This window comes from Mytilus trossulus, chromosome 5 (assembly GCF_036588685.1).
Source record: "Mytilus trossulus isolate FHL-02 chromosome 5, PNRI_Mtr1.1.1.hap1, whole genome shotgun sequence".
In the NCBI taxonomy this organism is placed as follows: domain Eukaryota; kingdom Metazoa; phylum Mollusca; class Bivalvia; order Mytilida; family Mytilidae; genus Mytilus; species Mytilus trossulus.
In genome coordinates, this window is record NC_086377.1 from 9682457 (window position 1) to 9754545 (window position 72089).

At 31.5% G+C, this 72089-nt stretch overlaps 1 protein-coding gene across 1 annotated transcript; it reads left to right on the top strand.

Moving 5' to 3' along the window:
- The first annotated feature begins 22436 nt into the window (after positions 1-22436).
- Positions 22437-60605, top strand: LOC134717575 (E3 ubiquitin-protein ligase TRIM71-like). The gene is made up of 11 exons (XM_063580068.1): positions 22437-23199; positions 35081-35083; positions 35691-35693; positions 37057-37062; positions 38131-38145; positions 53465-53485; positions 54489-54491; positions 56819-56824; positions 58993-58998; positions 59988-60002; positions 60508-60605. Exons 1-11 carry the CDS (start codon positions 22437-22439, stop codon positions 60603-60605), a joined length of 939 nt encoding a protein of 312 aa, XP_063436138.1.
- The last annotated feature ends 11484 nt before the right edge of the window (positions 60606-72089 follow it).

The window sequence follows — 72089 nt, forward strand, 5'->3', positions numbered from 1 at the left end:
AAATAGATCTTTACTAGTGGAAAGACCTACAATTGTTCTCTGAACAATTGCTTTTTAATTATTATTTTTTTTTTTTTCTTCCGCCTAATTTTTTTTCTTGCGTATTATTGATGTTTCAAAAGATGTCGCTTAGATATTTGGAATATGGTATCGTATAGTTTATACCCTTTAAAAATTTACAACTGCGTAACAAAATACTTTACGTTGTAAGAGTTATCTCCCCAAACACTGTTTTTCTTGTGGCCACTACTCCTTCGCACCCATTAAAGATTAGGTCAAATTTATTTTACCAAATTGCTCGTTACATCTTCAGGATTAGGATATTCATTTGGACCGAAGCTTTACGGAGACTCCATATGAGAGTTATTCCCCCTTTTCCATTTAATTAAGTGATATGCATTTCTAAATGGTAAACGATAAGTGATAAAGACATAGGGTCTTTTGATTCGAGGTCCTTGGTCCAAAAAAATAAAAATGAGGTCAAGGTCAAAGGTCAAGGTCATATTCTAAATTTTGATTTTGGCTTATTTTCATTATTTTCAAATACCTTTTGACATATCAACAAATAATTTTTAATAAATTGTTAGTTGCGACATGTCCTTACTTGTATATTTTGGTTGAAAGGGTGCGCAGACAATAAATGGGAGTTTTTGGCCATCTTACATTTAGAATTACTCGTAAAGTGATATTACTAATAAACCAAACATATTAAAGACCTAGGGTCTTTTGATTTAAGGTCCTTGGTTTGTGAACTTGACATTGAGGTCAAGGTCATAGGTTAAGATGACGTTCTAGATTTTGACCTTTGCTTTAAATTCATATAAATACATCATAAAGCCATAGGAACTAACATTTTAAACTGATTTTTCATATTTCAATATCAAAATAGATCTTTACTAGTGGAAAGACCTACAATTGTTCTCTGAACAATTGGTTTTTAATTATTATTATTTTTTTTTTTTTTTTCTTCCGCCTAAATTTTTTTCTTGCGTAATATTGATGTTTAAAAAAATGTCGCTTAGAAATTTGGAATATGATGTCGTATAGTTTATACGCTTTAAAATTTTACAACTGCGTAACAAAAAACTTTACCTTGTAAGAGTTATCTCCCCAAACACTGTTTTTCTTGTGGCCACTACTCCTTCGCAACCGTAAAATAGTACGACAAATTTATTTTACCAAATTGCTCGTTACTTCTTCAGGATTAGGTTATTTATTTGGACCGAAGCCGTAAAGAGATTCCATATGAGAGTTATTCCCCCTTTTGTATTTGAAATTTTGAAAATATTCTAAACTGGAAAACCATAAGTGATAGGGACCAAGGGTCTTTTGATTTGAGATCCTTGGTCCAAAAAAATGAAATTTAGGTCAAGGTCAAAGGTCAAGGTCGTATTTTAAATTTTTATTTGTCTTTGATTTCCCTATAACTTTAGAATTGTTATAGATACAGAAAATTTAGATAGTGAAAAATGCTTGGTACTCCAAGGGGCAACTTTGTTACATTATGACTGTATTGATTTTACCATTGTGTAAGGGACATAATCCCCATTAATGGTTTATATAAAGCCATTTTTAGGCAAAACTTTTAACCAAATGTCCTTGACCCATAAGGTCTTTTGCAATGACATTGTGAAGCAATGACCTTGACAAAGGTCACAATGTCAAAAGTCAAGGTCATGTACATATGTGATTTGGGGCACTACTTGAAGAGTTTTATGTGTTTGCCAACCAACCAACCAACCAACCAACAAATCAAACAATCAATCAATCATGATCATGATCAATCAACCAATCATGATCATGATCAATCAACCAATCATGATCATGATCAATCAACCAATAATGATCATGATCAATCAATCATGTTTCCGTCTCATGTGTTTATTATAGGGTTCAAGATCTTCTTTGTTTCTTTTTCGCTGTTTCAATTGACCCTATCCAACGTGTTTAATCAATCAACCAACCAACCAACCAACCAACCAACTAATCAATCAATCAATCAATCAATCAATCAAGCAATCAAGCAATCAAGCAATCAAGCAATCATGATCAAGCAATCATGTTTCATGAAAAATTGAAATTTAATATTGTTCTTGCGTCACTTCTGAAAAAAAAATCCACATGTACTCTGAAACTACGAGTACAATCGACCTCAAAATTTGCAGTCAGCAGGGCATACATGTACTAAAAGTTTATAAAAAAACTTGATGCAGATATCTTTTAAAGCTTTTCCTGGAGAAAAGAAATTGCAATGCCGTAAAAATCGCTTGCTAGGTCCGTAAATCTGAGTAAAAACCTACAATAAAATGTCCGCTCCGAGATTGAAATACTAATCTGTGTTACAAACAGGTGCTGAAAAATGTACAACACAGAAAATAATCAATAAATGTGTTTTAAAGTTACACCGGATCAATTAAATCCAAAACATGCACTGCCCGTGAACTGTCATCAAGATGTCAATTTCCTACAATGACAAAAGAAATTACATTGTGTACATTCCATCTATATACATGTTGTCTGTTCAACGTCCCGACCTAAAAAGAAATAAAAAGACTAAGTTTTCGTTATTATAAACCCGTGTCACGTGATGTCTCGTCAATCTGGCGCGCGCGCTGTACCTAAAATAAAATAAAAACTTTCCAACCTAAACATGAAACTTCTCCGGTAACACAATAATATAGACCCCATACCGAAACAAACAAACGAACAAACAAATAAACAACACCCCCCCCCCCCCTAAAATCAATTTCAAAGGGGGAAAGACCATGCACAATTGCTTTTCAAAAGCAATTGATTTATATTTGTCTTTAAAATGCCGTACATGAAATTAAACAAAATAAATGAGAAAATGCACACTGATAGGTCCAATATGTAGTAAAATGTATGCAACAGTGTTGAAGAGATAGTTTTATATGATATAAACCGTTCTTATTTCAGATGTGTTTGTGGAGGGTGAGTATAAAAACGAAAACAAATAAATGTTTCACCTTAAGTGGCTTGGAAATCTATACAATGAATTTGTAATGAAAATAAGTTATATGTCTTCTTTTATATAACTTTGTATCAGTTTTAACGAGGTATAAAATAAGTATGTCCAATTTCCATGGCATAGTTAATATAAATACAACAACAAATGACATGAATAAACAGGCAATGACGTGTCTGTATGATTTTCTATCAAACTCGCTATATAAAAATATAACGTATGACTTCACTTACATGTATTAAATGGACATCTATGAGAAAACCATGCAGATGGTGCTCCATGCAAAGTTGTTTGATTTTGATAAAACTTTGCTGACATGTTCAGTTTGACCTTATATGAAAGTCATGCAAGTTTGAAGCCCTTACACTGCTGGTAATCATGGCAACGATAGAGATTTAGGGTATTTCCGAGTTTTTTATAGATGCATATACTGAAATGCATAGATTTCATAGATTTCTCAAATAAAAATAAATACTATAAAACTTCTGAGTGTTTAAATACTTTAATAGCACAGATAGGATGTGTATGAAGTAAAAATCACATAATTTTATAAAACATAATGATATATATAGAAAATAAGGGCGTGGCAAAACACATAAAGTGATAAAAAATATGGCCTTTTCATCAAATCACACAAAAACAGACACTACAGCCCAAAAGTCGCTTTAATTTACCCTAAATGTCAGACATACATTGCATTTTCTTTGGTTCAAAATATGTTGAAGGGATTTCGGTTGCAAATTAATTTTATAGATTTTATTGATCATTTAGATAGCCTCCCCCCTTTTTTTTGTGTATTTTCATAATAAATTGAGGAAAGTCTCATATTTCAATTAAACCAAGCATTCAAAAATGAATACTTGAATTATACAGATTGTATTATGCAAAATAGGTAATTCAAATAGAAAATTCAAAGTGAAATAGATTTTTGTGTCATAAACAATAGTAAGCATCAGGCTTAAAAAAGGGGGGAGCTGCCAAAAACAATTTTTTTTTTGGTATTTTTTTTATTACACGTTCCTTCAGTACACTTGTCCTTATTACTTTAAAGAGTAAAATCCTTTCATTTCTTCCTAGTAATCCTGTTTTATTTATTGCAGCTTGCTAATTACTAAAGTTTTATTCTGGTTACTCAAAAATGATATGAAATTTAATGTCAAATTCATCATATTAAAAAATCTTAAGTATTGACATTCAGAATATGTGTTCTACAGGTAAACAAAGTTAAGAAAGTTGCAACCTTTTACTTGCATGCTGGTAACAATATAAGTCATTTTGATCATGAGTACCTGAGACAGTGATGATAAAATCTGAATTTCTATTGTACAAAGGGAGATAATCCAATAAAAATGTCGTTTTTTAAAACCTTAAAATTGCATGTACATATTTATTTAAACTAACATAAGCTTCATCAATTTAATAAAATATAAACATATCTCTATTTGGTTATCTGGTGAGAAAGATAATAGTGCATTTGAGCATATACTATTGGTTTGCTTTTGTTGTAGTACTTTCTAAAATTCTCCTCGAGAAATGTCTAAATTTATAAATTCCTTTTAGCATTGATATATTTTTAAATATTTCAATCTGTTTAAATGATCATAAATGTTTTTTTTTATAGCATTAGTATTATATTTAACAATCAATGAAGATGATACAATAACACAAAATGATGTTTAAATGCAAGAATAAGATTACATGTACTATAAACATACAAAGTAACATAAAAGTTAATTCAAATTGACTTAGCAGCCCAAGACAATTGTTGCATTATGTATGGAATTTAGGGACATATTAAATTGTTTCCATACTATCTGAAAAATTTTTACATACATGTAACTACATGAACTACGAAAGGTAATTTACTAATAATTCAATCAATAAAACTAGTTAGTCAATCTAAGTAACAATTTCTGACAAATGAAAATATTTTAATATTTATCAAATGGGCAAGTACAACCATAATCTTCTTGATTGTCTTCAATATTGATGACCTTTTTATACAGAAGTAATTTTGAACTTCTTCTTTGCTGATGAGAAAGCCATTCTGATGGTGAGACAGTGAGAACACTCTAAGTCCTTGCAAATGTCTCTCTCTTCTCATTTGTGTTGCAACTGTGTGTTGACTTGGTTGTTGTTAAGACTTCGGCAAGATTCATTGCTGTTTCTTTCTTTTTTTCAAAGCATACCTATGAGTTCCATTTCAATTTGTTTTTATTTGAGCTTGCAATTTGTTCACACCAACAGGAAAAATCAAAGACAGATCAGAGCCATATTCAAGTATTCGTAATCAGTCTTGTTTCATGAACTCTAGTTATTTTTGGATCACCAAATGTCTGTAAAAAATAATAAGAAAACAGTTGTTATCCATTAAATGATTGAAATTTCCTAAAAAGAAATTAATTATTAACTTGGTCTTAGTGTAAATGTGTTTCGATTATCACAACTCTGACATTCCAGTACATAGAATAAGAAATAAAGTATACTAGCTAAAAATGGACCTAAATTTGATTTTTTTCTTATTCCAAGCTGCAGCAAACTTAATTTTAATGAAGTTAAATTTGCAGATTTCATCTTGATTTAATTAATGACATTATGACAGCACAAAATATGGAGATGAGTATTGATTACAAATGAGACAAATATCCAAAAAAGATCAAATGAAATGAATGTAAGTCCCCTGTACAACCTTCAACAATGAGATTTAAACAGCTCAAGTACTTTTTATTACAACGCAGAGATTGCACCTTTATGAGGTTGGTGGTGTTGGGGGGGGGGGGGGGGGGGGGGGGGGGCTAGTATAGACACTACATTCAAACTTAATCCACATGATACAGTTCAAAATTTGATTGTGGTAAAAGAACTTATGATTTTAAAATTGGACTTGTGCCAATATCCAAATTCTAAAGTCTAAAAGACATGATTAGATTTCTCATATCAAAGAACCCCATATATTCCATTTTTAATGAATTTATACAAAGTTTAAGTTAATCTGAATCAACTGAAAACTGAGCCCAAATTATAAATCTAAACATGCTAAATGCATGATAACATTTAGCATAGAAAAAAACACCTTTAATAATATTTTAATAAACTAACAAAGCATGTTTTGCCCCTTTGATCTTTTTTTCAATTTGAAAACAAATATTAAAAATCTAAACATATTTATAAAAAGCTTTTAACCCAAAAAAGTACTTTTAAACAAGAGTGCACACGCTGAAATGTCTCGCCTTCCTACTAATCATTGCTATTATAATGATAGACCTAACTATAAAGCTTTATTACAACTGTCACTTAAACTCAACATTAACCAAAGAAAAGGAAACATTGATCAATGAACCATGAAAATGAGGTCAAGGTCAGATGAACCATGCCAGGCAGACATGTACAGCTAACATTTCTTCAATACAACAAATACAGTTGACGTATTGCTTATAAATTAAAAAAACAGACCAAATCACAAACACTTAATACTTATTAATGGACCATGAAAATGAGGTCAAATAAAACCTGTGTAACAGACATATAGATCATAAAATATTTCCATACACCAAATATAGTTGACTAATGCATAAAGTATTAGAAAAATAGACCAAAACTCAAAAACTTAACTTTGACCACTGAATCATGAAAATGAGGTCAAGGTCAGATGACACCTGTCAGCTAGACATGTACACCTTACAATCATTCCATACAACAAATATAGTAGACCTATTGCATATAGAATAAGAAACACAGATCAAAACACAAAAACTTAACTATAACCACTGAACCATGAAAATGAGGTCAAGGTCAGATGACACCTGCCAGTTGGACATGTACACCTTACAGTCCTTCCATACACAGAATATACTAGCCCTATTGCTTATAGTATCTGAGATATGGACTTGACCGCCAAAACTTAACCTTGTTCACTGACCATGAAATGAGGTCGAGGTCAAGTGAAAACTGTATGATGAGCATGAGTACCTTGCAAGGTACGCACATACCAAATATAGTTATCCAATTACTTATAATCAGAGAGAATTTAACATTACAAAAATTCTTAACTTTTTTTTCAAGTAGTCTCTGAACCATGAAAATGAGGTCAAGGACATTGGACATGTGACCGACGGAAAGTTCGTAACATGATGCATATATATGCAAAGTATGGAGCATCCAGGTCTTCTACCCTCTAAAATATAAAGCTTTGAGGAAGTTAGCTAACACTGCCGGCGCCATAGCCACGCCACCGCCGGATCACTATCCCTATGTCAAGCTTTCTACAACAAAAGTTGCAGGCTCGACAAAAAATCAAACTAACTTTAGTTCTGAATCCCTTATACCTTGATGTGGTTCAATTTAAAGATTTTAAGACATGCCCGAAATTAGAAAAAATATGACTATAATGCACAGTTTAGTTTTGCATAATATCAAAGAACACCAATTATTCCATTGTTTTATCAAATCAAGTTTAACTTTATTTAGATTTTAACATATTTTATTTGCTCAAAGCAAAAAAGGATTAGACACAAGTAAAACATACCTAAAGTTTAACTTTGGACGCTTTTGACCCTAGCTGATATGGATCATTTAAAAACAAGCCAAAACATTTGAAATTGGTAAAACAATAAGCATTGAAAACAAATATATAATTAATTTTACAGCTAAATTCCTAAGGCATGTAAATCTAAGACTTCGGTTAGCTTGCATGGTTTGTTTGTATATTGTACAATTGCAATTGGCATAACGTCTAATCAAATTTAAAAGTACTCTACAAGAAGATATCAACATTAATTACAAAGCTTGAATTAATATTTATACAACGGAGCAAGCAAACCTTCCAAAGTTTTACTCTACATTTTGAAGGAAAAAAGCTGTAATAATGCTCAAAGTGCTTTTTCAAAAATGAAAAATACAAATGTAGTCTTCGGGTTTACAATATATGCATGTATACTATAAATGAGGATCTGTCAAGCTGACAAGGACACATATATTTTTTTCTAGGTTTAATTCTTATAAAAAAACCAATTTCAATTTGATGAGTAATGAAAATGTTGTTGTGTAAATTGTACTGATATGGCCCTTAATTGATCATAAAATAAGAATTTGAGTGTTCTGTTTGTTATTTTTACTTTTAGTTTACCAGATTCAACTTTTCAAAATTGAAGGGTTAATCTTATTTACTGAACATTTATCATGTTTTTACAATAATAAATGTAACCGGTCAATTTCAAATTTCTAAATATGATTATATTTCACAAATAATGCCACAACACAGGTCTTATTTGCTGTCTATTTAGTAGTCTCTTGTTATGACTTGTCTGATTCATATTTTTATCAATTATATCATATATTTACCTATATGATCTATCATATCTGCTTTCATTCCCATTTTTTTTTGTGCTTTTCCATCTTCAACATTAACCTGTTGATAAGAAATAAAATATTGTATATGTGTGCATTTGCATGATCAGTACAGTGAGTTACATCTACATGTACATTGTACATTGAGTTGGCTTCATAAAAATGCATTGGATCATTGAAAAAAAAGGTTTGTAGATAAGATAATTAATCTGTGTAAATGTCATAAATACTACGATATCAATCACATCATCAAGTAATTCATTTCTTCAGTATTGTTATTTTGAATTTGTTTTATCTGAGTAATCTGTAATGTTATAATCTCATGTTGCCCCTTCTGTGCCCTTTAATTTGGAATACATTTGTAAGCATATTCTATTCTGATTCTATTTTATTAACTGATAGAGGTAAATACATGTACAAGTTTTCTTTCCATGTTTATAACTGTGATAGATGACCTTCAATTAGGAAACATAAAGAAAAAGTCTCACAGTAACAAATATTTAGAGAGAAAAAAACAAGCTCATAGTCTGTAAAACATGTTTTTGAGTTCCTGTTCAAAGGGTTTTACACTAGTAATTTTGGGGTCCTTTATCATTTTCATAGCTTGTTGTTTCGTGTGAGCCAAGGCTCTGTGTTGAAGGCCGTACATTGACCTATAATGGTTTACTTTTATAAATTGTTATTTGGATGAATAGGCACTCATACCACATCTTCCTATATCTATCTACTGAATGTTTTCTATTTCAATGGGCTATATTTAAAAACAGGGATTTAAAGCAACCATTAATTTTGAATTAGGAGAAAAAACCTGAGTCAACGGACTCTTTAATATTGACAATTTGGAAAACAAACTCAGGGCGAACTTTGTAATCAAATATACATTTATCATGATTATTATAGATTTCTTGAGAGAAAGAAAAAAGTCTTTCTCTTAAAATTAAGAAGGCAAACACATCAATTTTTTAGTTTCAAAAGAATTCTGAATCATTATAAATGTATGTCAATGAAAATTAAATCAGTGTTTGCTTCAAGAAAATTATGAAAATACCCCCCCCCCCCCCCCTTCTTTTTCTCCCAGAGACAAATGGTCAATGCTCTTCTTCCTATATTTATGAGTTGATGTGATGTTTCTACAGTAGGTCTTATGGTGTCAAATTGCTTTTTCTAACCAAAGAAATAAATAACAAACTTACCAGAACCAAATGAAACTGAAAGTTTTGCCTTCGAATTTCCGTTGCTAGATTTGCAAGGGTCATGAAAGAATGACAGCAACTCATTTGGTCTTCTTGTCCAATGCAATCCAACTCCTGTCCATATTTGCAGCATATGCATTTAAAATTATGTTATGGGAGTCTAAAACCTAGACATGATAGACTGATTTTCTCATATGTACTTTGGTCACTTGCGCGTTTGTATACATTAATCACGTTTGTATTTTCTCTTTGTACTTTCACTTTAATTTAGGTAGGCGCTGTTGATACTGATTTATAAAAACAAATGATCAAATCTTTGAGTATCGTCTATAAACTCGGAAACTGCATATTGTATACTGCATACGTCATGAGTCATGTCTAGACTATCTGATCAGGATCAGACTTATCCCAATGGCAGTGGGAATGTCTTAGCCACATGGTTTACTATGTCTTTGTTACACTCTTTCAATGAAAATAAGTTTTTGGCTACACCATATTCATCAAAAATAACATTAGTTTCTATCCTTCTGCACATTTGTTGATTTCCCTCCTTCTGTTATTGACATTAAATCTACCTTTTATTGTGAAGAGTTTTACAAAGGGAGATAATTTTAGGTATATTTTTCAGTTTTTCATCTTTTATTCAAATAAGCTTATATCAATTTGCAACGAAAATCCCGTTAAGGAATAGTAGTTTGTAGTGAACAATAACGTTTAACAAAATATTGTTTCAATTTGAGTGACTTTTGAGGTTTTATGGACATTTTCAGTAAAGGCTGAATTCAAATTTTAGAAAAACACATTTATGTCAATAAAAATAAAAACAAAAATAAAGGTTGAAATAAGATCAAAATTACAGTTTATTTTAGTATAAAGTCAGAATTTTAAGGTAAAACTATTTTTTTGGTCATATAATACTTTGAACTATTAAATAAATAAAATAAAAAAATGTCCATTTTCAACAACATTTTTCAGCAAATTTGGTACTAAAATAGAATTGCCCTGTATTCACATATTTTGAGATAAATTGTCATTTTTTATACATAGAACTATTAGATGTACTTAATACTTTACTAGGAACCCAAAATCAGCTGAAAACTCCACAACCCCTTTCATATTTTTTTTTTGATTTTGCATGGTTTTCTCGTAGACATCCATTTAAGTCCTTACATAAAACAACATTACTTTATTTAAGTGTTATGGGTGTCTTCTACATAAGTTTATTACTTGCAATGCGTTTCAAGGAGGATGAAAAAGTTATATTAAGCAGGCAGATATCGCATATGTATAGCAACACTTATAAACTTGATATATTACTTTTGTAGATCGATGTACTTCATCAGTCAGTAAAGAGACAGCCAGTGACAAACATTTGACAGATACTGAAAGGGCAGAAAACACTTCCTTCTGATGCTACAGTTGGAAACAATCTTAAAATACTGTTCCTTGTATTATGTGTATATTAGTTTTGATTTTGAAAGTTGTGTGATTCTTGCAACATAAAAAGTTTACCATAATGTTGGTTTTTTTTACTTAAAAAAAATGATGTCTAACTTGTAGCATTACACAATCATTCACCGTTTGCTATTCTTATAGAAATGGTAACAAATTAAAACACTTTTTTCATGTCTTAGGATTATATAAGTTTCGAATTAGTTAATTAGACTTTGTTATTTTTAATGTTGTTATTTGTTTCTGCATCATGAATTAAACTTTGCTACTAGTGTTACGAGAATGATTTTTTATCGGTTTTGCCATGTTCGAAAAGAAAAAAAAAAACATACATCAAACATTTTTATACGTCTTGTGGGGAAATTTTGTGTAATGGACTGCAGCTAGATAATTCTGAGCAACCAGGTAATGTTATTTTCACAATTGCTGTGAAGCCACTTTCTGTTTACCGAAAGTTCGAAATGTTATAACTCTCACTGTAAAAGAAAGAAATTATACAGTATTCATTTAACCTCAATCAATTGTATGCTGCGACGAAGGTCGATTCCGGTATTGATGTTCCTCTTACTACGAAGGAAAATAGTCTCACTTAAAAGTTAAAGCATGTGCATTGATCGTACTTTTTGTATCTACTGATATAGAATGATAACTAAATGTGTTTTCAGCTTTTATATTTCCCCTGCAGCAACACGCATCTGCTCAATTATATGATTTAACAGTGATAATCTTTGAATATTTTTGAAAGTAAACAATGACTCTCCAGGTGAAATCCAGATGATTTGATTACTTGCTCTCAACCAGTTTCCACAATCACGTCACACCAATATATTGGAAACAAGCGATCTTACCAAGATAGCCCATATACCCTCCCAGCGACACTTAAACAGAAAACATGACAACTAAGAAGCGGTAACTTGATTGGAGATCTTACTGACCATGGTTTCCCCTGGGTCAATTATGTTTTTCGCCACTTCTTTCGTCAAAACTATATATTTTTAGCCACTTTATAATTTTTTTCGCTAAGTAATACAAATAAATTTTTCTTTTAAAATTTTCCTTTTTTCAGCCCCCCCTCCCCCCCACACACACTAAGTAAGAAGTGGTTTTTACAACAAAACGAAGCATCTTATCACTTGGAATTGATACCTCGTGTAAGGTGTAGTTATTACATTGAAGGGTTACTCTCGTGCCAACCTTTTGAATAGATCTCTTCATAACGAGTTTTCTTTTCTAGACCATGGGAAATAAGTAAAAGTATATGCTTGAAACACGTGTATCACTGAAACGACTTTGAAGTTCCCACTTAAATCAATAATCTATATGAAAGTTAAATGATAAAGTTTTAAATCAGAGACCTTTCTTGCTTTTGAAAATTTTTCGTCATAACAACAATTTTCGTTTCTGGACTATCATACAAAAGAAGGAGAGGAAGCGTAAAAATTTTGCTTCGAACACGTGCGTCGCAAAGTGGTTAAGAAACCTTTTTGTGACATATGACAGAAGCCATTTAACTATATCATTTTGTCATATCATACAATCAACACCTTTATTAATAAGTCCTTTGATGTCGATAGCTATGAATGCAATCAGCCGATTATTGATTTCTGTCAAAATCTTAACGAGTTCAAGGTGAATTCCGAGTATTGTCTGATCGGTAAAGTCAGAGAAACCCGAAAAAAGTAAATAAACAAGATGGCTGAAAATAAATCGTTATATATTTCTTTCGCCAAATTCTTTCGCCAATGACGAATTTTAATCGCCACAATTGTTATTTTTTCGCAAATTGCGAAAATGGCGACCGCCAGCGGAAACCCTGCCCTGTTACTGACATAAAACATTTAAAAAAGGCTGCTTCAATAGTTTACGTAAGTCTGTAACTGACAGCGTCCTTGAAGCCCTCGGTAGTCCAAAGGTATTAAATACTATTATACCCATCTTGTCTAAACAAATCAGCGCTACATTAGAGCTAATAATAAAAGCAGAAGTTAAAAATGTGTTGCTGAAGAAATGCAACCAATATTTCCAAAAATTAGAAAGTCAGTTTAGTATAGTTGAAACACAAAAGCAACGCACCACCCACGACATGATCCCATCAAACAAAGAACGTGAACAAGAAATCAACTTAATCTACGATAGGATCGATAAACATGAAACAGGCTTGAAATTCAGGAGCAGTATTCCAGAAGGACAAGCCTGTGTATCAACAATATTCCTATTCCAGCAGACATAGACAAATAATTTTATAATCGTTCAGCCAGTCGATACTGATAGCATCATTCTGGATATATACAAAAAAAGGCTTTGAAAGGTGGTCCTAATGGTACTTTCTTCATAGAAAACCTAAAACATGTTAGGACAAACCTCCAAAGTACAACAAAAAAAAATGCAATGCCTGTTGGACTACAGACGGTCGAATCTTTGTTAAAATGAATGTTAACTGTCAAACGCGCATTATTATTGAAATTAGTGATCTTGATTATGGAAATCCAACAATCTGAAGAACGCACGAAAATTGATAATTCTGAGGTAATGAAAGGTACAAGGTTTCCCCATATTTCAGAATAAAATATGTTAAAAGACTAATTTTTAATTCTACTAGAATTGTTTAACTTTCTGAGATTGTGTGGTTAACAAAAAATAAAAAAAAAAAAGTATTTATAGATTGTTTCCTTCCCATACCAGAACTCATAATGTATAAAAAAATCCGTAATTTTTCTTTACTAAAGACAGTGATCATATTAAATAAATATGTGTTTATTCAACCACACGACTTCATGATACAATTAAATTAAAGCTTCGTTTTTTAATGGTTTCTTTTTTATTCTTACATCTAAAAAGAACTGAGATAAGTTTCATTAAAAGTTTCATTTAAACAAAAAAACAGTAGTTAGTACTGTTAGTTTAAAAGCACTCATTACAACTTACTGTATTTTTATGTTTTCGACAACTATCTGTTGTGTGTGGGTTGTTTTCGTAAATTTATTGAGCAATTTTTCTCGCTCCAATCTTTACTTTCGTTTTTATATTTATTTTTTGGTGAGGGAAAAAATAACCAAAAGAGTCACCAAAAACATAGTCCTAGTTGTTACCTTTTACATCCCTTCTTTTGTATGTCATCACTGTATTTCGTGTTAACAATTGTATTTGTTTGTTATGCGTACAAGGTGTATCTTACTATCTGAACATTTGGTAATTGTATTGCGTTGGCTCCACAAAAATCTACATGGATTATTTGTTTAGACGTTTTGTGAAATGTTTTAAAAAAGATTACAAAGTCTATACTTTTGTTACTGAACATGTAACAGAAGTGATACGTATCGTATTTGAACCACATCAAGTGAACATTCTCAATTGCCGTACATTCTTTTTTCTATGAGCTCATACTCTGACTAGTCTGATAAACACACGTGTCATCGACAGATAATTGTGGTTAAAATCGAGTAATTTGCTATTTTAAAAACGTTATACCTTGCCTCGACATTGTCGAATAAATTCACTCAGACAAAATCTAACTGAACTCCATACAGTTGACCTCCTTTAGCAAAGATAATATTATTATTTAAAAATAATGTCTGCTGTTGTTTTTTCAATAGTCGGGTTGTTGCTTCTTTGACACATTCCCCATTTCCATTCTCAATTTTACATTCAATATAAATATTTCGAAAAAACCAAAATTTTGAATTTTAATACGTCGAGGAAAAGGGTTATCCAATATGTCATTTACTGTGGACTCATTTATTTTCTAGGTACCAATTTTCGTGGATTGCGGAAAACTTGCATATTCCTGGATATTAAAATTCGTTGTGTGAGAAAAGTTTGCATACATTCCTATTGAAATTTTGTATTTCGTTAAACACTGAAATTCGTGGTTCTCCTGTTCCCACGAAATCCACGAAAATTGGTATCCAACGAATATTAATGTATTAGTCTTTCAAGCATAACAATTCAATGTTCCATAATTAGATGAGCCTTACGATATGACTTTTTGAGTTGCATTTTTGCTTGTTTGTAAATTGTAAATTGTATGTTTATGTTCTAACCTATTGTGTATAATATCAAACTTTGTTATCTAATGTTTATATCCTGTCTTTATCATTTTACGCTAATAGCATTTCATGAAGTTTGTGATAAAACACAAATAATGATAACAAAAAAACCCAATAATAATATATCTGGTTAATGTCTTGTACAACCTGGATACAAAACCTGCTTACAGACATGTATATTGGTTGATAGTCGTATCATTGGTTATCATACTTTATTATCTTAGTATCAAATACAGTTTCGATTACTTTTTATTTATTTATTTACATTTTTTTTTTTTTTTTTTTTAATATAATACATAATTTCTTCAGTATTTAAAAATCCCTAGGCCTGTTTCACTATTTGTTCATGACTTCCATATAAATATAGGCAACAGTAGTATACCGCTGTTCGAAACTCATCAATCGATTAAGAAAAAAAACAATTCCGGGTTACAAACTAAAACTTAGGGAAATGAATCAAATATAAGAGAAGAATAACGACACAACAGAAACACATCACTAAAATGTAACAAACACAGAAATGAACTATAATTTAACAATCATGGCATGGGACATTCCAAGAAAACGGTTTTAAAAAAGTTTGTTGTACCTGGTTTTGTGGCATACCAAACCTCCCGCTCGTATGGCAATGTTAAATATAACATTAAAATGACAACACCACATGACTACAATACAAATGAATATCCATATATGAGGAGCTCATTTTTTGGCCTTTTATAATTTTCAATTTTTCTTGTACTTATTTTTCTGTATTTTTCTGTGATGATGATGAAATATATATGCGTCAGTTTGGTAATGTTTCCCTTCAGCAGCCCTCTCTTTAGTCTTGTAACTGTTTATTCATGTAAAGGATAACCATGTTCAAGATAACAGGGGTGCTATAGGTATATTTAATCACGGTAAAAACACTGTGGACCTTCATCCCATATAGTAAATGCTTCTTATCTAGACATATTTTTAATCAACTAACGCTGCAGTCTCCTCATCTTCAATCTCTGTAAAAAAGAAGATATGGTATGATTGCTAATGAAATAACTCATCACAAGAGATCAAAATGACACAGTAATTAATAACTATAGGTCACCGTACGGCCTTCAAAAATGAGCAAAACCCATATCGCATAGTCAGCCATAAAAGGTCCAGAAATGACAATGTAAAACAATTCAAACGAGAAAACTAACAGCCTTATTGATATAATAAATGAACGAAAAACAAATATGTAACACATAAACAGACGACAACCACTGAAATACAGGCTCCTGACTTGGGACAGGCACATATATATATAGTATGGCGGGTTTAAGCATGTTTGCGGTATAAATCAGGAAAAAAAATGAATAAAAACGTTTGTTATCGTTAAAAAAAAACAAAAAAAAAACATGCGAGCGGGATCGCAACCCGCCTCTAACCTGGAACAGTGGTTTAACAGTACAACATAAAAACGAGTCATACAAATAAGTTGAAAAGGCTCAACTCATCAGATGGAAAAAATACACGTGGACGTGCTCTCTATTAATCCAAGATCAGACAATATTTCCGTTATACGTACTTCATTTTATCCTTATTATTGGAAATGTTGAAACAAAACCGGGAACAAATTTTCCTAATGAATCGAACGTACCGACAGTGAACGAAACACAACCACTAGAAAACTGTGTATATCCATTTGAAGTCTCAACATAAGAACCGTGAGGAAAAGCTTATTAGGATGACAACCCATAATATATATATCCGCGAATGAAATTATTTATACGGTAATAGATGCAAACGCTCACTGAAAAATAAATGTAATGTGTGACCTGACATGTTCGATATATCTGAAAGTTAGAAACAAACGCTACATTTCGTTGGCTTTGGAACAAGCCTTATTTCTCATTTGTTTGAATACTAATGATATGTGCATTGAGTTAAAATTCAACATCTTCTTCCAGGTTTAAAAGGTAAACGTTTTATTTGCATTTTCTAGTATTTAAGAAAAAGAATCAGTATTGTCCGTCTATCATTTGTTTAACAGTGTGTTTACAACTTGGTCACCTGGTATGTCAATAGAAAGTAAATACCAGAAAGGAATATTTTGGATAAGTTTCGTCTTAGCGGATTCGTAATCTCTAAATAATTATTCCAAACTAGATACACTAATATAAATCAGTTAGATAGAGTACTCAGCTGAAGTCAGTATATTTTTATTGTTTTATTATCTAGCAATCTTAATTAATTTAACTAACATCATATCGGATATATTGATCATATAAATATTGCATGGGTAGTTTATCTGTGAACTAATCGAGGTTTCTGTCACTAGTCTGATTAAACACGCATCATTGTGTCATATAAATGGTTTAATTAAATACAAACATCTTTTAATTGACTGCAGTATGTTTGACAAACAACTGTTGTTAAATTTGACACAGGTTGATATTTACTTATCAACCCTTGAAGATTCTTCATAATAGATCTATATAATATTAAATAAGTATGCTGTTCCTAATATATCTAGCTAGTTCATATATTTATCAAATTGTCACACTTATTGGCAAAATTTATTTTGGCGATTGAGGTTCGTCCGCTAAAATAAGCGAAATCGAACAGCACAATAACCCTGAGATAACAAATATTACAGAATGGTTAAGATCTACCTCATTGCTTGATATTGTCCTTCATATTGCTACTAGTGGACGACTTATAACTGCATTAAATGAAATATTTGGCGATTAGTGTACGTATGTTTCAAGTCCTTTGCGACATGGTTGCATGGTCATTTATCTTGGAATTCAAAAATAGTCTTATAAACTGTAAATTTACCTTCTATGTTCTATTTGCGACATTTTATACGTAATGTAGATTTAGGTCGTGATGCATTTTAAACGGATTAGCATATTTGAGTTCGTGTGTTTATACGTAATGTAGATTTAGGTCGTGATGCATTTTAAACGGATTAGCATATTTGAGTTCGTGTGTTTATACGAGTTGTTTTATTGTTGCCTTAAATAAATATTGAGTGTTCATCGATAATGAAATATTAAATTTACAATTTTAGCAAAAAAATTGTTGTTGAATAAATAAAAGAAAACATTTTGTTTTTATTTATTTGTAAAGATAAAATAAAAAGTGTATACATTATTATTTAGTATCTCATATCCTCACATTGCCTTTTGAAACATTTGCACGAGGTAGCTGCAACATTTTAAAACTAGAACTGTTGTTCTGGAACTTCTGCAGTAAGCCTTGCTCATAATAGCCTTTGTCTCTTTCCATGGTCATTTTTATATCACATTGTCATACTTAAACCCTGAACCACTGTGTAATTACATTTCATGCGTTTTGTGATAAAATATCACTTTCTGGCATGTATTTTCTATTTAAGTATCAAGTTATCCAGTTGTAAACAACTAATAAAAGGAAGTACTCTTTCTTTTCTTAAATAATAGAAAAATGAAAATAAAACATGTACCCTTAAAACATGGAAGAAGATGTTGAATTTAACGCAATGCAGCTGGGGATTGTGTACCGTTAATTTCTATTTTTCAAATATATCGATCATGTCCTGTAACTCATCAGTGAACCTTTGCATCTCTAACCGTGCAGATAATTCCACTCGCTGTTGTACAGATTTGTGTGTTTTATTACAAATGATACGGTATATTTTGGATTAGTTTCGTGAAGCGGATTAATAGTCTCTAATTAATTAGTACAAATTAGATAAATTAATATAGATGACGTACATAGCTGTAGACAGTATATATTTAATTCGATAATATCTAGCAATCTTAACTAATTTAAATAACTTCACATCGGATTTATTGATCAAATTATTATTGTATACATAGTTTATCTGTGGACTAATCAGGGTTTCTGTCACTCATTTAAAGCAACACGCACCATTGTGACATTTAATAAAATACATCATTTGTTTGAGTAGTATGGTTGACAAACAACTTTAGTTAAATTTGACACTGTTTAATATTTGCTTACAAAGCCTTACAGATGCTTCATAATAGATAAAGATACTATTAAATAAATAAGTTATTCCCAACATCTCTAGCTATTTCACATACAGCCCGTAACAGAGAAGTGATCGAATTGGTGTTTCTTTATCGTCAAAATTAGCTACGTTATCGACAAACTTAATTGAGTAGTGACCGAACTTTTGGTACTTTAACGTTTAAAAAGATTGACAATGCTGACAAACTTTCATATGTCGATAATCAAGTTTAATACCGATAATATTGAAAATATTTCTAATAATATGAAACAAAATATTTCCATGCATCATTTCGATTGGGCGAAAAGTAGTAATTTCTTTAAAGTCAGAACAGAAAAAAACAGGTTTATGGAAGGACGTCTTGATAGTATAATTTCCTTTACAATTCTACCAAAAACTTAAAGAAATATACTGGTAAACAATTAAAAAGGTGTTTGATAGGAATGATGTCCTTTATTATGTGTGATGGATTTGAATTCAATCAATAACTTTGAAATGTTTTCTCATATGTATACACAAAAAGGAGGACTGGTATTTGTACTTCTGATAGAATATGTCTTCGTCCGTTTCACATGCCAAACTTTTTTCTAGTACAGTTTAAACGGGAAAATTTTGTTGAGATTTTTTTTAATATGACAAAATAACTAGTAAAACTATTTCTTGCAATGGCACACACAAAGAATATTTTTTTAGTAAAAATCAGTAAAAATAATTTCTCAAATATATACCATGATCAAAACCTAACAGATTTTATCAGTGTAAAAATAAAATTCGTCCTCAAAACTGCGCTTGCTGTCATTTTAATGGATCATGCAACATTTCACCTATTACCCATAAACAACATAGGTTCTCGATTACTAAAAAAAGTTCTATAAGATAGTTTCAAATCAGAGCAAGCATATTAACTTCCTTATATACAGTCGAATTTGTCTATAGGGTACACAAAGCAAGTTCTTGAAACGTTTGTATCAGGGAAAACATTTTTCTTTGACCTTAAAAACGGATTTCCTAACCGTTCACTTATAATATTCCGTATTTCTGATTTTTTGTGCAATAACGTAAATTATACGACTTTTTTATGACTATGTGAACTTGTTCCATTTATTTTTGCTGGTCTTTAGGAAGACAATTTACAATTTATAGTGAACGGAGGCACTTATACATAACCTTATAATTCTGTTTGGAAACAAAAATAAATTCCCAATATATAAATATACATGTATGAATATACATGTATTATATGCCGTGTACATGGATTGATTTTGTAGATATAACTACCGCAAAGAAAAAGTATCATGGATTTCCAGGCTTTCATATTCAAGGTTTTGAATTCTACCCTTGTTGAATACCTGTGGAGGTCTCTACAGTTCCTTTAAACATCATTTTTTTTTTTGGAAATTAAGTGCCGTTTCCCATAAAATGCTAACATTTAAGTCATATCTTTTCATTTTCATATTTGTTTCCCTGTTTGTCTCTGTTGTCTTGATTGTTGGAACGATTAGTGGTATCTAACAACTATTTACGAAACCTTTCTGAGAATTATGAATATTTCTTCTCTGTCAGATATGGATTATTACCAATGATAAAATGAAATGCCGTACATCACATCTTATAGAGGTTTAAATTTCAAATATTCGTCAATAACTTAAGATGAAGGGCAATTTTCAAATGTTAAAGGGTACATTTGTATTTTTTGCTTCGATATGAAAGAAATTTATTTCAGTTTTTTCTGTGACAAAGTACAAGCATAACCGTACGATTACCTATAGTTGTTAATGTTTGTGTCATTTGGGTCTTTTTGTGGATAGTTTTCTCCTTGGCAATAATACCACATCTTCTTTTTTATAGGTTGGTATTGCAACAATGTATTATTGACATAATCCCAGGGACATAATTAATAGATAGGTATGAAAGAGAAAAGATATGGGGTATTCTGTATCAGACGAAAGAAAAAGTATTACCGTGTTGAATCCCATAAATATTCACAGTGCAAGCAGTGTATAATAAGTAGTCGGTGATTTCTAAAATTAAATGAACCTTGATAAATAATTCTTTATACTAGTAACAACTTTCAAAGAAACAATGTATAAACTACAGCATGTACAGTGCAATTCGTTCTTGTTGTATGTAAACGTAAGCTATATTTGCCTTTTCATGGAAACGAAAGTAAAAAGATTATAGACGATATAAAGAAGAAAACTTCGACCTAAACAATGAAAACTTACACATTGGACATGAAATATTTAGTCGATGAAGAAAATTAAATTATGTCACTTCTGAAATAAGTTTGTCGATAACGTAACTTATTCTGACGGTGAAGAAACGCGAATTCGATCACTTCTCTGTTACGGGCTGTATTTATCAAAATGTCATACTTATTGGCAAAACGTATTTTGGCGATTAAGGTTCGTCTGCCTAGATAAGCGACACCAAATAGCACCATGAATCTGAGATTGCGAATATTACGGAATGTTTAGGATCTGATACAAGTTCTTATGTTGTACTGTTATACCACTTTCCCAGGTTAGGGGGATGGTTAGGATCCCGCTTACATGTTAAACCTCGACACATTATTTATGTTTGTGCCTGTCCCAGGTCAGGAGCGTGTAATTCAGTGGTTGTCGTTTGTTTATGTGTTACATATTTTTGTTTTCTCATTTTTTTTACATAAATAAGGCCGTCAGTTTTCTCGTTTGAATTATTTTACATTGTGTTATCGTGGCCTTTTATAGCTGACTATGCGGTATGGGCCTTGCTCATTGTTGAAGGCCGTACGGTGACCTATAATTGTAATTGTCTGTGTCATTTTGGTCTTTTATTTATAGTTGTCTAATTGGCAATCATACCTCATCTTCTTTTTTATACTTACCGATATACAATTTTCTCAAAAATATATGCCAATGTATACGTTAATAATTCTTTTTTGAATGATTGATTGATTTGTAAAATGCTTTATGCCGCATATGCACAAATAGGCTATAACGTGGCGAGAGCTTATTCCATTTTTTTTAATTATAATTTAATGTTTATTTTAAAAATAGGACAGAAGGTCCTTCAATAAACTATATTTGAAGTCCAAAGCCAATTGTTTATTTACAAATAAAATTCAACACTCAGATGTTCACATAATAGTTTGTTACTTTATCTGTTATGTCTAACTATGCGTTGCCATATATCGTTATAAAATACACACACCAGTCAATAACTCAAGTCAAACAATATTAGTATCTTTAAATCAGAACATTGATCAATAATACAATAGGCATTTAAATGATTATTGTATGTAAATGGTAATTCCATATCCAAACTATTATTAAGTTTGATGTTTTACAGCGTTACATTTAAATACAAAGCGTACACATATATTCGTCATTGATTTATTTAGATAGTAGTGTTGACAATTGGTTCCTGTGTATTATACATCGAAGACGATGAGTAGCAACAAGGCACAGGCAGCATCTAAAACATGTGAGATATGTGTTAGTGCCTCTGGATCTCATTACTGTTTAGAGTGTGAACAGTACTTTTGTGACAATTGTAAAGGCTTTCATAAACGGCAGAGCGTGACAAAGAACCACCAGTTTCAGTCTTCCTCTGATGTTATACCGGAAGTTAAATCGAAATGTAAAGACCACAATGAAGACGTAAGCTTTGTATGTAATACCTGTAATACAGCAGTATGCAGCAGTTGTGTCACCGGCAGTCACTCAGGACATGCCTTTTCCAAACTTCTGGACAGCATATCACAGCTGAAGGAGACGAATACAACAGACCTGCGTAGTAAGGTAGATGAAGCAACCCAAAACATGAAGCAGATAGAAGAAGGTCTGAAGACATTTGATGTGAAGGTGGAAGGAATAGTCAAAGCTATTACAGAAGAAGGTACAAAGATAAAGACCATGGTTGATAAATGTATCTCAGAGAAGATTGCATCGGTCAAGGATCAATCCAGGAAGGAAAGGGACAAATTAACAAAGCTATTGGAAGATACTCGAATGGATTTGAAGGCAGGACGCGACATAGACAAGACCATACATGAACTAAACAAGACACGAAACGATGGAAAATTGTTGCAGTCATTACAGAAGCTTACAGACGACATCGCAAAGCTGACGGTAAAGCCTACACCTAAAATTTCTAGGATACAGTATACTGCTAAGTCTGCAACAGATAACGACATTAAACAGCTGTTTGGTAACTACATAATCAGGTAATTCTACTTTAAATAACGAGCATTTTGTATTTGTAATACATGCTTTAATATACCCATAGCATCTTAATGAGACACGTATTTTTCAAAATCACAATTATGTTGTTTTGTTAATTATCAACTTATCTCGGGATATGATATCACAAACGAAGAAGAGATAATTCATGAAATACAAATATGTGTTTATTACAAATGTATCGGTTAATATTATGGATTCAACATGTGCTCCAGTAGATAAATACGGCAGTGTACATTTTGAGTTGTATTGATACATGTACAATTACCAATATCGACAATACGTAAACATACAAAAATACTTGCTTTCAAACAAGAACAGACATATCTGTTTTTCTCGTTATTTAAATTTTTTATTAAAACTTCATGCATGTTATGCAATATTATAATAGAAATAACGACAATAAAAGTATACCGCTTTACAGTAGTAATATATCGTTTGAACTGAGAAAAATATCCGAACAAAACTGAGGGAAACACACATTAACTACAAGTGGAAAGCAACAGAACAACATCAACACTGAACTACTACAAAAACAAACACCAACATACAAAGAAAATGTGTTAACAACTGTTATATTCCTGACACTTGACAGAACATTTGAAGAAAAAATCTGAAAATGTCAGTTGACCTTTTTTTAGTGAAATGCGTACACAACACACCATGAACAGAGAAAGATAATTGCCTTCCCCCAAAAGGTAGGGAATATATTTGTATATTATACAGTTTTTGACAATGTTAACTTGTTAACAAATGTTTGAGTGAATTACACAATAAAATAAGTTTTCTTATGATATGCAAATGCATACTAGTAGCATAATTTTTTTCAAGATTGTGTTGCATCTAATTTTCGTAAATATACTGCTCGTTAAAATGTGCAAGCTTGTCTAGTTAAAATATATTTAAAACCTGTTTATACTTATATAATTCCGCTATGGTTTATGCATCTCCGCTTTTTTCCACTAAGTAGGTTAGAAGACACTGGCTCGAGCAAGATTACATATAAATAAATAAATAATAAATGCAAACGCATACTATTACATAATTTTTTTTCAATAGTTTTAAGATTTTGTTGCATTGAATTTTTGTTAAAACGTGCCTGCTTGTCTAGTTGAAATATTTAGAACCTCAACAACTTATACGATATAACCAAAATATAAAAGTCATTCATCACAATTATTTGAACTATTGGGGCACGTTTTATCAAAAGACGCCATACTGATTTACAACAACACGAAGTAATATTGTTTTATTGACGGAATAGTGTAGTTTGTCCTGTTGTAAATATCCTTTGTATGTCATATCTTTCTTCATATTGACATGTCCTCTTCGTGATATTGTCAACTCTTTTTAACATAAAAATAATTAATGATTCACAAATTATTCGCAATCGACTATCAATGAAGAGTTCAACCACTTCAGCATTCACATTCACAATCGACTGTTGGTGAAGAGGTAAACCACTTCAGCAGTCACATTCACAGTCGACTGTAGATGAAGAGATTAACTAATCCAGAATTCCAGTATTCACTTTAACAATGGACTTTTAATGACGGGGTATATGATTTTATCAGTCACATTACCGAATTGAAAATGAAGATAGTACAAGGTGTTTCGATTGTATAATTTTAAAAAAGGATCGGAGTAATCGTATTTAGTTCTTCAACAAGTTGAAACGAGATTACAAATATGCTGTTTTATGAATGGTTAAATTGAAATAGTTCGTCCTTTCATTCAGTTTTTTACTGTTCATAGGAAAGACAAGGAAAATGTAAGAAAAGTGTTTGCAAGTCAGCAATAATTCTATAAGGATTTGGAAAATAAAAAAAAGAATGAGGTTAATGAATTATTTCCTTGTTGGTGTAATCTCTTACATTGTTTTGGTTATATCATCCCGTTTCGTTTAAAGGAACAGCATACACTTATAAGATCATTACAGCTAAATAAAAGTCGAAGTTGATTATAAGGTCTTGTTGAACATTAGGCACACTACGTAACTGCAACTGCCCACTTACAACAAATGGTGAAACTGTGATACTATTGGTGGGTAAACAGTTTCTGTTGTACACTGAACCATAGGAAACCTCTCTGAAGTTAAGCAATATATCTTTCTGGTAAAAAAAAAATGTATCTCTGTCTGGGTGTAAGCGGATTTTTTTTTTTAACTCGAGATTCATTGACTTGGTATATGCCTCAAGTATATTTAATTGCCTATCGGTATTTTAACACTGTCTATTTGTCTACTAGTTAGTTATAGCTTAGTTTTGCTCATTGTAGTAATTACAAACAGGAGGTGAAACCAAAAGGGCAAGGGAGATATCTGTACAGATGTGACAAGTGTGGGTAAGTTTTCATGTTTCGATGGGCAAGACACAAAATTGTATATTTACATCATATGGCGTATCAAATATATGAAGACAAAACGTGTTTATTCCTTAATTTCAATGAAGTGCAGAACATGTATTGTCTTCGAAATACAACTTCTGTCATTTGTTTTAATTTAAAGCCACGTACATTGTAGATACTTGCAATACTTTAGCAATCTTTTAAACCCATTGATATAAAAACAGAAAGAGTGTTTAAGAGAATAATTCTACCTCTCAACTTGTAAATATTTTGATATTTAAGCTTATAGAAAGTTGAGATCTCATTAAACTTCTCTTACGCCACTGCATTTTTGCGTGTTTCTAAATTCAGGAGGCTCTGGTCTTTGTTTGTCTTTTCAATATTCATTTCAGTTCTTTAATGTGATTGGAGATAATTATAACGTTTATTTTCATAGAACTTTCTCGCTGTGTCACAGACCCATAGGTGGCCGTCGGCCTTTTTTTATTCTTAAGTCTGGTTTGTGTGTCTTAGACACATTCATTATTTCCATTCTCAACTTTACATAGATGTCATTCTTAAAGAGAAACATGTATGGTGCGAGGACGATTTGAAATTGTCTAACACCACTATTCTCATTTTCTGGTAAACTATTACAGCTTCGTTGGATTGAAATTTCCAGAACAACATCGAAGAACTTGACCACAGTTCTCAATAATAAAAACACGTCATTATTTCACATTAACCAGCCGCATATCTATCAGTATGTCTGTTGAGCCAAATTGCACTTATCAATGTGTAACTGACACCATTCATATGTTTCATCTTTCAGAAACGAACATAGATATGACGAGTAAGTATTATTTAAGTCTAATGTTAAAAATACCTAAAATAGTCATCTACCACAGATAAGGTTTACACATACATGTATCTAAATCACGTGATCGTTTTGATACTCAGGGATACACTACCTTAGCTGGATTTCGCAAAACTTTAAGGAATGTTGGTCCTCAATGCTCCTCAACTTCGTACTTTATTTGGCTTTTTAATATTTTTTTGATTCGAGCGTTACTGATGAGTCTTTTGTAGACGAAATACGCCTCTGGCGTATATACACAATTTAGTCCTGGTATCTATGAGTTTGTTTATATACTACACATTTAATAAAAGAATAATTAATGAAACACTGACCATAACATACAAACTGAAATATTAAAACAAGATAGTTGGACAGTTGGATAGTTGGATATGGTTGAAACTAACCATGTTTACGATTTTGAATTTTTGAGGTGTTTTACCAGGTCTTTTAGTTTTCAACAATTTATTTTATTAATTTCACCACGCAATATATAATTTTTCATGATTTTCTTGATTGGGGATTGTTGAAGACATTGAATCCAAATATTGTTTTGATACGTAACCATGGATATGTGACACTTTTCTGTACTGCAATTCGTTTTATTTTACTGTACAAAAAACTAGATTCTTACATAAAAAAGTTATCAAAGGTACCAGGATTATAATTTGAAACGCTAGATTCGCGTTTCGTCTGCATAAAACTAATCAGTGACGCACATATCAAAATATTTATAAAGCCATACAAGTACAAAGTTGAAGAGCATTGTGGATCCAAAATTCAAAAAAGTTGTGCCAAATAAGGCTAAGGTAATGAGCAACACGACAAATGCTACATCTGAGTTGTCTATGGTTTGTTTAAAAAGTTCTATCTTTTTATGCCAAGGAGTTGTATGTTTTTATTGTCTTTTATGATTTTTGAATGCCCATTGTATTTTGTTGAAAATATCCTTTGAGAAAATAAACAATTGATATCTATTATACTGGAATTGAAAAAAAAATAGTTCCCTTTTAACATATTATATTTGTTTCGCTCACACATTGTTGCCCATATAACGACATGGCATGCATGTGCGACTGTCATCTAGATTATAGGTTAAGTAAAAACAAAATTTGAATCCCTCACTTTCGTAAAGGAAATCCCTGTACGTAGTCAGAAATATGAGAAATTGGGTTTGTTTGGCTGTTTCGTTTTTGCTTTTGATTTGCAATTTGATAAAGTAATTTCCATTTGAAATTGTCAGTGATCTGATATGTTAATTTATGGACATAAAACCTCTTAACCTGAATATAGTTTTGAATCCTAAAGGAGAAAAGAACAAATTTCAATAAAGCAATTAAAAAAATGCATGTATTAAATCTAAATGGTGTGATGAAAAGCTGGTTTTTCAATATATATTGTTAAAGGCCGTACAGCAACATATTAATAGCAATCGTATTACATCTTCAATTAATAGTAATGTATTACAAGTAATAAAACATAAAACTGCGATAGATTATAGAAGTGACATTTCTCTGTTCATGTCACAACAAGTATAAAACATTTCAACATTATTAACCTCCTGCTATGTATGTCTGATCGTACTATAAAAATCTTAATCATAACCTTCCTTTCAAAATATAACTATAAAAAATATACTTTTTTATATATTGAAAGTATTAAATTATGTTCACATGATTGCCTTAGTAGAGAAACATTTTTTTTATTGTTTCAGATTAATGTAAGTGTAATGTACCACACAGATAAGTATATTGTATGAAACATACATATAACACAATCAAATTCGTATTAACAAAAAAACAGGATTAACATGATGTTGATAAATGTGTGTCCCATCTTCAAAAGGTACCAAACATACAGTTAGTTTACGTTTTTGATTGAGTTAATCCTTCCAATAGATATTTTATCTTGTGTTTTTCTTTGATGTAATGTTATACTATTGTTTCAGAAAAAGGAAAAGGAGAAGGTTTGGGACCATTTAAACGTTTAATCCCGCAGCAAATGTTTGCACCTGTCCTAAGTCTGAAATCTGATGTACAGTAATTGTCATTTGTTTATGTAATTTCCACGTGTTTCACGTTTCTCGTTTTTTTATATAGATTAAACCGTTGGTTTTCCCGTTTGAATGGTTATACACTAGTAATGTTGGGGCCCTTTGTAGCTTGTTGTTCGGTGTTAGCCAATGCTCCGTGTTGAAGGTCGTACTTTGACCTATTATGGTTTACTTCAAATTGTTATTTTAATGGCAAATTGACTCATTGGCACTCATACCACATCATTCTATATCTAAGTCGAATATAATCTTTCAACGTCATGCCATGGACCTTTTTTACACAAAAAGACAAACAGTATACAAAAATCAAGCAACTTGCGGTTATTCCATGTACTTTTTTGTAGATATACCTAAATTGGAAACGCTCAAAGCAGAAACGGTTAAAGTCAAAGACGTATTTTTGTACAAAACATTTAAAATATATGACCATGTAGAATATAAACATTGGTTAACTTTCACTACATGCCAATAAATATCTGTTCTCGACTGTACTGATTTTTACTCGATCAGCCTAAATAAGTCTGATATTGATTGTAAAAAAATCGACTGTAGTCTGCTCCATACTTAACAATCTGAATCGGCGGCCTTTTTTTTCGACAAGTACTAAACTATTTTATACGTGTCTGAACCATACTCGACCTAGTCTTAACCCTGCTCGACCTAGTCAGAAACATACTCAACCTAGTCTGAACCATACTCCATCTAGCCTTAACCATACTCGACTTTTACCTATAATGGTTTACTTTTTTAAATTGTTATTTGGATAGAGAGTTGTCTCATTGGCACTCACACCACATATTCCTATAAATATTGACTTAGTATGAACCATTCTCGATGTAGTCTGATCAAAACTCGACCTAATCGCAACCAACAAAGACCGATTTATGTATGTATTTATTGTATTTCACCAATAAAGGCAAATTTTTGAATGACAGTTATTTTCTCTCAGTAAAAATTTGAATAACAATTTGAAATTACAAATGTATTTTCAATATGGCATTGAACCCAAAATTTTACAACAAATATGATATAAAAGAGGGACCAAAGATACCAAAGGGACAGTCAAACTCATAAATCTAAAACAAACTGACAACGCCATGGCTAAAAATGAAAAAGACAAACAGAAAAACAATAGTACACATGACACAACATAGAAAACTAAAGAATAAACAACACGAACCCCACCAAAAACTAGGGGTGATCTCAGGTGCTCCGGAAGGGTAAGCAGATCCTGCTCCACATGCGGCACCCGTCGTGTTGCTTATGTGATTACAAATCCGGTAAATAGTCTAATTCGGTAGGTCAAATTCATGAAAGGGAAGGTGATTGTAGTTACGACGTAAGGAACATATCCGATGTCATTTGTGAAATGGTTATTCCATAACGGTCAACCAACTCGTGATGGCGTCCGTAAAATTTACGAAGGAATGATTTCAACTTCACCTTTTGGAACTCTTGATTTAATAGCTTCCTTGTGAGCAGTAACCCTCTATCAAGAAAATCATAATAGGAAATGCAAGCACGGGAATATCGTATCAATTGAGAGATATATACCCCGTATGCAGGTGCTGCTGGAATGTTGCTACTTAGAAATGGAAAGTTCACAATTGGAAAGCTGAAATCATCTCTTTTGTCGTAAAGTTTTGTCTTCAACCGACCCTCAATATCAATTTCTAGATGTAAGTCAAGATATGAAGCCGACTTAACTGTATCTGTAGTATCTTTTATCTCCAATTCGATGGGACAGATTCGATCCACATAGTCGAAAAATTTTGAATTGTTTAGTGAAAGAACGTCATCTATATATCGGAAAGTAGAGTTAAAGGATATTGCTAACTTCTTATCTTTCCTAAGAAGTTTCTATATACTTTTAACACCTTTATCATCAACACCTACATCATTATGTATCACATTTTTAATAAAAATTAACACAAGCTGATCAAAATGTTTCATTCGAATTAGATTCAGGATTTTTTTTTTATTAGTTGTTTGTGGCTTTGAACTAGCTGTAAGACAACTGCACGAACTCTCAGATCTGTTCCTATTGTCGTTTTGTTGTCGGAATATACAAGTATCCGGCTACGTCCATTTGTATTTTTGTCCATCTGATGAGTTCAGCCTTTTTCAACTGATTTTTATAGTTCGTTCTTATGTTGTACTGTTATACCATTTATCCAGGTTAGATGGAGGGTTTTGATTCCGATGACATGTTTAACCCCGCCACATTATTTATATATGTGCCTGTCCAAAGTCAGGAGCCTGTAATTTAGTGGTTGTCGTTTGATTTTGTGTTACATATTTGTTTTTTGTTCATTTTGTTTATATAAATAAGGTTGATTGTTTTCTCGTTTGAATTGTTTTACATTGTCATATCGGGGCCTTTTATAGCTCACTATGCGGTATGGGCTTTGCCATTATTGAAGGCGTAACGATGACCTATAGTTGTTAATGTCCGTGTCAGTTTGGTCTCTTGTGGGCATTTGTCTCATTGGCAATCATATCAAATCTTCTTTTTTATATTATAACTGAATTGTGACTAAAATTTCCTAATGAAATAAAAAAAATAAATATTAATGTTTCAGATATATTGTATTGTTATTGACTTTTTCACAATTAACTTTAAATGCTCATTATACATTTTATATACATATTGTGTCACTTGAATTTACTTATTAAAACAATGAACATATCTTTTTCTCAATATATACACATGATATATATAAAATAGTAAAAATTTAATTATTAAGAAGCAGCTTATTCAATTTAAAGAATGACAACTTTCTTTAGAGTTTCAACATTACACTATAGTAAAGCTTTATCAGTTTACGTTCCAAATTTGCAGTAGAAATTTTTTAATTGAATTTTAATAATTTTTTTGAAAATTGTAGACATGACATACAAAAAGCACTTACATAAGGTGTAATTACCTCACTTCATGTGTGGGTAACAGTTAAAGGACATCCTTTTTTTTTCTAAACTCGTGTTTTACTAATTTAGTAAATGGCTTGTTGAATTTTATGTATTTTTGTCATATAGCTCTTCAACGGTTTCAGTACTTATCATGCTTATACATCCTCGGATTTCAAATGTTTGGTTTTGAGCGTTCCAGATAAAGGTTAATCCAGAAAAGCGCTTATTAAACGTGTTGTTTTCAATTTTTTACATCGCTAAGTCGATATCGATATATGCGGTTATCATTGATAAGTAGTCAGTACTTCGTTACTGACATGATTTAACATACTTTTCTTAAATAATCCGTTTATTTTAATTTTGAAATTATTAGGAAACTACGGTTTCAACTCCCTCAGGCAAGGTTGACTTTAAATGAATTTAACTATCAATTTTATGTATGTTTGTCATATAGCTCGTCAACGTTGTCGGTACTCATACATCTCGGAATTCAAATGTTTGCATTTATTTTGTTTTTTTCAATTCTGAAATATTACTGATTGAATTCCTTCAAAATAGTTAAAACTTTAGATAGAAAGCATATACAGACAAAAAAATGCGTTTCATATTTGCAGTAAAAATCTGTTTCAATTAAATTCAAAAATTTTGTGAAACACTTTAAGACATGACATACATAAAGCATTAACATAAGGTGTAATTACCTCATTACATGTATGCTTTACAGTAAAAAGACATTCTTATTTTTTCAAAACTCTTCTTTTACCTATTTAGTGAATACAATTGGTGAACTTTGGCACACGTCTTTTGCTTGTTAATTTTTTTACTTAATATCGATAAAAAAATGCATTTAGGTCTTCCAATCCTGAAAATATAACTCATTTATTTCAAAATAGGTAAAACGTAGATGTAAACATAAACAATGGACACAAACTGTTCTTAAATTTGTTTTTAAATTTTCCAATCTAGCATTTCTAAGTCTAATAGACACACCTGTTGAAGTATGTGTATATGACAAAAAAAATACATCAATATGATTATAACTACCTTACGTCAACTTTTTTTAGGATGAAAACATGAAAGTGTCTGTAGAAAATCTTGAAGTATCAATACAAAAATCACATAAATACCACATATCAATATTTGACATCAATATGAACTAAACTTTTCAATCATCTGAAATAACACAATTCATTTCAAAATGTTCTCTTATCACATTAATACTTATTCAAGTAATTTTACTGAAGTTGTTTTACTTCATTTCTGAATTGTATGCTGTAGTTTATGATTATTATTTGCATTTTTCAGCTAGTAAGTGTCAAGTAGCAAACAGATAAGTAGCGTACATTTACAAAATTATGCAATTCATAATAGAAGTTGTTTGATGTGATGTTGTTAGTAAAATAGATAGACAATACAATACACATACCATTTAAATAATGTCACACAGAGGTGCGTTCCGTCTACAAAAGATTCAGAAGATTCAGTTTCGGTAAAACGGTATAACCAGAAATGTTTAAAGCCAATGACATGATAACCGGAACAGTTGAAATATTTGACCATAAAAAAGCATAAGCAAAACTGGTTTACTCAACCTCAGTTTAACTTTACCTTTTTGTGGTGCAACCTTAGTTCTTAAAGGATTTCTAAATATATAAAGCGACACTGTTAAGTCATACACATACTGTGTATTACATTCCAATGTTTGACAAGCTTGATTTATAAACTAATTCAATAATCTGACTTAAAAATATTCTACTGTCACAACTACCTATGGTATTCTTATATTGTGGTTGTTATCTCTCACTGCTAAATTGTATGCTGTTTTCTGTGGTTATATTTCTATGAGTTTTCCTTCAAGTTAGTGTCAATTTAGGCAAACACATAGGTATGGACAGTAGTAATTTATAATATAAGGTTTTGTTAAAATGGTAGTAGTAGATAATTAGATTATTAAAAAATCATATCAACTTAATGTAGTATCTCAGACCGACAAGAAGACAATGCCATGACAAACAGCAGTATACAAAAAAAAAAAAAAAAAATCAATATTTTGAGTTATGTTTTATAGCGAAGCGGAACAAATCAGAAATTTTTCAGCCCTCTTTCATGGATTAAACTGCATGAGAAACACTGAAAGCAGAGATGGTGAAATAAAAAAAGTTTAAAAACAAATTTATTTGGAGAACTGTATTAACATATCAACATAAATAAAAATGGTTTAATCAACTAAAGGTCAACTTTATTTGTTTTTAAATTATAATTAAATATTATGCTGTATTCAGTGATTTTTTTTTAATTTTTCAGCGGCGGGTAAGTGTCAAGTAGCAAACAGATAAGTATTGAAAACAATTATATATTCAAGTTATAATATAACGATAGTTATACAACGGTGTTAGCAGAGTAGTAAAGTTTAACAAAAAATATACTGGATAGCTGTCTTATTGGCAATCATACCACATCTCCTTTTTTATATTATAGTACCAATACATAGAGTAAAGCAAACGAGTTATAGCCTTCAAAAGGTAACAGAATAAAATTATACGCCAGACGTGAGTGTCAGGCACACAAAACTATGATCAGATGAAAATAGTTTGAAAGCCAAAACAAGTACAGAGTTCAAAAGAGATAAACGGTTTGAACAGTCATTTACATTTTTGGGGAAGATATTCAGGTTTACCACTTGCTTTGTCATCTTTTTATATTTAACCATCGTTTAAATAGCGACAACATTCACACAGTTTCAGCTAAGCAACACACAAGCAATTTAAAGCAAAATGAAAAATTAGCAAATTGATAACTGATGTTTTGAGAAGATGTTTTATATGTATCTGGATTTTGGGAAGTTTTTCCTTATATTTATGGTATAACCAGAAATGTTTTAAGCCAATGCCATATGATAACCGGAACAGTTGAAATATTAGACCATATAAAGCATAAGCAAAACAAGTTTACTCAACCTCAGTTCAACTTACCTTTTGTGTGGTGCAACCTTAGTTCTCAAATGATTTCTAACTTTATAAAGCGACACGTTTAATGCATACACATACTGTCTATCACATTCCAATGTTTGCCATGCTTGATTTATATACTAATTCAATAATCTGACTTCAAAATAATCTACTATCACAACTACCTATGGTATTCTTCTATTGTCGTTGTTATCTCTCTTTGCTAAATTGTATGCTGTTTTCTGTGGTTATATTTCTATAAGTTGTCCCTCAAGTTAGTGTCAAGTTAGGCAAACAAATAGGTATGGACATTAGTAATTTATAATATAAGGTTGTGTTAAAATGGTAGAAGTAGACTATTAGATTAATAAAAAATCACATCAACTTAATGTTGTATCTCAGACAGGTTCGTCCTCAATGAGACAATGCCATGACAAACAGCAGTATACACAAAAACAAAATTAATATTTTGAGTCATGTTTTATAGCGAAGCGGAACAAATCAGAAAATTTCAATTCTTGAGTTTGACTATCTGGTACCTTTCAGCCCTCTTTCATAGATTATACTGCGTGAGAGACACTGAAAGCAGAGATGGTGAAATAAAAAAAGTTTAAAAACAAATTTATTTGAAAAACTGTTTTAACATATCAACATACTTAAAAATGGTTAAATCAACTCAAGGTCAACTTTATTCGTTTTTGAATTATAATTCAATATTATGCTGTATTCAATGATTATGTATTTGATTTTTTTTCAGCCGGTAAGTGTCAAGTAGCAAACAGATAAGTATAGAAAACAATTATATAAGCAATTTATAATATAACGATAGTAAGACAATTTATGAAGATAAACATCTAAGAAGTGTTTTAAATTTTGTAAGCAGATAAGCATTATCTGTGGGTTTTTTTTTAAACCCTTTTATTTGTGTTCTTAAATAACAGCTCTCAGCTTTTCAAATATGAGAATAAATTGATTAGATTCCTTTCGTTTTGAATTTTTCTCTGAGTTTAGTATTTTTGTGAGTTTACTATTTGTGAAGTGATAAGACATGATAAGATATTCGAGACTGAGTTTTTAAAGCTTGAGTCATGTGCTTGTTTATGTGTACTGCCCGTGTTGTGTATACATTTGTTGAAAAGAATGTCGGCAATTCTGTATGTTTTGCGTTTCCATAATTATTCTGTCTCGCAGAAAAAACCAAAACACTTTAAAAAATTCAAACGCCCGAAAAGACAAACAGAAAAACAATAGTACACATATATATATATATATATATAAATGGTTAAATCAACTCAAAGTCAAATTTATTCGTTTTTAAATTATAATTATTATGCTGGATTCAACGATTATTTTTGATTTTTTTTCAGCGGGTAAGTTTCAAGTAGCAAACAGATAAGTATAGAAAACAAATATGTATACAATTTATAATATAACGATAGTTATACAATGGCGTTGGCAGAGTAGTAAAAATAACCCTTTTATAAAGAGTAAAATCACAGCATTTGTGTTCTTAAATAACAGCTCTCAGATTTTCAAATATGAGAATAAATGGATTAGAGTACTTCCGTTTTGAATTTTCCACGAAGTTCTGTTTTTTTTTGTGAGTTTATTGTTTTGTGAAGTGATAAGACATGATTAGATATTCGAAACTGAGTTTTTAAATTTTAAAGCTAAAGCCGTGTTCTTGTTTATGCGTAATACCCGTGTGTTCTGTATACATATGTTGAAAACAATGTCGGCAATTCTATACGTTTTGCATTTCCAAAATTATTCTGTCTTTCCAAAAAGCAAAACATTTAAAAAATTCAAAACGCCCAGAGCGCTTTTTTGGTTAAAGTAACGTGCACTTGACGAAGCGGAACAAGTCAGACATAATTAGTTCAGATTTTTTGCTACAGTACTATGATTGTTATATGATTACTATAAGCATCATAGAAACAAAACAAATACAGAAAAAGTTGATTCTATTATGATTTGTTTTGTCTGCAAATAAAGGCAACAATAGTATACTGCTGTTCGCAATTCATAAATCGACAGAGAAAAAAAAACAAATCTGGGTTATAAACTAAAGCTGAGTGAAACGTATCAAATATAAGAGAACTACGTTACAACAGAAATTCAACACCAAAATGCAACATACACAGAAACGAATTATACAGTAACAATGGCCATTTTCCTGACTTTGTAAAAGGCATTCTATGAAATAATGGTGGGTTAAACCTGTTTTTGTGGCATGTCAAACCGCCCGTTTTAATGGTAATGTTAATAACAACATTAAAATGACATCATTACACGACAGGGCTACAATAAATAAATCGAAGAAAAATAGGACAGAGAAACAAACGAATAATAGCCATCAAAGGGTACCAGGTTAAAAATAAATGTAGACGTCAGACGCGCGTTACGTCCTCACAAAACTATGCTCAGATGAAAAAAGTTTAAAAGCCAAAACAAGTACAGAGTACAAGAGCGATAAACGGTTTGAACAGTCATTTACTTTTTTGGGGGGGAGATAATCATGTTAACAACTTGGTTTGTCATTTTGTTTTATATTTAAGCATCGTTTAAATAGCGACAATATTCACACAGTTTCATCTAAGCAACAAACAAGCAATTTAAAGCAATATTTAAAATTAGCAAATTGATAAATGATGTTTTGAGAAGATGTTTTATGTGTATCTGGATTTTTTAAAGTTTTTCCTTAGATTTCAAACCTTATTTTATATTTTTCAGTTGTCGGTAAGTGTTATGTAACAGATAAGTATATAGTGATAAGTTTACCAAACAAAAAGAATGAATAGACATCATATATATTGAATTGTGTGTGTGGTGTTTTAAAGAATGGGAAAATATAAAGCCAGTTCAAAAAAAAGACATTATTCTATAAATGTTATAAGAAGCTAGGCGATATTTTGAATTATGTTTTTTTAAGAATAACATCAGAAAGAGATGACTACACATATTACATAATTCTCTCCAATACTTGTGTATTGTGACTAATATTAGAACGTTCATAGTACATTAAGCTTTCAATCCTATGAATATCTGATGTTTCATCGTTATATAATTCTATATTTTGTTAAACGTGGGTCTATAAAATAAAAAGGAAAAGGGGAATGTGTCGAAGCTACAACAACCCAACCATAGAACAGACAACAGCAGAAGGCCACCAATGTGTCTTCACATGTATAGCTACCTTTTTCATATATTGTTCTATACTATAATTAACGAGTCTAATGTAGACGTATTTTGGGTTTACTGAATTAAAATACTGTAGTCGTTTATGACTTATTACAATCACTTGTTTGATGACACAGCTTGTTGTCAGTCCCTGACACTACCTTTTCAACATTTTAAACTATTATGACACCTTCAGTTCAATTCGTGTAATAATAAATCACAGCGATTGAATATACATCCATTGAAAATAGGGTTACCCATCAAGAAAAGAGCTATCAAATAAAACAAATAGCCAGATAGTCTTTCAGAGATTATCATCAACATCACCTTTGTCAAGTTATTATAACAAATGTAAACTGTTGCCTATTTTTTTCTAAAGAAATAAATAGCAATGTCCCTTATGAAATTCGATACGAAAATGATCATATGTGACGTATTAATAATGTCTTCGCACGCAACCTGTTCGTCCTTGCCATTTTCTAAAACAAGTAGTGGAAGTAAAACAATAATACTGTATTGGCAGCTATACAGATCCCTACATGACAATATGTGAACCAATTTAAACGTAAACTTTGATAGGGATGTCCAATGACATGTTTTATATAATTAGCTCTTTTCTCATTGTAGATGTTCATGTGGCGGGTAAGTACTGCAGATAAAACTTACAATCCATATTACTCTTCGGTGACTTGACAGTTCATAGCATGAATTCGTCATAGAACGTCGTAGAGATTAAAGTATTTATTTAGTGTATCCAATTAAAATAATTATGACATGCGTATTTTTGGTTGTTTTGTTATTTTCTTCTTTTATTTAGCATATGATAGGCATTACTTCAAATAATTATCAGTATGTCAACAGTCAACAGGCTGTAATTCAGTGGTTGTTACATATTTGTTTTCGTTTTAACAAAACTTAGGTCGCTAGTTCCCTCGTTTGAATTGCTTAACATTTTTCATGTCAGGGCCTTTTTAGCAGACTATACGATATGGGATTGATTCATTGTCGCAAGTAGTAAGATGACCTATAATTGTTTATGAATGTGTCATTCGATCTCTCTTGAAGAGTTTTCTAATTAAAAATCATACAACATCTTCTATATTAATTTAACTGTAGTAATACCTTTCACTTGCGTTGCATAGGAGATGAAGAATGACTAGATTTTTTAGAAAGACACTTGTCTAATTGTTTAGTTAGTTATAATGGGTTCTCTTATTTTAATTGTTTCCATTTGAAAACATTGGTAAGCTATTATACTACTCACTGAAAACATGATCATTTCAACGTAAAACGTATTAATATAAGCTATAAAAAAAATAAACAGAACTGTCATATACTGTTAAATAGGGTCTGAAATACAACTTGAACAATACAGTACGATATTTATACATCGGAAGCATTGACTAAAAAGACGTCTGTACAATTAAAACTGAATTTAAACTTCCATAAATACTATTTATCTTGTCAAATCTTAACCAAATCAAAGAGCAAGCAATTGAAAAACAACAGTCCCTACTCATTTATTCAATATATTAAATCAATTTGTCATTTATGAGCTAAAACAAACAACGACAGGTAATTTAAAAGACTGAACGACTCTCAATGTTTAAGAAAATCCACAACGTTCACGACTAAGATCGAACTTGCGTTCAATGAATGATAAACCAATTGCATTCAAATTACATAGAGTAAACAACAACTACATATGAGCACGATTATTCTAGAATGCAAATAATGTTATTATGATGCATACATTACAATAATAGTATATTTTCAAATAATTTGTTTCAGACTATTTGTACCTCTTTTTTGATATTAAAGAACCAGTCTGCAACACTCATTGTGTTCCTCCTGAACTGAACAAAAGAAAAGATTTAAACTTAATGTTTTTTTTCTGATTGATGTGACTTTTTGTTGATAAATGTACGATTTAAGTTACATCAGAATAGAAACTTTACAAACAGTTTACTTCACTGTTGATTTAGCTACAAATTATTATAAATAATGCTGTACGTGTTGCATCACATTGATCATTCAAACTTATATATTTATAACTCATGAAAACGACTGTGTTAATTTCGAATTAGTTTGTGTTTTACTCTACTACTAACAATTGATACTACAATTCATAGTACATGTATTATTATGCATGGCTAGAAATATAAGGCTTCAAATTGAAGTCACCTATCTACTAATCTATTACAAGTCATCTTATTACTTAATGTACATAATTAATAGCATTTAAAACAAGTGAGTGATACACAACAGATTAAATGTGTAATAAGACACACATGCATATGTGAAAAAAGATATTGTTTCCGCGATTAAACTTATATTTTTTATTAGATTACAATTTAATTATAGTACCTAAATGAATTTACTATACATATCTTAGATCTTTCATATGTGCATGTTAATTTTTGTGTGTTATAGAATGTCATATATTAAAAACTGTATTCTATCTTCGGCATGTAATAAACTTTCATATTGGTAACCGAAGATGTTTTAACTTGTTCGACAACCTCGAATTTCACTTTCCATGTAAGTCTCCGTTTATATTGTGTCTTACAGTATGTTTTTTATTTGAATTTGTTTCTGAGAGAAGCTCTGAAATGATTTGCTTTTTCGATGGCTATTTCAATCGGAGATATACGAATTGCGACACGAACAATTTTTTTCATCTCAATAACACGATGGTAATCTAGGCCCCTTAGATCACTACAGGTATGAAAGACAAAACTGACCCCAAAATGCATAGGCATGGATTAACTGTGATAACCACTGTACAAACAAGGCATATGCATCTAACTTTCCGAACGTCTTGGACAGACATTCCCGCATGCATAGGCATGGATTACATTGTAACTCTGATATCCACTGTACAAACACGACATTAAGTTTCAACTTTCCGAACGTGGATGTATCGTGATGTCCATTGAAATATAATATAGTACTCCTGCGAGGTTTACATTCGATACTTTTCGGGTCTTGACATATATTATGTTTACTAAGTTGTCAGATCATATATATTATGTTTACGAAGTTGTCAGATCATATATATTATGTTTACTAAGTTGTCAGATCATATATATTAACGGTATTCAACCCAATGCTTCGAGTGTATATAATCCGATATAGACTAAAAGGTCACAAGTCACAAAAGGCTTCGGAGTTTAGAGTGACGTCTTTTTCCGCTGAAAGAGCATACATTTTTTAAGAGCAGGTGTAGTCCAATTTTAAAACGTAGGAATTTCACGCTCTATTTAAGTGTTAAAAACCAAATGTAGGCCTTGTGCTGTTTGTTCTCTTGTTGTTGTCTATTTTTTTTGTCGTTTCCCATTCTCAATTGTAATAACTCAGTGTGGAACTATTTCAATAATATGTATGCCAAAATCTAATATTTAAGCTGTGTTATTCAGTTGATATTTTATTAGCATTGCAATGAATGTATAAATGTTACAAAAAAACATCTTGCATAAACCGCTGTCTTTTTTATTGTTGCCGACAGATAATTGTGAGGTTATTTTGATCAGCTTGTTAATAATGTCACCAGCCAAACGTAAACAACACTGACAAACCATTCTTCATTACTTTTTACTAGACGAAAAGTTTGTTTAGTTCCAATTCCCCCTTTGTCCTTTATATACATTTTCTTAAAAAGGCAGTATACGTAATGTTTCTTAATATGTTATTTCGTCATCACTTTATAGGTGTATGTACACAAATTATAGCTAAATATAATATATTAGCACACAAAACGCATGAACGTTGCCGCCAAAAGCGTTTAAAAAATATCCCAAAGCGAAAAGTGCATAACAAACCAAAAATAATAAAGAGTCTACTATGACGAAAACATGTTATACATTTTATAAAACTATTCTCCAAAGATACGTAAACAATAAGCAACCATATGTCACAGTACTGACTTGGATACATTTCTTTTATTTGCGTACATACATAACTAATGTGGCGGATTGAAACATGTTAGCGGGATCTCAACCCTCCCAATAAACTGAGTACAACATAAGAACGAACTATAAAAATCAGTTAAAAAAGGCCTATGTCATCAGATGGAAACAAATTCAAATACTATACAGTTTGAGCCTGGTACTGGTATATCCCAACAAATCATAGACACTAAATACAGAATATTCGCAGTCACTGACAGCTAGTTGAAAGCCACTAATAACTAAAGGAAAAATCATGCATCTGAGACTGAATTATCAATCAGTAACACCCAATTTCCTTATACCTTATCGCTACTTAGTCCAATCCGGGAAAAACAGTCATTTATACAACTTCCTGTTATAAACCAACAGAACCTGTATGCTTATTATGAGGTATAACAAAAAAAATAATGCATTAGAGCTCGAAAAAATGCACAAAATCAAAATGAAATAAAATATTGCAAAATTGCATCAATGTTCTTGGCGCATTACTGTCCTTTCAAAACATGACGTCATACGAATGACAAAACAAAGCTGAAGGTGTTCCAATTAGGTCGAGGATGTACATAACACTTCGGAAGAGAACTCTGTAAACTCAGCTGAATGTTTGTTTATCTCACGTTCTATTGCTAAGCTTCTAAATGATAAAAAATATTGTTTGTCGAACTGTAATTTATCCAACAAATATTTTCAGATAAAGTTTCTAGTACAAGTTGTTTAACATTTTGATATTTTTGTCAGCGGACCAAAGTAAATATTGAGTGAAAATTTTATGAAATGATAACGATCCGATCCATGTCAAACATAGCCGACACCCCACATGTGCCGTTGTACACAATGAAAAGGATCCGACTTAATTTAAGTCGAGATGAAAGGTACAACCTTAACCCACCAGATCCGAATTATATTACAATAAAATGTAATTTGAGGTAGCTGTTGTTTTGTTTTATATCATATTGCGTTATTCGAATATTATCTAATTTCATCAAGTCAACATGGCTGCTCACAAGTTACACAATGTCAACAAGTGGAGTTGATGGTATCTTTCAAGGAAAAAAAATACCAAATTTAAAATTACAAATAGTTTGAAAATGATATGAATTAAAACATTTTGTCTAGCAGTTATTCTAAAAATAATTCATGCCAGCTACAGTTCTATTATTATTATTAAATTTATCTAGCAGGGGGTTAATTGAACAGCAAAACACACGGCGAACCATTTTTGATCAAATTTAAATTACCGTATTTTTCCAATTAGAATCGAAAATATTCATGTAAGCCCAGGATAAAATTCGAATAGCACGGCCAAGGGCAAGTTTAGATTTCTAATAAATCTATGGCTTCCATGAATAATATAGTGCAATTTAATCTTTCATTTTTATTTACAATTATATAAAATGCAATATATAACACGAACAAGTAGACAACTAATATTTTGAGTACACCAAGTTGATAAATTAGAAGTCAATAACATAAAGACTTCTTTGTAAAAAGTTTAAAATTTAAAATATATATATAGTCCATCAGCTGGTAGGGCAAAATTTCAATTCTGTGTTACACCCCAGGGTACCGCAATTTTTTATGTATAAATTTAAAGAGTAATATCTGAAGAATATTTTAAGAGGTGTTAGACTTTCGAAAAAAGTGTCCAAAATGTTTAAAAGGGACTTATTTAAGGGTATATCAAAAGTTTTGTTTTGCACTTATTTACAGAAAAATGTAAAAATAACCAAGTTTTCAGTACTATTCCTTATTAAATGGAACACATCATATCTTATTAAAACGCAGGCTAATTTTTAATTAATTTTTAAATCGTAAAGGACCAATAAAAAAGGGGGAGGGCAATTTCCAAAAGTCTTGATTTTGAATGAAAAGAAGCATACGTTCTATATTTCTTGATACAATGGTGCATTTTTTTAACATTGAAAAATAGAGCAATTAACGGCTGTTGAAAATATATTTAAAGGTAAAACACGAAAACATAGAATCAACGACAAACACAAACATAAGCAACCAGAAATGCACAATTCTGTCACAAATTTATTAATCACATTCAAGAAAAAACTCACATACCAAAACACACAAAACTGTCAGGGTTTCTAGATCTCTATTTTTTTTTTATTTTTTCAACAACCAAATCCCCACATTTTAAGGTCACGAAAGAAGGTCTATCCATAGAATCATCATCAGTTTCAAACTATTTAAAGCCCACATTTAGCTTACCTGTGATACATTTAAATATGAACATTACTGAACTTCGTTTATAAAACAATTATAAAAGACCAAAGCTATTGATGGTGATATTTATTCACATAAATATTTGTGGTTAGATTTTATAAACTTATAACAAATATGAGCATTACATAATTAAGCAGCTGGTAATTCATTTAAACAAACCCGATAATGTATCTGGTAAAAACCTTCCAATCCTTTATATACCCATTTATAGCAGTGGTGAAGACTTGTATCATGTCGGGATTTGGGCAACGCATTATTACAGAATATTTAGTGAATATTCAATTATCAATTAATTGAATATATCTGCTAATGCCAGTAATTGGATATTTTTTGCCAAGTTTTGGGTATCCAATTTGCACAAATCTACTGTACAATGGATAAAAATTGTTAACTGTATTTAATTCATTGTTATTGCAGCAAACTCTGAATTAACGAATTAAAACTACTGTCTCTTACATTCAAAACTTTAACTTAAACTTTAGCACAGTTACTTGCTTCCAGACTAGTTATCTTTCGGTTGAACCCCAATTAGTCTATTTCGTATACACAAATCACAGTATGTCCATTTTTTTCTGTGTAACTGTTCCTTCTTTCAATGAAATAGCATCATGTTATAGGTTTTTGAAAGTAAGTCAATAAATCAAATATTTTTGTAACAGTCCATAATACGTCATAACAGTTCAATAGATACGTATCATTATAATTCAGTCCATCTTTGATATTTTCACTGTCGGTTCTGCTTCCTCAACTCTCTCGATAATTTGGCAACGTGTCTGTTCCTTTATAATTTCTTCAAAGCCAAATTCCTCTGTTTATTCGAAACCAGTAACGTTGAAGATGCTGTATGTCGTAGACGAAAGTACCCTTCCCTGCTGTAAGGGTCCTGATGGTAAGTATCCAAGCTTTGACTTCATAGCGATCGGTCCATCTCCTCGTATTTCTTTGTCTTCGATAAAGTCCCAATAGTGGTTGGCACCACTAATTAATGATATCTCAAAATAATCGTATTTGGTAACTAGATGAGCGAGTCTCAATCCTTTTTGATAGTTCGTATCTCGGTTAACGTTGCGCATGTGATTGTGAAGATGGACTGCTATTGTAGGGTGAATTAAAACTTCAATTGGAAATTTACGCCTATTTCATGTTTCAATGTGTACGGTGGATTTACGTAGTTCTCTCGTGCTAGTGTTTTCCTTTCCAAATGCCGATAGGTGTACAACTTCAACTCCTTCAGTTTTCAAATTCATTTTTTTCGCTAGATTCTCTGTTAAAAAAGATCTTTGTGCACCTTCATCAAATAAAATATTCGTATCCGTACACATACTACCTGACCATACAGGAGCTAAAGCTGTCTTCAATAGCACAGTTGTGCGCATTTGTGTCGACGAATGTAAAATGTTCGTATCTTCCTTGTTTTCAGTAGTATTGATGAGACTTATATATGTAGATTGATTCTGACTTTGATTATTCTGTATATCTTGATTGTTTGCAGTTTCCCTGTTACCATTGTTACTGTCATTACATAAGCTGGAATGATATCTCTTGTCACATTGTCTACATGTTCTTTTAGATTTACACTCATTAGCATGATGATTTCCTAAACAATTATAGCATAAATATCACGAATTACGATAGACATTCGGGCTGTGGTATCCCTAATATGGGTACAGTTTGTTGGCGAATGTATCTCTTTACAAAAAACACATGGTCTCTCCGTGAATTTCTGTGGTTGGCTCTTCGAGTTGTGCGTGTATTCGCGGTGATTCTATTCCTGTATGAAATATACATGTAGATGCGGTTGTGAAGTGATTTTCTGAAGACTCGAGATATGTACCTGTATTTTTTCCCGCCTCCATGATCTGAATTTCGTTAAGTATACTCTTTCTCAAATCTTTCAAATTCCAACTTGACGGTCCGTATTGTCTTGCTAGGTTTTGGCGTATTTCTGCGGGCAACTTGTTCAAAATAACGGGTACCAGTAGTGAAACATAAGTGTCTGTAGTCTGTCCGAGTGACTCTAAAGCTCGAACGTAAAATTCAGTTTTGTCATTATAATTGCGGAGGCTTACTTAAGTATAAATCGGCGGCGAAATCTCAAGTAGAGCTTGCATGTATGTTTGTATTATAGTATGTATCTGTCCATACCTCTCTTGTAATAACGAAATAGCTTTGCCGTAGTTAGTGTTTGTCATAGAAAACCTGATATGGTCTGAAACGCTTGTCCCTATAGAAGGGACTTTAAGTAGTTAGATTTCTGTACGTCGCTGAGTGTTGGATTTGTGTGAATAGATGTTTCATATGAATCCCAAAAGGATTGCCAATCTAGAATATTCCCTTTAAAAGTAGGCAAGTTCAAGTTTGGTAATTTGTGGTACTGATTAGTTTTGCTAGAAGACGAATGTAAATTTGGAATACGCATAGACGGGTTCGTAGTAGGGGTAATCTCTGATATAGCGGGGATACTTGTATAAAACGAGGCTGCATTCGATTTTACATGAGATGTCGACGTGAACCAATTGGCGTACGGGTTAAATTGAGAAAAGTGGCTTGCGGGTACACTATTTGATGTAGGTGAAATCAAGGTATACATGGCTGTATCAGATGGAGTGAGGTGACTAGCTTAAAAAACGGTAGTATTGACGGGTAAGTTATAACTTTTCGACTGGGAGGGATTGATGAGTTTTCTAATTTGACGAATTTTTAAATCTAAATCGAACATATACTCATCTGTTTGTCAAATTTCATCCACCACGTCTTCATCCCCAATTTTATTATTCAGATCTTGAGGAATATCCTTTTTTTGAACACGGAATCTAAAATAGCTGTGACGTCCTCCATTTCGGAAGTGTCTCGTATCTCTCCAAATTCTTCTTAAGTATATTGCTCCTTTATGTCCGGAACGAACGGCTTTCAGCTTTGTATTCATTTTCCCTTTTGGTCACGGCACCATAAATGTCGAGGCTAATTTCTAATATCGTATCCAGAAAATGATAACAACCATACAGTTTGACATTTACTTCATTATATCAGAACTGCTAAGGCGACGTCCAAGACTAACGTCAACCCTAGATACATAACAATAAAACGCAACGTCTTGACTCCCGAGTTATTATCAACAGTTCTATACTATAATAAGTGAAATTGAACATTTCGCAAACATTACACTACAGTGAACTTGAAATAGGTAATATGATGTGAAGCAGACGGTATGTATGTAGGTATGTAGGTAGGGCTAGTTCAGTGTTTATGAACGCCATAAAAAAAACTCCAAATGTTTACACAAGAAACTAAACTTTAAAAATAATACAAGACTAACAAAGGCTGACTTGGGACAGCCGCAAAAGTGCGTCGGCGTTAAACATGTTTATGAGATCTCAATCCCCCCTATACCTCTAGCTTATGTAGAAAACTAAATGTATAACAATACGCACATTAAAATTCAGTTAAAGAGAAGTCCGAGTCTGATGTCAGAAGATGCAAACAAAAACAGTAAACAAAATGACAATAATACATAAATAACAACAGACTACTAGCAGTTAACTGACATGCCAGTTTTAGACTTCAATTCAACTGATAGAAAGATTATGATTTCATTAGATGAATATCAGGTACAATCCTTCTCGTTAGGGTTTTAGTATCATGCCATCAACACATCATATAAATATCAGACATAATCCTTCCCGTTATGTCTTTTATGTATGTATGTGTGCATGATTATATCAAACCTTAATTTGAATCATCATTTTTTTCATATATTACAAAGTGTAGCTATATCGGTTAGGGGACTGGTAACAATCTTACAATCAATGTATAATTTTCCTCATCATGGTTGTCACAAACAGCTTTGAACTAGTTTAAATTTATTGTTTTGGTAATTTTCTTTAGATTTATGTACAATACACCACCTGATATAACAAATCAGTTAATATGAGTATCAATTAAAACAATACATTTGTCAATAATACAATAGTCAGGTACATACATTCTTGAATTTGAATGACCATTTAATATCTTATTGTTCATAGTGTTATAATAAACTACACGACAAACTAATAGACAACCATTATGGATTTAATTGATAACGGTGTTGTCATCGGATATTCATATTACCTTACAATAACGACGATAAGTAACAAAATGACACAGGTAGCATCCAAAACATGTGAAATGTGTGTTATCGCCTCAGGATCACAATAATGCTTAGAGTGCGAACAATATTTTTGCGAAAATTGTAAAATCTTTCATAAAAGACAGAAATTGTCAAAAAATCACCAGTTTCAGTCTACAGCAGACGATATTCCGGAAGCTAAATCTAAATGTAAGGATCACAATGAAGATGTCAGTTTATTGTGTAATACATGTAACGTAGTAGTATGCAGCAAATGTGTAACTGGAAATCACAAAGGACATGCCTTTTCACAGCTTATGGATAGCATAACACAGCTGAAAGAGAAAACTAAAATAAAATTGAGAATGGAAATGGGGAATGTGCCAAAGAGACAACAACCCGACCAAATAAAAAACAACAGCAGAAGGTCACCAACAGGTCTTCAATGTAGCGAGAAATTCCCGCACCCGGAGGCGTCCTTCAGCTGGCCCCTAAACAAATATATACTAGTTCAGTGATAATGAACGCCATACTAATTTCCAAATTGTACACAAGAAACTAATATAAAAATAATACAAGATTAACAAAGGCCAGAGGCTCCTGACTTGGCACAGGCGCAAAAATGCGGCGGGGTTAAACATGTTTGTGAGATCTCAACCCTCCCCCTATACCTCTAACCAATGTAGAAAAATAAACGCATAACAATACGCACATTAAAATTCAGTTCAAGAGAAGTCCGAGTCTGATGTCAGAAGATGTAACCAAAGAAAATAAACAAAATGACAATAATACATAAATAACAACAGCCTACTAGCAGTTAACTGACATGCCAGCTCCAGACTTCAATTAAACTGACTGAAAGATTATGATTTCATCATATGAACCTCAGGCACAATCCTTCCCGTTAGGGGTTTAGTATCATACCATCATAACATATATGAGAAGAACATAACCCGTGTCATGCCAACAACTGTTTTTAGATTAAATGTCTTTAGTTCCGACGCAAAGACCTTATCAGTGATTCATTATTAATGCCAAAATATGCAATCTTTAATGACTTGACAACAGTATCGTAATTATATCCCTTCTTAATCAGTCTATTTAAAGGTTTTGTAAGTTTCTGAGGTGAATACTGACACCTTTGTGCTTTATAAAGAATATTTCCATAAACAATTGGATGTGAAATACTTGAACGTATAAAAAGTCTGCATGTTGAGCTATATTTACGAATGATGTCTTTATACCGATGATAAAATTTGTAAAAGTTTTAACTAAATATTATGTTATAGTTGCCTTGAACTTGTTGAAGATGTTTGACAACTGAATTTCTATAGAAATCAATGAGTTTAGACAGCATTTTACAAGTAGAATATTTTAAATAAGAATCAGCCGGAAGAAAAGATCTATATTTATCAAGTAACGGTGTCATGAGGAATGACCATTGAATCGTTCTCAATAGCCAAACTAAAATTAGTAAAAGTAGTATCGTGATCCGAAATATCTGCTTCTACGGGTTTCGATTTGTTTTTGTTTTTTTGTTTTTAGCAACTAGTTTGTAATGCAACCGTAATGACAGAGTGCTTGAAGTTTAAAAGATGGACGGGAAACTGTTCTCAACTTTAACTTTAACTTTATCTGACACGAATAAAACATTCTTGATACGCTCATCTGATTTAAACTTGAGTTGTTTTTGATCTTACTAAAATGTTTTGTTGCAGCAAAATATACAAGCGCTTCAGTTGTATATATATGAACGACTGCATTCTAGAACGCGTACAAATACCCGATAATTTTATGTCGTCATTAAATGACTGATAGTTGCTTCCTCACTCTAAAAGGGGGTAAAATAATTTTTGGCATATTAAGCACTGCATAAAATTTAACGACTTTTGTCTTTTCTTTAGACTTATAATGGAGCAAGTTGGAACGAACTTAACATATCACGGAATATTTACTGAAACTATCCGTTAATTATTTTGATTTTACAATAAGTCTTTTTTGATGTTTTATAAAAAGAAATTATAGAATACAAACATATACAAACAAAGTATGTGGCATATATCAGAGCACTTTAATTACAAACATGTGTATATAAAGCAAAGAAGGTAGTAATTTCATATTTCAGTTGAGATCAAATTATTGACTAATACACAATATGTGACGGAAGGCAAGTGATTGAGTTCAATGTTGAAATTGAAGTTTTTTACTCCATTCTTTTTTCATTGATTTCGTAAGGTTTCTTTGATATTTTGGTTCCGAAATTGTTATCACTTACTAGTTTTATGAAATATTATATGCTTAAAATATTATGGGTTAATGTTTATTACTACTATGAAGAAGAAACTAAAGTTTGTGTCTTAATTTGCAATTAAAATTACCTCGATTTTAAATAGTCCAAACTTCGCAAATTTCATAGATTAGAAGAAAATAAAATACTGAATAGAATACTTTGACATATAAAAATAGCTCCAGGAAAAACTATTTCAATTAAATGTAAGCAAACATACACATTTTTTTTATTTTGAAAAAGGGGGGTTGAAACTCTCAAATATACTACTAGTCATTAAAACGACTTTTTAGAAAAATGTGACCGTACGAAATTTTGACGACAGGGCAAAAATTAAAAAAGACATATTTTTGTTTTTAAGTTAAGACAATTTTTAGCCGTGTTTTATTTGGGAGATTAAACTCGCGATCGACTTTTTACACTTCTGTCACCGCACTATTTGTGATATTGTCACCTCTTTTTACCATAAAAATTATTATTGATTCACAAAGTTATTCGCAATCGACTGTCAATAAACAGTTCAACCATGCCAGCATTCACATTCACAATGAAGGGGTAAAAGATTTCAGCAGTCACATTTACCCTATTCACAATCGACTGCTGATACAGAAATTAACGAATTCAGTAGTCACTTTCACAATCGAATTTTGTTGACGGGGTGAATGATTTTATCAGTCACATTTCCGAAATGCATATGAAATTAGTACAAGAGGTTTCGATAGTATGGTATAATTGAGAACTATCAGTCATTACAAAATGATTTGAGTAATCGTATATATTTCTTCAACAAGTTGAAACGAGATTACACATATGCTGTTTTATGAATGGTTAAATTAAAATAGTTCGTCATTTCATTCAGTTTGTAAGTGTCTGTAGGAAAGACGGGGAAATAGAGGGAAAAGCGTATGCAATCAGAAATAATTCTATAAGGATTGGAAAGATAAAATATATATGACCTCAAATTGAATATATTGTTTTGGTTGATGTCATCTTATTTTGTTTAAAGGAACGACATACACCAATACGACCATAACAGCTAAATAAAAGTCGAACTTAATTATAAGTTCTTGTCAAACATTACGTATACTACGTAACGACAACAAATGGTGAACTGTGATACTCTTTGTGGGTAAACAGTTTCTGTTCTACGTAACGACAACAAATGGTGAACTGTGATACTCTTTGTGGGTAAACAGCTTCTGTTCTACACTGAACCATAGAAAACATCTCTGAAGTAAAGCAATATATCTTTCTAATAAAAGAAATGTATCTCTGTCCAGGTGTAAGTTGATTTATTTTTTTATAGATTATCACTTCAATTCATTCGAGATTGGCTAATTTGGTTTATGACTCTTGTATATATTTCAAATGCTTTTATGATATTTTTGCACTGTTTATGTGTGTATCAGTTAGTAATAGCTTGTTGGATTTTAATATTATCTTAGAATAGAGTAAATTTTAAGTCAATCAATAGTATTGCTTATTATAGTGAATACAAACAGGATGTGATACCAAAGGAGCAATGGAAATACCTGTTCAGATGTACCAAGTGTGGGTAAGTTCATTTTAATTGTTTCTATGGACATAACACAAAGTTGTACATCTATATCATTTAGCGTATCAAATGTATGATTTCAAAGTGTCAATGAAGTGCAAAATACATGGGTCTTTTATCTCGAAACATGCAACTGGTGTCATGTGTAATTGGCTTGCGCCACACAGATGTTTGGACAGTTTAAGAAATCGATAAGAAACATCGATGAACAAACCAATAAGAGGGATATAGAGCAGCATTAGATCTGTTAACTTGTAAATAATTTACACAAATGTAATGAGCAACATAGGTTCGCCTTTGTCAGCAGTGATGTAAATGGATGTATAATAATAATACTAGACGCCATATTTTGGTACTCATATTTAATCACTCATAGGGTGCATTTGGTGGTTTGAAACTAAATCATTTACGGGTATTATGCATGATTTGCATAATATGGAGAATATAAAAAAGAAGATGTGGTATGATTGCCAATGAAACAACTATCCACAAAAGACCAAAAAGAAATTCATTTTTGATAAGTTAAGATGTGGTCCAGAGCTCGCATGCATGTCAGTAACTGTCTTTGTTGATATACGCATCATTGCCATTTTGCATAGGTTTTTTTAGTTACCTTTTCTGACATCAGACTCTTTTAAACTGAGTCAAGCGCGCGAGGTTTGTTTAGACTTAAAACTAGATTCAACACACCAATGGTTATAAAAATGTTCTGTTTCAAGTCAGGAATATTGAAGTTGTATTCAAATAGTCGGGTTCTATGTATGTTGCATTGCCCTTTGTTTTTATTGCAGTTCAGTGTTTCTGTTGTTCCATTGTGACTTCTTATAATTGGTGTGGGACTCTTAGTTTTGGGTTTGTAACCGGGATTTGTTTTCTCTCAAAATATCTATGACGTTGAACTGCGGAAAACTACTGATGTCGTTATTGGCACTGTCTGGATAACTGTGTGTTTGTTGTGTCGACATTGAACAGATGTTTGCACCTGTCCAAATTAGGGAGCCTCTTAGCCTTTGTTAGTCTTTTCAAATTTAATTTCAGTTAATGTATGTGTTTTGCAGTTTGGTTTGACATCAATGGAAATAAGTTAGTACAAACGTTTTGTTAAGATGCCAGTTAACGCCAGCGCAGGATTATCTCGTTGTCTTTAAAACCCATAGGTTGCCTTACATGTTCTCTCCTTTTTGTCGGGTTGTTGTCTTTTTGACACATTTATATTTCCATTCCCAATTTTACTTTGTAGTCAATCTTAGAGTGAGACATATATGGTGTGATGACAATTGTCGAAAGGTCAAACAACACAATACTCATTTGTACAATATTGCAGCTTTGTTTGGATGAAATTTCCAGAGAAAAATTGAACAGCTTAACCAAAATCCTCCACCATAAACGACAAAGAATATTTTTACATTGAATTTTTTTACAAACTACTCGACATTTGCCTTTTTCGTTGGGTATGTTTCTCATATTTAAAAACGCTGAAACGACATAATGTAGATGACGTAAAGCTCTAAACGCAGTACAAATTTGTGAATTTAGACGATTTACGTTGGCATTAAATTTCAGACCCTTTTATTTGCTGAGTCAATTATCACTTTTGAAACATTAATTGTCAGATGCCGCCAATGTTATCATGATAATGTAATATTCATACATGTTTATCTCACAATACAATTCAACAATAGGTTGTAAAATAAAGTAAACATACCTAAATTTATAGAAACTTTTAGTTTTGCTTCGGAAGTGTTTTCTGGATAAACAGCAACTTATCTATCAGTTTTTTTGTTTAGAATGTGTAACTGATACCATTGATCTGTTTCATCTTTCAGAAAGGAAGAAAGATCTGATTTGTAAGTATGATCTACGTCTATTGTAAAAGACAAATATTCAAAGTTCGCCATTCGTCAAATTGTTCCAAAAAATAAGCTTACAATAGATTGTGACTTGAGCAACACGACGATGGCTAGGTCTAAGTGTTCTTTGTTTTTTTTATTAAACGTGTTGTTTGGCTTTTTTAAAAATTTTCTTTGCTATGGTGTATGGTTTTTTTTTGGTTTTCGAATGCCCATTGTATTAGGTTTAAAACATATTTCGAGAAAATAAACATTTAACGTCTATTACACTGTAATCGATAACAAGTCCCATTTTAAGCCATTGTGTCTTTTATTTTGCTCACCCGTGCATATTGTTGTCAATTTATTCGAATCATATGATACTGTAATACGATTAATAGGTTCAGCTAGTTATAACACAAAGTTTAATCCATCATTTTCTACATTAGTGAATGCATGTACCGAAAACGGGGCGAAAGATACCAGAGTGACAGTCAAACTTATATATCCATAATAAACTGGGAACCACATGTCTTAGAAATATAAAAAGAAACAGGAACAACAAAAAAACAATCATTGTTTATACTATAGAGATACAAAGAAACACATATCAAACAAAACAATCATGTTGATGTACTAACGTTGTGAGATTAATTGCACATATATAAATACACGGTTTTACAAATTAAAAATTCATGAAAAAAAAGATTAATGAATAATGTTGTCTCGTTGATAAAGACACTCTGCGACGTTTACTATGTGTCCAGTGTATTTGAACTGTGGTTAAAAGTTTTTTCTATCTAGTTACCATATCGTAAATCAAATGTTGCTCGGACAAAACACTAAGTAAAAATATAGAAGTGTCATGTCGAATGTTTGCTCATTTGTCACATTCCTATTTATACAGCACGTAAACATTGCAGGGTTTACACCGCCCACTCACCATGTTACTGCATAACTTGTTCAATTACATTTAGTCTATTTATCAATTTTTTTATAATTATTTATTTGATATTTTCAGATGGTAAGTGTCAAGTAGAAAACAGATAAGTATAGCGTCTTATTGTATATGTTGGTTTGTTTGTTTGTGTTGGTGTATACAGATATTTATATAAATTAGTTAGGAAGCTTTACAATTTGAAATAATCTCAATCACTATGAGGAAACATGAGAAAACAAATTAAACTCATAGTAATGACTTTACTATTGAATTATCTGACAGAACACTCGATATTCACAAAATGTTGTACTTTTATTGCATTACTTTTTCAATTAAATCCAATGACGATTTTTTGTTTTTAACTGTATGATTTGCTGTTCAATAAATTGATTATTTTGACTGTTTTTTGTTCATCGTATAACTGTCAAGTAACAATCAGAAAAGTATAAATATATATACTATAGTTCATTATATAAAGAGAATAATACAAATGTGTTAAGTAAAACAATAAACATGTCATGATTGTGATGTATGATAGCACCCGTTATGTCTACAAAAGAGGTGGAAGATACCAAGAGACATTTAAACGCATAACGTTATGATTTAGTACCAAGAACGACAAAAAGACAAGCAAATGAATACAAAATACAACAATCAGGATTGTGTTGTTTTCTATATATCTACATTACATAAAGTGTTATAAGTATAGTAAAGTTAAACAATAAACATACCATAATTATAATATATGTGAGACTCGTTCTGTCTAATAAAATGGCGAAAGATATTAAAAAGAGATTCAACAGCATTGATCGGATATAAACTTGCACCGCTATGGCTAAATCCTAGTGAGACATACAGATAAACCTTAGTTTATAAAACAAAACGTAATCTGATGTCATTTCCTGTCTTCTAGATTAATCTTCATTGAAAATACAAAATCAAAAATGGGTAAAACTTATGACATATAATAACCAAAACTGTTGAAGTTATTTGGCATCATTATTTAATTTAAATTGAATATATGATTGTCCTTTTAAATAACCGATTCTTGATAAGTCTTCACCAGATAGTGACGTTCAAAGACATGGTATCCTGCTCAGCCCTGTCATAGAATTAATTGTCTCATTTGTATTTGTCAATCAGGAGTATAATAGAAGAAACTGTCATTTAACAATTTTTTTTTTTATATTTTTATTACGTATTCAACTAATTCCATTAAAGTTGGTTAATTCATTGCAGAATTGCATGCTGTAATTTATAATTATATTTTTCGTTTTTTTAACCACTTGAAAGTTTTAAGTAGAAAACAGATAAGTATAGCGTACATGGACAATTTATAATGTAGGGTTTTTGATGCAATGGTAGTAGTAACATAGTTAAGAAAAACACTTAAATGCTGTATCTCAGAAGCAAGTTGCGAAAGATCATATAGAGACATTGAAAAATATTAGTAAAATGTAAACTAAACAAATACCATGGCAAAAGTATAAAGAGACAAACAACAGTAAAAAAACAACCAAAAAGACAGGGTAATTTTAGGGACGATGAAAGCCAATACAGTTTTAAATGAAAATAGAGAACATACACAAAACTTGTTGAACTATCACTAGGACAACTTTTTCTTGAGGATGTTAGATAAGAGTCTAGGGTTAACGTTTGTTACATATCCGATAATTTGTCAAACCTTCATAAGATTTTCTAATAAACCTTGACAGAAGATATTTATGATTCAGAAATCAGGTTTTTAATATATATTTTCATTTTCAGTCTTTTTCTTATAGATGGTTTTGAATTAATTTAGTTTTACTTGAAATATTTGTAAACCTGCATTGATTTTTATGAAACTTAATCCATAAATTCACTCATCATAGAAAGTTATTTAATCTTTGCTTATCAGATAGTCTTTGTTGTTAGTGTTGTATCGTTTTATCGTAAATAATCCAATTCTAAGTCTTTTTTCTCGCCAATTAATATAATACAGAGTGACGTAATTGATAAAAGTAAGAACTCGTTTGTATTGTTTTTTTCTAACATGATTGTTAAATAATTAACCACTGGATACCATAGAGTAAAAAAACATACAGAAGTATTTTGTTATCATGATTGTTATAATTTCCTAATATATAATCAATCCTGAGGTTTCAATATCCATTTACAATTATTATGGGAGAAATATTTTTTATCATTTTATTTGCTTTTTATTTGTATATTTTTTTACTTTTTTGTAATAGCCCTCACATTTAGGAAACTACAGTATCTTCTAAATATGATTAACATTTCCAGACAAAATGCTGAACTTAATATGCACAAGTAAAACGTTGTATCTGATGTTTTTAGATGAGTATTTCCCCTTTCGTTGTTCTCTCAAATTATTCATCAGATTTTAATTGAATTTATTATTCTTTTTTCAGGGGCTTGTAAGTACCAACCATATAAGTATGTTGTGATAAGTTTAAACAAAATGAAAAATAAAAGAGCATGTGATATTGAAAATTGTATCTGATATTTATTTTTATTAAATGGGAAAATATATTAAAAAAAAGTTCGTTCCTCTTGTATCCTTTAGTTTATGTTATAAGTGTATAGTGTACGTATACACATTCATGGTACTGTTTTGTTCTAAAATGATACAACCCATTTTAAGGAGCAACGTTATCTATTATATGAGAATTGATATGGCATTTTGATGTAGCAACATTTTTGTTACATTATTTAAAACATTATGTTATACAGTAAATCTTGCATCTTGTGTTTCATTTTGCAACTTCATATACATGTAGTATGTTATTTTAATTCACAATTGTCGATTTGTACTTATTTATCTTTGATTATAACTAACTTACGTCAACTTGTTTAAGGATGAAAACACCAAAGTGTCTTTCAAAATTCTTGGTGTATAAAAACAAAAATCACATAAATTATGCAATTGATAATAGAAGTTGTATGATGTAATGTTGTTATTAAAATAGCTAGGCAATACAATACACATACCCTTTAAATAATGTCACACAGACGTGCGTTACGACTACAAAAGAGTCGGAAGATATAGAGTATCGTTAAAATGGTATAACCAGAAATGGTTTAAGCCAATGACATATGATAACCGGAACAGTTGAAATATTAGACCATAAAAAGCATAAGCAAAACAAGTTTACTCAACCTCAGTTCAACTTTACTTTTGTGTGGTGCAACCTTAGTTCTCAAATGATTCCTAAATCTATAAAGCGACACGTTTAATTCATACACATACTGTCTACCACATTCCAATGTTTGACAAGCTTGATTTATAAACTAATTCAATAATCTGACTTAAAAATATTCTACTGTCACAACTACCTATGGTATTTTTATATTGTCGTTGTTATCTCTCATTGCTAAATTGTATGCTGTTTTCTGTGGTTATATTTCTATAAGTTGTCCCTCAAGTTAGTGTCAAGTTAGGCAAACACATAGGTATGGACATTAGTAATTTATAATATAAGGTTTTGTTAAAATGGTAGTAGTAGACTATTAGATTAATAGAAAATAATATAAACTTAATGTTGTATCTCAGACAGGTTCGTCTACAAGGAGACAATGCCATGACAAACAGCAGTATACACAAAAACAAAATCAATATTTTGAGTCATGTTTTATAGCGAAGCGGAACAAATCAGAAATTTTTCAGCCCTCTTTCATGGATTAAACTGCATGAGAAACACTGAAAGCAGAGATGGTGAAATAAAAAAAGTTTAAAAACAAATTTATTTGGAGAACTGTATTAACATATCAAAATAAATAAAAATGGTTAAATCAACTAAAGGTCAAATTTATTTGTTTTTAAATTATAATTAAATATTATGCTGTATTCAGTGATTTTTTTTTAATTTTTCAGCGCGTAAGTGTCAAGTAGCAAACAGATAAGTATTGAAAACAATTATATATTCAAGTTATAATATAACGATAGTTATACAACGGCGTTAGCAGAGTAGTAAAGTTTAACAAAACATATACTGGATAGCTGTCTTATTGGCAATCATACCACATCTTCTTTTTTTTATATTATAGTACCATTTTATGAAGAGAAATATTTTAGAAGTGTTTTATGAAATAATGATAGGTTGAACCTGGTTTTGTTTGTGGATTGTCAAACCTCCCACTTAAATGGCAATATTAATTATAACATTAAAATGACAACATTACACGACAGGGCTACAATACATAGAGCAAAGCAAACAAGTTATAGCCTTCAAAAGGTAACAGGATAAAATTATACGCCAGACGTGAGTGACAGGCACACAAAACTATGATCAGATGAAAATAGTTTGAAAGCCAAAACAAGTACAGAGTTCAAAAGAGATAAACGGTTTGAACAGTCATTTACATTTTTGGGGAAGATATTCAGGTTTACCACTTGCTTTGTCATCTTTTTATATCTAACCATCGTTTAAATAGCGACACAGTTTCAGCTACGCAACACACAAGCAATTTAAAGCAATATGAAAAATTAGCAAATTGATAACTGATGTTTTGAGAAGATGTTTTATATGTATCTGGATTTTTGGACGTTTTCCTTTTATTTCATACTTGTTTTTATATTTTTCAGTTATCAGTAAGTGTTATGTACCAAACAGATAAGTATATTGTGATTAGTTTACCAAAAAAATATAGTGAATGGTGTGTGTGGTCTGTTTAAAGAATGGGAAAGTATAAAGCCAGTTCCGAAAAAAAAGACATTATTATATGAATGTTATAAAACCCATTCCCATATAAGAAGCAATGCGATATTTTGCTTCTTTTTTTCAAGAATAACATGAGAAAGAGATGATTACACATATTACATAAGTCTCTCCACTTTATTGAACACAGCTATGTCTAATTTAATACTCGTATTGTGACTAATATTAAAACGTTCGTACATGAAACTTTAAATCAAATGAATATCTTATGTTTCATCGTTAAATAATTATATATTTTGTTAATCTGGGATCTATACATGATAGCTACCTTTTTCATATATTGTTCTATACTATAATTAACAAATCTAACGTAGACGTATTTGGGGTTTACTGAAATATAATACCGTAGTGGTTCATAACTTATTACAACCACTTGTTTGGTGACATTGCTGGTTGTCCGTCCCTGACAATCCCTTTTTAACATTTTTAACTAGTATGACTCCTTCATTTTAATTTGTGTAATCATCAATCACAACGATTGCATATACATCCATTAAAAAATGGGGCTACCAATCAAGAAAAGAGCTATAAAATAAAATAAATGGCCAGATAGTCTTTCGGAGATTATCATCAACATCACCTTTGTCAAGTTATTATAACAAATGTAAAGTGTTGCCTACATTTTTGTAAACAATAGTAATGTCCCTTATTAAAAATGAGCATGTGTTACGTATTATATATGTCTTCGCACGCAACCTGTTCGACCTTACCATTCTCTAAACAAGTAGTGTTAGTAAAACAATAATACTGTATTGGCAGTTATACAGATCTCTACATGACAATATGTTAACCAATTAACGTTAAGTTTGATAAGGATGTCCGAGCGACTTGTTTTATATAATTAAGTCTTTTCTCATTGTAGATGTTCATGTGGCGGGTAAGTACTGCAGATAAAACTTACAATCCATATTGCTCGTCGAGGACTTGACAGTTCATAGTATGAATTCGTCATGCAACGACGTAGATATTAAAGTATTCATTTAGTTGATCAATTAAATTAAATATGACATGCGTATTTTTTCTTCCATTCAGCATATGATAGGCATTACTTAATATAATTTATGAGTATGTGCCTACCACAGGTCAACAGCCTGTAATTCAGTGGTTGTTACATATTTGTTTTTCGTTTTGAACAAAAATTAGGTCGTTAGTTTTCTCTTTTGAATTGTTTTACATTTGTCATTTCTGGGCCTTTTAAGCTGACTATGTGGTATTGGCTTTGCTCGTTGTTAAAGATCGTTTTTATTGTCAATTGCAATAAAATCGCATAGAATACAAATAACAACAAATTTATACTAGTACGATTATTTTGGAATGATATAATGTAATTATGGTGCATACATTATATTGATAATATTTGTCCATGGTATTCATGTTTTCAGATATATGGGATTTACCAAAGGACAGTAAAGAGACAGTCTGCAACAAGCATTTTCCAGACAAAGAAATAGAAGTAGAAATGTATTTCCTTCTAAACTGAAGAACCTAATGTTTTCCTTTTGTATGTACAAATGTTGTTATTGATATGATTTATGATTATAGCTACGGATAAAATAATCTTTGCAAAAAGTTAACTAAAATGTTGTTTCTGACAGGAGTAGTTTTATCATTATCAAAGTCATGTATAGAGTTTAAAGCCTAACAAATGTTTTAAATACACTATCAAAACTCCAGAATATAAGTTTGTTGGGCTTCTGACTACAATATCTGTATTGTTTCTTTAATAGGAAGGAACAAACAAAGGTCAAAATAACAAACATCTGTCAGGAAACATGTAGTGAACATATAAATTTATATCATAAATATTCAATGATACGTTGTTTTTAGTAACTGGCGAATAAAACACGGTATTGTGGTTTAACCTTGGCAACATGAGCGTCGTTTAATGTGACAAAACAATTACATAACAGTCAACGTTATCAACAGGGCGTCAGTTAACCTTTGAAGATAGAAGCTCATCATTTTCATTAAAAAAAATCTGCTAAAAACCTTCATTTCAAGCAGCAACATACTATAAACTGAGTCATGCCAAAAGAAAAAAACACAACTCCGGAAAAATCGTATATAAACAAAGATTTCAATTATTGATTGGATATTTTATTGAAATTGCTGACTAATGAACATTTCAGGAATTGCTGCATACAAATACTATTATTCAGTTTTTGTTCTTTGTCTGGTTGGCGAATTATATCCTTGGATTTGTTTTTATTCCTGAATGTGAACTGTGTTCCGCGTACTAAGACACTGCTGTATTTAGCTACATGTGACCAGACTTAACAAATCGATCAGATCGGTCATCGAACACTAATCGATCATATTTGATCAGTAATCGATTGATGACTTAAAGTCATCGATCAGTAATCGATCAAACTCTCTCGGGGGTTTGATCGATTAGTGATCGATAAGATTACTGATCGATTTAAGACCGATGACTGATGGATAAGGGATTAGTTAATGACAGATTAGTGATTGTTTTATTATTGAGAAACCATAACTTTTCCAGAAATAAGCCACCCCCTTATGGAAGACATCAGTTGTGAAATAAAAATTCCATGGAAATATTTTCACCATAATGCATTGCCAAAATTGTCTGGAATTCCAGGATTTACTCAGTAATTCATGTTTATACAATTTGCAGTCGTAACCGAGAGAAGCGTATCTAAAAGCTAGGTCCTAACATATTACTGATTAAAAACTACATTTTTGTAGGTTTACCCTTGTATATTTGTCCTAATAACTATGACGTCTTGAAAGGCTATTGTATTTTTTCTTTTACGCCTTTCATTAATGGGAGTCGTCAAAGCAAAATTTAAAATAGCCTTCAAAGATGTCATAACTATTTGGACTACCGTTTATATAATTATATATGGCTTTTTACTTGTTAAAAATGTATATCTGTCATAAAAGCAAATAAGTGTTTTTTTTTATGAAAATAAGATAAACCTAAAGTATACATGTATTTAACAGGTGAAAGATACAATGCCATTTCTAAACACATCAGAAATTGTTTTCAGGATACATTTGTAGTAATTTAATTTTTCATTATTATATATTGTTAATGTTAATAAGTTGAAAATGTCAAAATGATAGGATCAAAAGCACAAACAGCAAATAAATAGCTGGTAAGATTGCATGGGAAAATTGATTTAGAGATAATTGATTTGACCACACTGTTGGAAACATTAACAAACATCAAAAGATTCTGACATCTGATTCTGATGCATTCAACATAATTACTTTTAATTATTTAAGGCAAATGACATCATTTATATAGCATTTATATAGCAGTACATACAGTTAAATGATAATTCTACCTTATTTTCATTTTTGTCTGAGAATCTCCCCTATAAAGTCGAATATGAATGAAGTCATATATTCACAAGAAGAAGAATATAGTTCCCAGTAAAAGTTGATAGTTGATAGTAAAAATGGTACAGTTTACGCCGTAAAAGAAATTCCTATGGAAAGTTGCATTGTCAATATTAACAGAAATGCAACATTATCTCTGCTACTTTTACTAATAGGTTCAATTTGGGTACTCTGTGCAATTTTTGTACCGAGACGTTATATCTTATGTTTATATTTGGGTTTTAGTTAAGAAGTTTCTGTTAGCCTTATATGATTTTTAAATTTGTGTTTCTTGTGTATAATTCGGAGTTAAGTATGACTGTTTCGAGTCATTAACACATTTTGGACCGTTATCAACTGTTTAGCCATGAAAAATTATCAGAAACAGTTTTCTTTTCTAAAAAATTCTAAAAAAGGGTCGAATATTCTAAAAAAAAAGTTGAATTACAAGCATTTATGAATATTCGAATATCAGAATATGCCATTCAGAACACAGAAATATCCCTTAAAATCTGACCAATCGCATATGTACTATAGTAGCCAATGAAACTATAGGAGGGAAACAAACTTGCATTATTGAAACATTATTCTCGGAAACAAGATTACCCGGTAGATTTTGCTGAAATACTCCACGTAGTGAGCATTCAAGTCACAAAACCGAGACGTCAGAAGGAAACTTATTCTTATGAAAATATAACTGTCAATCATAGAACTACAATAATTTAAAAACGCTTTTGAATTTCTTCCAATTTTACAACAATCGGAATAACCAAAGGAATGGATTCCAAAGTTGGCACGAAATATTACCACTTTTCAACCACTACTTTTCAAAGTTCAATTCACATCGTTTGGCAACAATGTGTAGAGAGCGACTATGGTTGTAGATGTGGTTGGACTGTATAAACGAACGGGACTCTACGACATTTTAATCTAGAGAAACATTTAAAGTTAATGCAAGAATGAACTGTCCAACTTGCAAACTGGTTTGATAAATGCTTGTAATATTGTCTCAAATGTTCATTTTTTTAATTACGATAAGAAGTTTAATTAAAGACAGATCACGCAAACAAATTATACATAAAGATGATGATAAAAGTAATAACATCATTCATTAAAAAAACATCCCTGATGATATTTGATTCTATAAATGCAGAGCAAATATCTTTTCCAGTCGAAGACATTTTTTTTTATTATTTGAAATAAACCAGTGTGGCTTTATGCTTAGTTTAAACTATCAACATATTTCCTATATTCACAAATGTAGGTTTGGCAAGCGATAAATCGGGTTCAATCCACATTTGTTTCTTAAAACGTGCTGTATCAGGTCAGGAACATGGTAGTTAGTTATCTTGTTGTTCGTATCTAAATCTGTTTGCGTGTGTCGTTTGGTTTTTTGTTGCACTTTGCTATTCCATCCATTTCAGTAAAAGCTTAAAATTCTGCAGATACGAATTGTTGTCCGTTCCCAACTAACTATTTGTTCTGGCAAGCCTGCTCTCGCAAATATAGTCTTTAAAACTCTAATTGTCATTGGAATAACTGCATGCCATTTAGAATGAGCATCAATCACAATCAAGAACATGTGATCAATAAATGGTCCAGCAAAGTCAATATGAATTCGCTTCAACGGACTTGACGGCCAATCCTATGGATGAAGTTGTGACTGTTTTGGGTTAAGATGGTGCTTTTGACATCCGGGACAACGTTTTACTAGTGATTTTATCTCAGAATCAATATGTGACCACCATACGTAGCTCCTTGCCTATAATTTCATTTTCACTGGGTGCACAGAATGTTACAGTTCTAAAGTTTGCTGTCTAAATTTTGTCAGAACAATAGTAAGTTTTCCCCACTGCAAACAACTTTGACTGATCGACAGTTCTTTTTCCGGTTGAAATACGGTTTCAAATCAATATCATCATTGACGGTCCACCCTTTTTGTACTAATTCATGGACTCTTGATAAGATCTTGTCACGCTCAGTTTCTCGTCTAATGTTATAGTTTGTTAAGCTTAAATATATATAGGAAGATGTGGTGTGAGTGCCAACGAGACAACTATCCATCCAAGTAAAAATTTAAAAAGTAAACCATTATAGGTTAAAGTACGGCCTTCAACACGGAGCCTTGGCTCACACCGAACAACAAGCTATAAAGGGTCCCAAACTTACTAGTGTAAAACCATTCAAACGGGAAAACCAACGGTCTAATCTATATAAACAAAACTAGAAACGAGAAACACGTATATATTACATAAGCAAACGACAACCACTGTACATAAGATTCCTGACTTAGGACAGGTGCAAACATTTGCAGCGGGATTAAACGTTTTAATGGATTAAAACCTCCCTTTTTCTGAAACAATAGCATAACATCACAACATATAAAACATCAACTGCATCAAATTCATCACCATCTGCTTCTGTAAATTCCTGTGGTATTCTCGAAAGCACATCTGCGTTTGTGTGCTTGTTAGTGTTTTTGTACTCGATGTCATATGTATATCCACTTCGAAACAACCCATATCTCTATATACGTACTACTGAAGTGGTAAAAATTCCCCTTTTCGGATTGAATATTGATACAAGCGTCATATGGTTTGTAAATTTACGACCATATAGATACGTTTGAAACTTTTAACGCCTAAAACTAAACCTAGAGCTTCAGTTTCGATTTGACTGTAGTTTCTTTCGGCTTTATTAAGTGATCTTGACGCAAATGCAATAAGGCACTCTGTTCCATCTTGCTTTTTAAGTGACAAAACTTCCCCTAATCCAAATGGATAAGCATCACAAGCTAATCGAATAGGTAGTTCGGGGTCATAATGACATAGAACCTGCTCAGATGTTACCAAATATTTGGCCCTCTAGAATTCTTCATTCCAATCCCATTTGTCATCTTTTTCTAACAGTCTGTGTAGTGGACGCGCACAACTGATGAGATATTTGGTACGAATTATTTTGAGTAATTCATTAATCCGAGGATTGGACGTATCTGGGTAACATTTTGTGGTTCTGGTGTGTTTAAAATCGCTTTGATTTTATCCTCTGTTTTGTGTAATCCATGATTATTTATTTTATGTCCATAAAAATCGATTTCATCTTTGAAAAACTTGCACTTGTCCTTATTAACTGAAAGGTTGTACATCTCTAATCGCTTCATACCTTTCTCGAAGTTCACTAAGTGTCCACGGTCATTTTTACCGGTTATAACCATATCATCTAATAGGCATTGTACTCCTGTCAATACTTGAAGTATTTGGTCAATGGTGTTCTGTCAGATTGCAGGTGCGGAAGCTACATCGAATAACATTCGGTTGTACTGATAAAGTCCTCTATGCGTATTTATAGTCAAGTACTTCCTTGATTCCTCTTTCATATCGAGCTGTATATATGCCTGTCTTACATCTATTTGATCCACTTGAAGCTGCTGATTTATTCTGACGCCTCCTGACTTCTTCATGACAGGCACAATAGGCGTTGCCCATTCTCAAGATGGCACTTTTGTAATTATTCCTTCCTTTTCAAGACGGTAAAGCAACTGTTCAACTTTTGTTGAAATTTGATTTATTTTGTTTGACAGCTGTTCAATAAAATAATCGAATGGAAACATAATCCCTTTTTCATTAACTATTTACTGCTCTAAATCAAAACTTGGTGCCAGAAAATATAACTGAACCAACAGGAGGTTTGATTCGTTAAGTATATGAAACAATTTTTGTTGTTTTGGAAAAAAAATAAACCATGGAAGGAAATTTTGAAAATTGAGCCGTATATTGACCTATAATGGTTTTCTTATTTTTAAATTGTTATTTGGATGGAGAGTTCTTCCTATATCTGTTAACAAAGATCTAAGCAGAACATATACCACACCGCCAACGAATAAATTTTAACTTGTAATTTGCATAAAAAACATAAATGCATTGTATTCAAATAGCATGATTTAACATTTATAACAGCTGAAATACACATGGAAATACACATGTATTTTTGGAAAGCAAGTACAACGATTATGATGCATTTATTTTAAAATAACAACAATCATTATTTACTTTGTTTGCAGAATGATGCACATAATCAAGGAAATCAAATAACAAATACAGAAATTGGACTACAACTCTCTTCAAAATGCAACTATAATGGATAACTAATTGAATTAATGTTTTGTTTTCATTATATTGAATTATGATATGATTCTGATTACATAAACAATAAATGCTTTGTAAATGATGTATTACAATGTTGGTTAAACCACAAACGAGAGGTCACACGTGTAACATCACACAAATTATCCATACTTCGGTGTTTTTTTTTAATTTTCACAAATTATAACATTATACGCTATCATTGCGGATACATATATAAATCCGAATTAGCTACTGTTACTACACTGCAAACAATTGTTACAAATTTAAAGTAAGTTGTTAGAAATATAACACCAATTATTCAAACTTATTTCCCTTTTGTAATAATATTACCAATATTTTTACTGTAGACCAGTACTTTATTGTGAAACATTGATTGATTCTAAACTATTTAAAAAAAGTACTGTATACAAGTACCTATATTTTATTTTACTTAACTATATAAAATTTAAATTTAAAATATCTCTACCTTGCATTTTATTTCTTCATGTAAAAGCAAATACTGGAAAAAAATTTCACAATGGAACTTATAGCCATGCAGATTGAATTTCATATCTTACAACATTTCAAAAGTAAAACTATTATCACATTATAACAAATATTTTTATAAATGCTATTTTGTTATAGAATTGCTTGCTTATATTGAGATATGTAATGTTTCTTCATCATGAAATAAACGTTCAAACTGGTTTTACTGAATGATTTACCTGATACAAACTAATCTGGTAACCATTTGACTACGACGATTTTCAGTCTTTTCTTAATTCGATTGACGTCTCATGTTTTTGTGGTTTCTCTGGAGAACATAGTTTTACATTCGCTCTTCAGATCGATAGTTTTGAGTTGTAGCATTTAAACAGTCTTTGTATCTATGTATGGTCATACATTGTGTCCGCATAGTTTCAACGAGTGTCGTACGAAGACATTGTTCGCTAAACATTTCCTGTCGTTTATTGAAGGACTCGTTGTTTATAAAAACAAAATTGTGCAATGTTGGTTTTTTAATGCACGTTTCTTTTTAATCCATAGCGTTGAAAGTTTCCTTTTTTTTTTATATTTGTGACCTTTGAGCTTAAATATGCTTTTGGTATTTTTCTTTGTTTTCCATTATTTTTTTACGAATTTGTTGACCGATGTGATATGTAATGCCTTAAAGTATGGTGGTTTTAGATTATTTGATAAAGATACTAGTTGACAGATTTTGTTTGATTGTTAAATTTTGACATATTCATGTATTGAAGGTTTTAAAAAACAAATGTTTATGTTATTACTATTTTTGATTTTGAAATAGAACATAAGACACACACACACAACCAAATTAAGTTAATGAACGTATATATTGACGATACCAGTATGTTTTACTTCTACATGTATATAAAGTCACTGGACGATAACCCTTTCCTGTACAAACGTTACTTTTTTTACAAAACTGTATTACAATTAGCGCAATATACATTAGCTTACAGAACATTAGACAGTTTCAAGACAATGTATTATACATGTATCCGAACAATTCAATCAACGCATTTTCTGAATTTTTATTGATGCACACGACCAATCAAAGTTAGTAAGCGATTACATAAGTAGAAGTAGACTGGTTTATCGGAATGCAACCTTTTGTTAGTTGAATACACTAATAGCGAGATAACTCAGATGTGCATTATAAGAAAGCTGTGGTTTCCTCAAATTTTATGACACGTTGAATTAAAAAAAAGGAAAATATTTCATATTTACCAAAATCTTTAGAAATATAGTGCGTTTGAATTATTGTACTCCTACACTTTAATTAGTTGTACGGTTTTTTTTTGTATGCACGATAGCTCTCACTAGTACTTCGGCAACCGTACAATGTAAGTAGAAGAGACACGCTTTGATGAACAAAACGAAAAGAAAACCTAACACAAGGTAAAAATTCAGCACATCCCGATTCCGATTGTGTGATGCACCATCTAAATTGAGTTATGCAGAAAGAAACCTACCCCAAAATAACAACTCAGCACATCCCTATACTGGTTGCCTGATGCACCACTTCAATTGAGTAATGCAGAAATAAAAATGAAGACAGGTAACAACTCAGCACAACTCGATTTTTATAGATTTATTTATTGATAGATTGATGTTGTTTTCCTTACATCCAATGGCAAATATTTCATGCATGTGAAGGACAAGAATTAAATTTCAGTAGGTCATGAATAAGAGGTGTGAAGGACAAGAACTAAATTACAGTAGGTCTTGCAATATGAGGTGTAAAGGACAAGAACTAAATTACAGTAGGTCTTGCAATAGGAAGCGTGAAGGACAAGAACTAAACTACAGTAGGTCTTGCAGGAGGAGTTGTTAAGGACAAGAAATAAATTACAGTAGGTCATGAATAAATGGTGTGAAGGACAAGAGCTGAATTACTGTAGGTCTTGCAATAGGAGGTATGACGGACAAGAACTAAATTACAGTAGGTCTTGCAGTAGGAGGTGTGAAGGACAAGAACTAAATTACAGTAGGTCTTGCAATAGGAAGCGTGAAGGACAAGAACTAAATTACAGTAGGTCTTGCAGGAGGAGTTGTTAAGGACAAGAACTAAATTACAGTAGGTGATGAATAAATGGTGTGAAGGACAAGAAATAAATTACAGTAGGTTGTACAATAGGAGGTGTGAAGAACAAGAACTAAATTACAGTATATCTTACAATAGGAGGTATGAAGGACAAGAACTAAATTACAGTAGGTCTTGCAATAGGAGGTGTGAAGGACAAGAGCTAAATTACTGTAGGTCTTGCAATAGGAGGTGTGACGGACAATAACTAATTTACAGTAGGTCTTGCAGGAGGAGGTGTGAAGGACACGAACTAAATTACAGTAGGTCTTGCAATAGAAGGTGTGAAAGACAAGAACTAAATTACAGTAGGTCTTGCAATAGGAAGTGTGAAAGACAAGAACTAAATTACAGTAGGTCTTGCAATAGGAAATGTGAAGGATAAGAACTAAATTACAGTAGGTATTGCAGGAGGAGTTGTTAAGGACAAGAACTAAATTACAGTAGGTCTTGCAGGAGGGGTTGTTAAGGACAAGAACTTAATTACAGTAGGTCTTGCAATAGGAGGTTTGAAGGACAAAAACTAATGTACAGTAGTTCTTACAGGAGGATTTGTTAAGGACAAGAACTAAATTACAGTAGGTCTTGCAAAAGGAGGTGTGAAGGACAAGAACTAAATTACAGTAGGTCTTGCAGGAGGAGTTGTTAAGGACAAGAACTAAATTACAGTAGGTCTTACAATAGAAGGTGTGAAGGACAAGACCTAAATTACAGTAGGTCTTGCAATAGGAAGTGTGAAGGACAAGAACTAAATTACAGTAGGTCTTGCAGGAGGAGTTGTTAAGGACAAGAACTAAATTACAGTAGGTCTTGTAATAGGAGGTGGGAAAGACAAGAACTAAATTACAGTAGGTCTTGCAGTAGGAGGTGTTCAGGACAAGAACTAAATTACAGTAGGTCTTACAATGGGAGTTGTTAAGGACAAGAACTAAATTACAGTAGGTCTTGCTATAGAAGGTGTGAAGGACAAGAACTAAATTACAGTAGGTCTTACAATAGGAGTTGTTAAGGACAAGAACTAAATTACAGTAGGTCTTGCAATAGAAGGTGTGAAGGACAAGAACTAAATTACAGTAGGTCTTGCAGGAGGAGTTGTTAAGGACAAGAGCTAAATTACAGTAGGTCTTGCACTAGAAGGTGTGAAGGACAAGAACTAAATTACAGTAGGTCTTTCAATAGGAGTGGACCTTGATGAAATATTCAAAATGTCAATGGAAAATGAGGGGGTTTGGATAGGAACAACAATATAGCTTTTCGACAGACGGACCATATCGATAGTTATTGCAAGTGTTCTTAATTTGTAGGAAGCATGACGTTCTATCTACATGAGATAAAGCATTCAACGTCACTATTCTTACCAAACGTAGCGGCAAATGTATGCATCATAAACAACCAAATTCACGCTTAACTTTAGCAAGGGTTTACTGCCGGTTGGGAGGAACACAACAATAAGTTATTCTGTTCTTAAGTGATTCCAGTTCAAGTTGTCCCGTTACTAGCAATTCCGTTCTTAAACACTGCGTAAAACTTCAAGATATAGACAACCAATCTGTTACAACCGACCATGATTGTTTGTAGCCGTGGCTTCCCGATCTAAAACACTGTTTACAACTTAAAGATATATACACACAACCTGTTACAACTGACCATGATTGCTTGTAGCCGTGGCTTCCCGATCTAAAACACTGTTTACAACTTAAAGATATAGACACACAACCTGTTACAACCGACCATGATTGTTTGTAGCCGTGGCCAGCTAAACATTTATCTATTGCAAGGCTATTTATTGTGGTGTACAAGAATGTTCTCAACGTTAACAAGAAATACCCAAAAACCTTTTATCCTCAAAATATACACACCGCCTCTTTTAAAAAGATATATAATAGTCATATACATTTTGTTTTGTTTAATACTGGTTTCCTGATATGATCTCTATGTATCATCTCATAGAGACATAACTTGGGTATGCAACCAATATAAATACACAGGAATAGTGGTCAAACTGAAATTTAAGGAAACCCCTCAGTAAAGGAAGGGATAGTACAGAATTATAATATAAGTAAAAATTCAGGACATATACAATGTTGAAAATATGCCGCAGAGGCCTGTATGTGTTGACCATTGAAAACAGAAGTGCATATGAACATTCCAATCTAGGATATATTTTTTTTACGAAACTTAGTTTTTAAAGTTCAACAGTTTTAGCCATAACATCCTGAAATATATGAAATTTCAATCCTGGTATCTATGATGAGTTTATCCAATGTGAAATTGCATTGTTTTTCAACCTATAAGGGTGTGTATATATTGAGTAAACATTATGTGTAACAAGTGTACCATTTGGCAAAATTTCACCAAAGAATAACCATTTGGTATTATGTTATAATAGTTTATGTTGTGTTCTTGTAAAGGAAGTACACCACTGACTCATGATCCAATTGTTTTCTATTTTACATTCCTCAATTTCAAGCAGGCATATCTCTTTCTTTTTAAGTTCAAATAAAGTGGTAAACATTACATGTCAAAGCAACACTTTATGGTGCCTTGTACTAAAAATACCAACATACCTTTAATGGCATATAAGAAAAAACTGGTTCCCGGAACTTCGGATTTCCAAAACAGGTACTTCAGATCTGACAAACAGAGAAAATGAACCATCTTTTTAAGATTTGATGCAATTTTTATAATATTCAAAATTATAAGTCCTAACGTGTTTTATAATCACCACCAGTCCTTCAGCTTTCATTTGATGCCAACAATATATAAATATCCTACATATTTTGAAAGTTACACTCATGCGTAGGATCTATTTTTGTGTTAAATATGTACTACTTTCTGGCTGGGCCCGAATTAGTGGTGTTACACCTAAACGATACAACTTTTA

Excerpts from the sequence above, each read along its gene's own strand:
- LOC134717575 (XM_063580068.1), top strand. The coding sequence starts at position 22,437 with ATGAGTAGCAACAAGGCACAGGCAGCATCTAAAACATGTGAGATATGT.